Raw genomic sequence first — 65968 nt, forward strand, 5'->3', positions numbered from 1 at the left:
ATGGGAGAGGATGAAAAGCAATAATTTGTATATGAAATATTTTTGTAGCACGCTGCAGTGCTAAATTGTAGAGTCAAAGCCAAGATGTTTGAGCTGAGCTTGTGTTAGTGGGTGTATTGTTTGATGGTTACATTTAATTTAGCAGTAAGAACTGGCAGTGTGATACTACTGCTGTAGTCTGTGCTCTTTTACAAGTTGAGGAGATTTTGATTTGTTTTGGTTTGTTTTTAAACAGGCCTTCTGTTTCTTTTGATGATCTTAAGAGTCTTTTTGCACGTACTGGGTCTACTGTGAAAGCCTTCAGATTCTTCCAGTAAGTCCTCATGTGAAAATGCTGTGAAATCTTTCATCCTGGAATATGGCTAATTGCTTTTTGGAGAAATTCAATTTGTGTGTAACACTGTCTATAGGCAAAAGCTTGACAGCTTGTGACAATGCTGATGGTAATCCTAATCTTAAAATTTTAAATGGGATATCATGCTAGCATAACTAAATGAAAAATATTTGACCTTTTGATAAATTTAACGTGTTCAGAGTCAGATAAGTTTAAGGAAAATGAATGTAATACTATCTTTTTTAAAAGAATTACAAGATTTATTCAAGTAAAGTGTCAAGTAAAAGATACAATGAATCTATTCTAGCATTCATTAGAATATGTTTGCTATATTATTTTGGCATGATCACACCTGCTAGAATCTCATATATAGAGACAATACCAGTGTTTTCCAGAGGGTTTTGAGCCATATTTGGATGCTTTTTTGAAATACAATGTATGGAAGGATGGCATAGCTGTAGACTATTGATATGCAAAATCCAATACTTGAAGGGAGCGTATAAACAGGAGGGGGATCAATTGTTTGTGAGGGTGGATAGTGATAGGACAAGGGGAATGGTTTTAAGCTGAGACAGGGGAGATTTAGGTTAGATATTAGGAGGAAATTTTTCACACAGAGGGTGGTGAGGCACTGGAACAGGGAGGTTGTGGATGCCCCGTCCCTGGAGGCATTCAATGCCAGGCTGGACGTGGCTCTGGGCGGCCTGGTCTAGTGGTTGGCGACCCTGCACTTGGCAGGGGGGTTGAGACTCGATGATCTTTGAGGTCCTTTTCAACCCAAGCCATTCTATGATTCTATGAAAACTGATACAGTTCTGTTTTTTCCCTGTTTAATCAGGTGCATAATGAGATCTATTTCTGTCACTGCACCTGTATTTTGTGTAGAAAGAACTGTATATGATGTGTCTAAAGAAATTCTTGCATCACTTTTTTTTGTGCTGACTACTACAGTGAGAATTTGGTTTAGATTAATAATGTTTTTTTTGTCATACTTCAGGAGAGATTGCAAAATGGCTCTTATCCAGCTGGGCTCTGTGGAAGAAGCAGTTCATGCTCTCATTGAACTTCACAATTATGACCTAGGAGAAAATCATCACCTCCGAGTTTCCTTCTCAAAATCTACAATTTGACTTTTCTGTGAATGTTCCTTTTAAAATTGCATTGCAGTTTTGTGAAAATCATCAAATAGAGACTGAAGTAGCTGCGACCAGTTCTGCCTCTTAAAAGAAAAAGCTCGTTCATACACACAGCAAAGAATTAGGGGATAATCTTTTCTGATTTCAGCTGCCAGTATATGATCAAAGCTTAATATTCATCGATAAGAAGATTAAATTTCTTTAGAAATAATATTTATCATCAAATTTCCTATTTTAATTCTTCTTTTGAGAATATATTTTGAATTTTTGTTTCAAATTAGCCTTATTAAATATTTTAGAGTGCTTTTTCAATATACCAAACTGAGAATGTTTCTAACAAAATGGTAGATCTACTCTACGCATATTAAACACTGATTTGAATGTGAAGTAGTGCTTGGCTTTCTTGGAAAAAAAAAAACCAAGCACTGATTGCAAACGCCCTCTGAGCAGTATTTATGTTACTAGAGTGTGTGTTAATACTTTGGCAAATCTTTAAGTAACTTTTTTAAAACATAAATTTTGTGCTGTTCATATGGGTTAAATAAGTAGAGGAAAGGCAGTGCCTTTTCTTAGTGGAGTAAAAGATATTTGAGTTTCTCCAAGCTGTGACATTAGAGTCTTAGCCTGGCTTCATCCTGGAATGGAAGTTTGATGTGTTATTTTACTATGAAGTGATATTGTGTAATAGTATTTTGAAGAAAATAAGAGGAGAAAATAGTCCTGATTTCAAAGAGTTTTTTACATTTCTTTAAAGAATAAAATGTTTACAGTCTTATAGAAAATATTCAGGTCTATGATGGCTTAATGAATTTTTAAGAAGTTATTTTTGGTAAGGTCATATTTGGGGATGAAAAATTAAACCTCAAGAGTTTTTTGTACCAATATACTTACTGTGTATTTACTTAATTTCTTATTATGTGCCTTACTCTGTGCTTATGACACAATAGCTTTGAGTTTTATCTGAAGTATCTTGAAAAATGTCATGTGGGCTTTTAAAACTGTCTTTTTTTTCCTTGTAAATATTTTCCTAACTGCTACTTTTTTATTTTCCCCCCCTCTTGAACTCCCCCATCCCCACAAATATTCTAACTTCTAGTCTCTGGTGCTTTAGTGTAGAGATAGGGTACAGGTGAAAATTAAGTTTAAATCATTATACAGTCCTGTTGGCCTCTTTGAACTTACCTGGTTGCAGTTGTCTGATACCTACATTTGGCTGAAAAATACCTTTACACCCAGAAAAATACACAAAAGAACAACCAACCAAAAAAAAAAAAAACGAAAAAAAAAAACAAAACAAAAAATCATACAGAAAGGCAGAAGAGCAAATTCCACTCCAGTTTCTGGAACTTAAATTTTTGAGAGATGCTGTTTCAAATAATTCTCTTTCAGGTTCCTGCATTTACCATGAAAAGCATTCGTTCATTTGTCAAAAAGTTCAATACTGAACGTCCAATTCTCTTTGGAGAATGAGCTGAGATGCAGTTAGTTTTTGTATAGAAAGTACATATGAACATTACTGATTTCTCTCATTAAAGAGTTCTTTTTTCTTTGTAAGGGCTTTTTCTTTTCAGAATTTACCAAAAATACATCACTTTTTAGAAGTGATATCATCACATTTAAATGTTTATAACCACTGCAGAATTTTTTTTCTGTGGTAATATTTTGCTAGTCATTCATTTTGTTCTTTTATGATTTTTAATAGTTGTAGAATTTTTTTCCTATCTTTCCAGAATAAAGGGTATAATTCTTGAAAGACCTGAGTATTTTGGAGTAAGCTTCTTCAGATTGTTACTCTGAATTACTTCTGTAAAATCAGTGATATACTAGCTTGCCTTGCTTTAATGTCAATAACTTGAGTTGCAGCAGCTAATCATACTAAAGAAGGTGCCAGGTCTCTAAAATACAACAAAAGCATGCCATTTGACAGTAAGTAAAATGCTGACTATGTAGGTGGCTACAGTAGGTTTTAGCCAACACATATAAATAACTTTTCAGAATGTTATATTTAATGGGAAGCTAAATGCTTAGGAATAACAGACAATGTTATCTTTGGGATTTGAGATACTCTTTTCATTTCCCCCCCTTTCAAGTGACTGATTCAATCTGGTGAATTGTAAACCCTTTATAAAAAAATAATTAAAAAAAAAAAAAGAATTGAAAGAAGTGCAGAATCAGAGCTCCCAGAACACTCTACTAGAAAATATCATCTTCTTGTTTTTAGCAAAGTGCCATGTTGGAAGGACCCTTTTTGAAAAAGGTCCTACCTGCAAATGAACAAGGTAGTTAATTCGTAGTTCATGCCTATGCTTAATCTTCTTAGCTGTTAGGCTGATAACAGTTAAAGACAGTTGCTAGGAATGTTCCTTGTTACTGCACATAGTTTGTTAGTACTGGAACATTATTCGTAACATATGATTTCTCACTTTTTTAAATGAACTACAGCTGAAGGGGAAAGGAATCATATTAGACCTGAATGTAATTCTAAAGCAGAGAAAAGGAACCTTAAATTTGAGAGTGAATATTGACACATGTAATATCAATATGTGTATGCTGTATCACATGTTATATGTGTATACAAACATACAAATTACATGCCATTTTAACTTGTTGATTGTAATAACACTTAATGCTAATGCTTAAACAAATGTGAAAGGATAAGAACATACAGCATTCTCACAGAAAGGAATAATCTTTTTATTTTGTCTTAGTGTTAGAATAGAAGTAATGTCAGCTCTGAACTTCGTGCAGTTTGAAATGAGGAGGCCTACAGTTTGTTGCCAGAGATTTAAAGATTTTAATGTCAGAAAAATGTGGATAATAGATATTTGTGAGCTTGTTAGTTTGTTGTTGTTATTTTTTTCTTCTATGATATATTTGTCCTGTATCTTTCTGTCATTATCTTTTTTTATTTTTGTTTCCTTAATTGAACCTTTCTTGTCAACTTACTTGTAAACTTATGTATTTCTCAGAGACACTGCCTCTTAAAGAGATCTGCTTTACCAGATGTGCAGACAAGCCTCAAAAATAGCTGCACATCTTGACGTTTGCTTAGCAGAATGATGGTACCAGTTAAGGCTAGCTTCTGCCTTGAATAATTAAAAGTGAAAATGTTACTATAATGCACTGTTAGTGAAGGAAAAGGACAAAAGGAGTAACTCTTAAATTGTGCTTGACTTATCAGTGTAAAAGCACAGTTGCATCTCAGTTTGTGAATCTCTAAGCAGTGTGTGAGCTGACTTGACTTTATAGGTTCTTACACTGATGCAGGTTGGAAATGAAACTCTGAAGGCCTTAATCCTACCTCTCGCTGGGATTAGAGCTGACCATGCTGTCAGAGATTTTCCTAATATCCGACCTAGCAATCTGTTACCTTTTGTTCTATCACGGCACAGCTCCCTGAAAGATTCTGGCTTCGTCCTCTCTATACAATGCCATTAAGTTGTAGAAGACAGGTTCGTAATTTCTTTAATATAAACTCTTAATTTCTGTTGAAGTCACTTGTGAAGCGTGTCATAATGTGTAACACAGAAGTTGTACTCTAAAACACTAGTGGTTAAATTCTGACCTCAGCTACCAGAAATGGATGAGTTCTCTGCCTTTGTATATTTTAAGTCAAAAATCAGCCCTGGGTTACTTCCAGCTCCTACTTTTTTTTTTTTTTTTTGTGGCAGCATATTGGCTCAAAGTGTAGTAAGGCCTTCTTAACCCAGGAGAAACTCAGTGGCTTTTCAAATGACCTGTAATATGTTGCCTAATTGTAAAGCTTCAGCTTCTTCGAATTTCTTTAAATGCCTTGGAACATCAGATGAAATTTTATTTTTAGTTTGACTTAGTTGCACTGTGTGCTGGTCCCGTCAATTGTACAGCTTTGTGCTCTGAGACAGATTTCTTTTCTGTGCTTCAGTTATCTCCACAGATCTGAAGAGATTTGCCTATACAATATTTTCTGTTTACAGGTGGCAAACCTGTGTTTGCATACAGAGAAAACTATTTACCCATACTGAAAAAACTACAGGTTCATCTTCCTCTCCTCAGATTCTTTTATTTTTAGTTGTAAAGTGATTCAGGTTTTTTTTTTTTTTTTTAAGGATGCAGACCTATTCCTTGTAATTGTACAGCTAGCCATGTACTGCTGTTTTTCAAATGCTTTTAACTTTTGTCCTGGTGTGCTTTTATCTGAATCAGATTTACCAGACTTAGTGTTTTTACTGTTGTGCTGAAAATATAGTGTTCAGATTACACAGTTTTTCCTTTAACTGTATATTTAAGTCTGCTGATGGTTTGTTTGCTCTATACAAGACTGTTTGCCTGTTCTTTTAAAAGAAAATCCCAATGGTTGGGAGTTGTGAATTATTTCGTGAAAGAATTGAAATATTATCAAGCATTTAATTTCAGACCCTGATGGTGTGAGGTGAGTGGGGTATAACATAAAGCGGGACCAAAGTTTATGTGCCTTCAGTAGTTCTCTGTGTAGAGTTTTCTCATATCTACTGCTGTTTGATGTACAATAAATACTCTTTTTTTTTTTTTCCCCTGGAAATTGTATGTTTATATTGTTAAGAATGAAAGTTGTCCACTAACTATACAGGCAGCCAATTATAACTTCAGTACAGATTTAATGATACATTTGCCTTCACTGCTGCAGGCTTGGGTTTGTATTTTGTGGGGGCATACTGCAGTATAACAGAATCCAAGCATAATCCATATTTCCAACTTGAACAGTGACAATAGTTTGCGACTGGAGCAGACCCCAACAAGGGAAATGCTTATGTAGCTGAAAGTCCTTGACCGATGCTGAAAGCTTCTACATTAGACTACTGTCATCTCATCACTGTAAGCAGTTTTTCCATTCTTGGAAACTGCATTACTTATGATGAGTGGGAATCTAACCACTTAGTCCTTTTTAAGCACTTATCAAGTTTCCTTGATCATGTTGTCTGCTTTCTGCAAAATTTCACCCTAGAACTGCAGCAGCAGATAGAAGGTGTTACTAAGCAAGTAGATTCTTGTGTCAGAACATCACCTCATTCTCTGACCGAAGACTGACTGTACTGGTTTTAGTGAGACATTCTGTGAAAACTTTTCTCTCAAGTTCCTCTCTGAAGGGAAGACCCAGTGCAAAGTGGCCTTTACTTGCTGTTTGTTGATGAAACGCTTAGTCCATAAAGAAAATGAGATTGTAACATGAAACCTTGCCTACAGCACTGGGTTAATGGACTACTTTTAGTACTGTATCCAAGACATTCAAAAGTGTGGCTAGAAATTGTTGAAATTCTTTCATTTTACATTATCTGTTCATAAAAGTCCCTTTTAGTTAATAAAAACGTTCATCTAAGACAAGAAAGTGATGTAAATATTTGTAACACCTTTTTTTTTAAAAATGGTAAAAATGGCTTTGGTGGGCAAATTGAAGTGTAAAATGTTTTTATATAAAAAATTGTATGTTTTAATAAACAAGTACCAGCTTTCACTTGTAAAGCAGCTTCTGGCATTGGAGAAAAAAGATTCCATGTTTGCTTATATATAATATATGTGCAAAGATGATGTAATATTAAAAAGAAACTCTATTTTCTAATTGTGTAGTGCATGGTTAGGTTGTATTTGTTTATGCTGCAATATGTTGTTTCATTTAAGTTCATGTATATGCTGATTAATTGATACCTGTATCTAACTCCCTAACTCTAGTTGTTGTAGCATGCCTTTTAATAAATGTCATTACATCTGCACTCTCAATTTTTCCTGTGTGCTTGTCTGTTGCTTTCGTTTTTTTCTTGTGTAACTAATTTTCCTTTTTTTTTTCTTTAGCAGCCATGGCTATCTAAGAAAAAGCATGTTATATCAAATGTATTTTGATAGGACTAATGCACATCTTTGACAATAGTTGAAGTTAAGCAACAGCTGAACAGGGTAGGAATCCTCATCTTCAGCAGGATGGAAATAACAACCCTGAGCTATTTCAGTAGTGGAAGACTGCTTCATTCTGCGCGGCAGTGATGAGATACTTCAGGCCCTGTGGTTTCATCAGTGAGAAATCTTTTGTTTTCACTTTAACATGGCTGTGCTCTTTTATAGCCCTGGGATTCAAGTCTGTAACGCTTCCACACAGATTTCCAAAATTTAAATATTGGCTGAAAAAGATGCTGTGCTTTTAGCTTCCCCTTTCTCAGCTTTCTGGTTGATTGCTTCTCTTCCATACCAGCTCCTTGTCCTTCTGTGTGTTACACAACAGCAATTTAACTAGTACTGAACTATTTTAGCCGGAGCTTGATCCCAATTTTAACCAGGCTCAAAATCAGTTTTTAAGTTAGTTGATCATAGAATCATTAAGGTTGGAAGGACCAATGAGATCATCTGGCCCAACTGCCTGCCCATACCTGTAACTGCAATTACTGTCTTCAGGTTTGTCAGTAGGAAGTAAGGGGATATGCTGTTTGAGTTCTTATGTTTAAGCTTCTCGCAGGATAAGAGCTTTTGATATTAACTCAACCACAGGGATATAAATATTAATACGCAGCACCATACTTTGTGATGCTAAGACTTTTTATGCATACATGTCTTTTTGTCTTTTTTTAATTTTTGCTCTCGTTGTTTTTCTTTAATGAAGCTTTTCAACTACTGCCTATCTTTATCTTTAGCTGTTACACAAGCTGCTCATTATTCTGTGGGGATTAGATTCTCCTGACTTTACTTTATGGAAAGAGTAGACCTCTTAGATAGGAAAGATGAGTTTCTGAAATTTTGTCTTAATTTTGATGAGCAAGATTTTAGTCAAGGTTCTTGAAAAATATTTTGAGTCAATATGAACACTCATACAGAAAGTAAAAAAAAACAAAACAATAAGCACCTAATTATTTCTGAAGGGTCTGGCACAACCATCAAATGTTAGCAACAACATCCTGTCTTGCCTGGGATATCTTCGTTGCTTACTGTCTCATGTAATCTAACAGGAAAATTGCTGATAATTTCACAGACCAGTTGCATAGATTAAGATTCTGAATGTACGTTGAGAAATTCTACTGAGTAATCTTGGATTTTATCCCTTCCAAAGCCCAGGACCCAATCTGAAGAATGACACTGCTATCCTTAAATATACATACCTGATCACTTAACCTCCCAATGATGGGACCATGCCATCAGCCTAACTATAAAATTCTCCCTGGTTATGGCTTGGGAGGCTGGGAGGAAACCTAAAATCACTTACCTGGATCTAAATACTACATTAATGCACTGGTTTATCCTAAAACAGTTATAAATTGGGATATATGATTTACACTACTCTATAAGGATCATAGAATCATAAAATGGTTCGGGTTGGAAGGGGCTTTTAACATCACCTAGTTCCACCTCCCCTGCTATAGGCAGGGACACCTCCCTCTAGACCAGGTTGCTCACAGCCCCCAAAAGATGAAATAGCTGTACTTCAAATGGGTCTGAATTAAATTATTAATGTAATTATAATTAAGCAGTGAGGTGGTATATTGCACAGCAGAAAAAAATACTTGATCTAGTGGAGGACTAAATAGGAAGTAACCATTTAGTTACCACAGACTTGCATTATTTGAATCTCAAGTACAGAAAGTTCTTCAAGAAGGCTAACAGTGTAATGTGGGAGTACCTCGTTAACAGGCCTATGTAGTAACTATGTTACCCACATCAAATTTCCTTGTACAGAGAGAGGGTGGTTTTGTTTGTTGATTGATTTTCTGTATGTTTTTCTAGGTAAAGCTTAAATTTTTGTATGGACTTTTTTTTCCCTACAAATTGAAAGGTTATAACTGGCAGTGTGTTGTAAGACAAACTTTGTTGTCTTGCTCAGGTTTTGCTCTTTTGTGTGTGTGTGTGAGTTTAATTTGTCTGATTCCCACTTTGTGAGCTTTGAGAGGAATATTATATGCGACAAAAACCAATTGCTGTGCTCCTTCTACAGCAGTGAAGTGCATTTTAATTGCAAGATCAGAAAAGTAGTCTAGGAACAATAGTTGCTGATGTATCAGATGTTTACTAACTACTTGGGCCAGGTTAAGTAAAGGGGAATATTCTGGAATATAAATTGTCCATGCATTCATCGGGAAGATTGCCAAGTTTTAAATGTGTAACTTAAGATTTTGATTCCCAGCGTTAAATATTTACTACAGGTCACGGTGTTCACTTTATGCATAACTGTATTTAGTGTAAGTGAGAGCTGAATTAATTTGGGTTTAATATAAATAAATTATAGTTCTGAGTACAACTTATGCTCTAAAGTCTGAACTCCTAAGCTTTGGAAGAATTCTTGCTTCAGATAAGCTCTAATGGACAAATACGTACTTCAGGGACTATTAGAAAAGCACAGCTAATATGCATTATACTTCCTTTACATGGAAACCTACAGTGAAATGCTCAGACTGTCATCAAGGGACAGAGTTAAAAAATAGAACTATAAAGGCAGAGGAGATTGTTAGTAACTGTGATTTCCAAGTTGTAGTTATTTTAATTTGGGCATAAGATAATAATGCATCTAAGTGCTTCTGTGCTTCCAACATACAGATACCTGAGTATCTTCCTGCCAGCGATGCTTTGCTTTTTCAAACATTTCACCACAATTAAGCAACAGCTTCCACGTGTTATTTTTTTCTTCTTCCATTCAACTACTTGCACTGCTTCTGTGCTTTTATCACAGGCAGGACTCCATATGACGAGTTACAAAAAAGCCTTCATTTTCTAGCATTTTCAGAAGCTTAAAAAATGTCATATGTGATGATTTCCTGATTCCCTTTTGTTTGCTTCTCCTCCAGAGAGAACTAATGAATTTGCCTTGTTAGGTAGCATTCTATAGGGAAAAAAATCTACCTCTGTTTAAGAGACACATATTTTTCATGAAGGTAAGACGTTCAAATGCATTTTCCTTGTTTCCTAGTTATTGTGCTATCTACGATGACACTTTTCTGCCTAAATTTTCAGATTAAAGTAGGGATGATTAAAGAATGGTTTTATTTTGGAACTACTTTCAAATTTTAATCCCAGACAATTATTTGAAAAGAATTCTCTAAAAGCTGATAAATGCTTGTATCAAATGTTTATGCTTTTGACATTTGACAAGCAGTGTCACAAAACTAGTACAGTAAAAATGTATTTCTATGTAGACTTTTCAGCAGTCATGTTCAATAATCTTCCTAATTTAGGGCCTGCAGAAAATGGAGCAGCTGACCAGTGTACTTGTGCATGTCTTTTCTTCAAAACTTTTAGGATCATTTAGAGTGGTAACACCTATCTCCAAAATACTTTTTTCTGCTTCTGTAGAGAAGTTTCCATCTGCTTTAAGCATATCTCTGTTCACCAGCTTTTTATGTCGTACCAAGTAAGACATACTCTTCCTGGTGGAAAGAAGCAGGTAGTAGACAAAATCTCAGCTGAGATCAATGATTTCGTTATTTAGCTACTATATTTTTGTGGTGCAGTAACAAAGGTTCAGTACAAGACAGAATTCAACATTTTATTACTGTGGCAAATAGTATTTTATTGCCAATGAATTTCTGGTTAGCTGTCTTGAAGAGTCTTGAGGGAATATTGTAGAGTTTCAGAAGATTAACAAAGCTGTCATTTTTTTGTTTTTAATAATTTATATTAATTTGCAATTAATATATAAAAAACAGACTAAGTGACTTTTATTTCTTTAGAAAAGTCAGTCTTAGATCTCTATTACAATTTACAACAATGTCTTCATCCAGGGTCTCTTTCTCTTCTGATTGCCAGTAACCATAGGAATAACAGAGTTACACCTAAATGAGTTTTGGAAGACCCAAGAGCAGAGTTCATGCTGTTGTAAGTGAACAAAAGCACTCTCTCTTTGTATGCCAGAAACGAATGCATAATGTTATGAAGCCGAGGCTCCAACTCATCCCACTGACTTTGTGTTTCTGGAGTCTAAAAACACTGCACATTTGAAATGCTTTCTAGTTGAGATAACAAAGGTTTCTTTAAGCTGGATAAATAGCATCTGAAAGCTGAATTGCTTATGAAACAACTCTGAGACCAAAGGTCAAGGTATTTACTACGAAAGGTTTGGTTATTAGGTTCCTCCCTATTTCTTTCCACCTACAAAGTACTGATGCAGATTAATGACCAAAAGACAAAATACAGAATGTGTTTTGCACTTTTGTTTGTTTTTCTTATAAGACCTGCATGTGGGATTTTTTGATTTTCAGAGATAACATAATTTCATAAGTTATCATACTCCTCATCTAATTATTACAGCACTTTCTGACTGGGAGCAGACTCACCACTCAGAGGGTGGTGATGCACTGGAACAGGTTGCCCAAGGAGGTTGTGGATGCCCCGTCCCTGGAGGCATTCAAGGCCAGGCTGGACGTGGCTCTGGGCAGCCTGGTCTAGTAGTTGGTGACCCTGCACTCAGCAGGGGGGTTGAAACTCGATGATCTTTGAGGTCCTTTTCTACCGAGGCCATTCTATGATTCTATGACTGATGTTGCCTTTAAAGGTAGCAAAGCTAATGGTAAGAACGGATAGTACTGACAATGGTTGGGATTTGGTTTTCTTCCTGTACATATCAAAGAAATTGCCATTAATTTCTGTCTTAACTAGAAGATACTAAGTTTTGTGCAGCCACCATAGTAAAGCCAACACTGCTGTGAATGAGCCTGGGGAGCCTGGCAAACAAGGGAGAATTCAACTCATTGCCTGTTTCTTTCCTTTCTGATTTCAGCAGATATTCTAGGATTAGAAAGGAAAAGCTGTCTGTATATCTGTCTGAAGTTAAATCACAATACTACGATTATATGAAACACTGATTTTTGGTGTTGTTTTTCTTTTTAAAAAACTTTTCTTTAAAATTGTGTGTGAAGTAGGTGCTGTTTTGGATGGTACTCTGTTTCCTACTTTTGCTTTGTGACTTTCCACCCCTCCTTAGGGGTTAGTTAGACTACCTTATTACCTATTACCTTCAGTACGCATAGCCTTCGTAGAATCACTAAGGTTGGAAAAGACCTCTAAGATCATCTAGTCCAACCTCAACCCACCCCCACCATGCTCACTAACCATGCCCCTCAGTGCCACACTTAGACGTCTCTTGAATATCCCATCATTTCCCTCTGCAGCCTGTTCCAACACTTGACCACACCTTCAGGGAAGAATGTTTTCCTAATATCCAACCTGAACCTTCCCTGGCACAAGTTGAGGCCTTCACCTTTCATCCTATCAAAGTAATGACACAAGTTGCATGCAGCAGCACAGATGAGTCAGGAGCAGTGGCAAGTCAGTAGCCTTCCCAAGTGATATCCCAAGACCATCAACATCAAAGTGCTGCCCATAAACTGACTGGGCTGAAGTCTTTCTATCTGTCCTTATGGCTTACAAACTGGAGCTGACTGTGGTGACATTAAAGGTTCTGTCAGAACAGTTTACATGCCATCATCGCAGGCCCACTTTTATGGTGTTGAGCCTGAAAACATCTCTGTCGGAATATTATCCCAGTTTCACAGCTGAGGGAGGAGGGAGAAGCCAAGAGAAACAGAAAGGGGTTATCTTATCTAAGGTCACAGTGAGCTTGTACAAAGCTTGGCTTGGGCTCTGACTCCTGTGCTAAAGCCACAGATAGCAGCCCTTTTGCTCTGTAGAACTGCTTTTCTGATTAGCAGCAACTGTCAGCAGGCTTTATCACCTAGCATGCTCGTGCTGTGAGATGAGCATGCTGTGCTCTGAGGTCTGCTTCATCCAAGGCCTATCCTCCAGCAAAGCGCTACAGAAGCATTCAGTTTTTAAGGTTTAATAAGGTTTGACCAAATTCAGATATCTCTAATTCCTTTGCAAAGATTTAATTTATTTTTTTTTTTAAATCTGTTTGTCAGGAGTTGAGACAGTGACATAGATAATGGCAGTAAATGGTACCTGAGAGCACACACAGATATGCTGCAAACAGTTTGAGTGTAACTATTTCCTCAGTAGCAAGATGCATTACAGGAGAGTGCTTTTCCTCTCTGTGATATTTACTGAAGTGTTTTCATGAGACGCTGAAGAGGGCCAGCCAATTTTCCAGTTGTTTCTGTTTCAGCAATTGCTGTTGCTTGTTCTGGAAATAAAGTGGATAACCAGAAAACAGTTATTAACCTGACTCACTTTTGAAAAGGCTAGAGAGGCAGAAGGGACCTCCAATCAAGTTACAGCCACTCTTCGTTGCCAGCTGGAGAGAAGGGCTGGATAGCAAGCTGCTGGAGAACACCACTGAGTTATGAATAGCTGAGTGATCTGTTAGCAAGGATGAGTTACGTTATTCACTCTGGCTGAGGATGTTTGCTGTGCTTTTAGAAATCTGTTTGATGAAAGAGCCATTAGTATCAAATATTTTGTCTTTGTAGGTCAGAATAAGTAGTGCAATCTATGCCAAACATCCTTACAAAATGAATGGGATTTAAACAGCATAGTGACATTCTCTGTCTGCTAAGGAGACAGAACAAACACAGACAACTGAGACGTTTAATCCTGCTTGCCTTTTTGATTTTTCAATTATCTCCATTTAGACAGCTGCAAGGAAGCACTGCAAAGGAAACTTCCAAGTGGCTCTGGATGAATTCAATTACTTTGACCATCACAACAGTTCTCCTATCACAAAAGGAGAAATGGAGGCAAGTACTGGTACAGTTGCCTGCTGCATAATGCTGTCAGGTACAGAGGAAACAATGAACTGGATTCTTTGAATTTGACAGTGAAAAGATTAAAAACCTTATGCTGTGTAGAACAGAAATCCTGTCTGTTTTTCCATATATTCAACAGACAGATTTTTGTATGGAATGAGATGAATGTGCCTAAGATGTTTGGACAGCTACCTGACCCTCCTAAATCTTCATCCTTCTCAAAAGTAACTCAGGACGTCAGCAGGTGACCACAGAGCAGACGAGGATCTGTGACATTTCATTATCTGATTCACATCAGGATCCAGATCACAGAAGCTGTTGGGATTCTGCTGTGAGCAGGACAAAGGCTTAGCATCGTGGCATCTTTAATTTAGAAGTTGAACAGATTAGCTTTACAAATTGAATGGATTACCATTTTCAGATTACAAAGAAAGCAAAGTACTGGAACGGATTGTTTGTAAATGCTCTGACTCCTACACCGCTGTCACGTTAACGATCAGGCTATGTCAAGATTCATTTATCTACAGTTGAGCTTGTATTAGAGCAGAAAAATGGATTAGATGACCTCTCAGCATCCTTTAGGCCCTTATTTCCTATGACTGTGCTTTGAATTTAGATATGTGAACAATAGAGATGTAATTTAAAATAGCCTTGTGTGTACCTTGATTATTCTGTATTGAAATGTCTTAAATAACAACTAATAAGCACACAAGGAGTTTTATTCCAGTCTAGGTCCTGTATTTTCCTCAACCAATACACATTTCCTTGTAACTCTCTTTAAAGATTGTTTTTTAACTTGTTCTCTCTAAAATATAATGGTATGCTTATGCATGCTTGCAGCCAAAAGTATTTTCCTGTTTTGTGTGTAAAATGTAACTATCAGGAGTTATTCCCACTACTCTTTATGGAAGGCACAGTAGAAACTTCAGTGCACAGTGGATTTGTATCTTGCTGGGCTACTAAGGGAGGGGAAACAATGCCCTTCGCAAGTCATTTTCAATACGTTATAGAATCATGAAATGGGTTGGGTTGGAAGGGACCTCAAAGGCCACCCAGTGGCAAAGGCCACCATGCACAGTGCTGCCACCCATCAGATCAGGCTGCCCAGGGCCCCATCCAACATCGCCTTGAGCACCTCCAAGGATGGGGCACCCACAGCTTCCCTGGGCAGCCTGTTTCACCATCCTCATTGTGAAGATTTTCCTCCTAACATCTAATCTAAACCTCTCCTCTTTTAGTTTAAAACTGTTCACTCTTGTTCTTTCACTATCTACCTATGTAAAAAGTTAATTACCCTCCTGTTTATAAGCTCCCTTTAAGTACTAGAAAGCTGCAACGAGGTCTCCCCGCAGTCTTCCCATCTCCAAGCTGAAAAAGCCCAGTTCCATCAGTCTGTCTTCATTGGAGAGGTGCTCCAGCCCTCCAGTCATCTTCATGGCCCTGCTCTGGACCCACTCCACCATCTTCTTTGTGCTGGGGGCCCCAGACCTGGATGCAGTACTCCAGCTGGGACCTCATGAAGGCAGAGCAGAGGGGGCAATGCCTTCCCTCTCCCTCCTGCCACCTGTTGATGGAACCCAGGATATCGCTGGCCATCCGGGCTGCAAGTGCTCAGTGCTGGCTCGTGTCTAGCTTCTCAGCCATCAGAACTCCCAAGTCTTTCAGGGCAGGGCTGCTCTCAGTGGTTCTTCTCCCGGTCTGTTAGTGCTGATTAAAAATAGTGCTTGGGAACATGGCTGTATCCCAGGCAAGGCCTACAAGGGAAAATCTTTCCTCCATTCCAAGTACAGACACATAATTTTCATAAACGTGTAGAGCTTAATGTGCCCATCTAGCAGTGCCAGGTGCTACAGGACACATGGCCCTCCACAGCGTGTGGCCGCCATCTCCCCGTCCTGCTGAGGTCCTTCTACCACTTTGTGCCCCTTATAACAGGGGCAAGAGGTTCCCCCAGCAGGACCCTGCTGAGCGAGGGGCAACCTTCCGGCCACATTTCGCCCCTTCACACACTAATCATAAATAACCACCTCCTCCACGTTGCCCCCCCTTCGCTGAAGGCCGGCCACTGCGGAGCGCGGCAGTCCTTATCAGCGCTGCCATCCGCCCAGCTGGGGCAGAGGCGGTGTCCTGGGGAAGGAAGGGGTTGTGCCAGGGAAGAGGGGGAAAAAAAAAAAAAAAAAAAGAAAGAAAAAAGAGGGTTCTGCGGGCGAGGGCTCTTCGTTGGAGGGACGAGAGGGGCTTGGCCAGTGGAAAGCGATAAGCGTCGGGGGCAGGCGCCCGTGACAGCGCGACGCCCTCGGCCGGGAGCCGCGGCTCTCTCCCTCCGCGCCGCGGGGGGATGCGGAGGCGCCGGGGCCGCGCGGCAGCGAGGGGCGCGAAGGCGGCGGGGACATGAGCGCGGCGCGCGGCCGGGAGCTGGGGCCGCCGCTGCTGCTGCTGCAGCTGCTGGTGCTGCCGCAGGGCGCGGGGCTGCCGGGTGAGTGCGGCTCTCCTGCAGCAAGAGCGGGCTGCTGAGGGGAAGGGGAGAGCAGCCGCATCGCTGGTGGGTAGCGGGGGTGGGAGCGGGAGGTTATCTCCCGCAGCAGCAATCTGAGGACGGCGCTCCCATGTCTTATCGGAAGATTGAGGCGTCGTGAGAGTGTTCTTACCGTAGCAGCTTTTAAGTTTGGTTTTGTAATCGGTGTCGGCTGTCGCGGTGGTGCTGACAGGGTTTTGTTTTCTGTTCTCATTCGGAGCATAAACGAAAGCCTGTATGAAAGCCGTCGGGTTGGGGTGGGAGCTTCCCCTGAGTTCCGTGCACTGCAAGGGGAAATCTCTGGTGGGTTTGGGGCACAGGGGCCAGCTGGCATCGTCAGCTACCTTCTGCCTTGAGGCCTGTTGGTGTGTTTGGAAACGATGTAGAAACACACAGAATTTTGTAATGCGTGCGGTAAGATTTGCATTTTGTAAGAACCACAGTGTCCTTATCAGCCCTGGCCGCCGCAGGAAGGTGAAAAGTTCCGCACTGCTGTGACAGCGTCAGCCTGTGCGCTGGCCACTGCTTCCAAGAACACCCAGCAGCTGTGAGCATAGACATGCTCTGCATTCAGCCCTCCCATTCTGAGATCGCTCGTTTGGAAAGCCAGTGTGTGCCTGAAGGTAGAGAGAAGAACCGGCAGAGAACAGAGAGAAAGGCACAAAATGCCCCAAAAGCATGAATGCAAGTAACTAAGTTCCTATTTTATTTCAGTTTATATATCCCTATCAAATTACATTAGGTTGCCTGCAGTAGGCCGCTGAACTGCTCCTTAGTTGAATTCATTTATAAGATGTCTTTATTCCACGTCCCCTCCGTGCTGACGGCGTTGTTTTTATGAACACCTTTTATGCCATGTATGTGTTGATGGTGTGAGATACCACCAGGCTGACAGAGAGCCCAGGCGCACTGCGGGACATGGCTAGCAGGCATGGCGAGGGTGGGCTGGCGGTTGGGCTTGGCGATCTTGGTGGTCTTTTCCAACCCTAATGATTCTGTGATTTTGCTCTGTGAGTTTCTGAATATATAATGGAAGCAAAACTAGTAGCTGGCATGGCTGCCATGGAAATACAGCAGGTTTGCTGTCTGTGAAGAGGTGGGTGAAGAAAACTGTTGTAGTTACCTCGTTTAATCCTTTTTTCTGCGTGTGTGCCCGAATACTATGGTTTTTCTTTGAGTTTGAAAATGAATTAGGAGCAGGTGGGATTTTATTTTGTATTTTGATCTGGATGGATTTTACCTACACTTAAGACTCTGCTTTAGTTAACCATCGCAGACTAGATTTATAGCTCTTATTTTTGTTTTTAATGTAATTTTTTTTCTTTTTGTTCTGGTTAGTTTCAGATGTCTGTGCAACTTGCCACGTTCATGCTACATGTCACCAAATTGATGGAAAAAGTGCCTGTATCTGTAACTATGGATTTGTGGGCAATGGAAGAACGCATTGCCAAGGTAGGCTATGTGTCAGTAAAACAGCAAGAAACCATGTACATCCCTGTAATGTCCTTTTTGGATAATCTGACTGAACTCTTCAAAATGTGGTAAGATTCTGTGGAGTGGTTTACTTCATATTTTTTGTCAAATCTCCAGCAAAGAAAACCCAAAACAAAACATGGTCAGTTTCACTTTAGTATTCCTTTCAACGTGTGCATTTTTGAACTGAGTGCTAGACTATACATTAAAATGAGCATTCTTCGCTGACTTTTTTTCTGCTTGTCTCAGGCTACTGGGTAATTAAAATTAAGTTTTGTAAGCCAAAAGCCTGTTCTTAATAACAGTATGCAAATAGACACAGATTTATTAAGTGTAAATGTTTCCTATGAAAAACATTCCACATTTTTTGTAACTGCAGTTGATAGCACCCTTCTGGTACCATCTCACACAAGATGAATTGATGCATGAATCAGGGGTCAATGTCAAATCCTGTGTCTGAGTGGGTGTAATATCTTACTGCTGGTTAGAGGGAAGGTCCTTCACCTCTGATCTCCACTCTCTGAAGGAGGTGCAGAGGATATTCTAATTTTTCATCTCTCTCTAACAAGTTTGTAAACCTGCTTTTAGATAAAGACGAGTGCCAGATAGGTGCCAGCAAGATCTGTGGAAATCACACATTGTGTCATAACACACATGGAAGTTTTTACTGCGTTTGCCTGGATGGATTCCGGGCCTCTAACAACAACAAGACATTTATTCCCAACGATGGCACCAACTGTACAGGTAGGCATCACAGGAAGCTTGGCCAGCTGGAATACAGAACTCTGTTTTCTATTGTGAAAGTCTTTCTTATCTTCACAGAGCTTACTTCCTGAAGCTGTATCAGAGCACTTTCTGCTGTGTGATGCGCTTCTTTGACATATAAACTCTAACAGCTATAGATTAGTTCCATTTTTCATTTTTTTACTCTGTTGTTATAATTGTTGCTGCAAAATCACACTCAAGCAATGACATCTCCAGAAAAGAAATTCTAAATGTAAGAAAATATGATGTTTATCTTTCCCTCTGAAATGTCATATTTTTGTTTAATGTGGGATATTATTCTGTTCCTTGATGCACGTGTAAACTGTTGTTATTAAGGTATTCGCTGAAGTGGGATTTTTCTGGGATTGCTGTAGCAGGAAATGCATCAGGAAATATTTGTCAGGTGAAACTGGTCAGAAATCAACTTAAAGTTCAGCTAACCACAGAATTCTGAGTGTCCTCCTTCCAGGTGCTTGGGTGCCAGGCGTGATAAGGTCCTTTGTTTCCCAGAAGAGCCAACAGAAGATATGTAGAACCTTTCAGGGAAGGCAGTGTTTGTTTTAAGCTTGGGTCCCATGGTGATCCATTAAAAAAAATCTGTTGTGAAGTGCATGTACTTTTCTCTGAATTTTTAGATATAGATGAATGTGAGGAGCCTGGGCTGTGTGGTTACAACGCAAGATGCGTCAATACTGAAGGAAGCTACGAGTGTTACTGCAACGATGGTTATAAATTAGAAAATGGAGAGCGTTCTTTTCATCCGAATGTGAGCAGTGCTTCATGTGAAGGTGAGAGCCTTTGGATGCTGTTCGTGCTAGCAGATAAAATCAGACCTTTCGTGATGTTGTAGCCCCTGCTGTGACCTGTGCTTCTCAGTCAGCAGGCAGAAGCCCTCTCTGTGGGCTTGATCCGCTGTATGATTCTTTTTTCTCCTTGGATTCAACTTGTTCCAGCAGTGTCTAGATGTTAGTGTCAGCATGGGATGTGATTGCTGCAGACTCTCAGCAGCAAGTTGGGTGTGCAGCACCAGAGAAGCTCAGTAGTCCCCTAAAGATGATGTGGTTAGTTTCTAAATAGGGAAGCAATATGGTGTAACCATTTGCCAATGTGATCACATTGCTTGAAGAGAAGGGAAGAGGGGATAAATGGCTGGTGGGAAAGGTCAAATGAGGAAAACAAGCCTGGAGAGAGGAATAATAAAACGATTATTTACCCATCTGTTACACACTATGCCACCTGCCTGATTGAACTGCTCTGCTTATATTGCTGGGAGGGGGAAAAAAAGAAACAACCTTTCAGTTTGAAGCAGTACCTTCTCCTTTCCGCCCTGGACTAGATGTAAACAAATGCAAAGGGATAGCAGCATTACAGGTGGAAGGAGCTGCTTTGCTAGTAACTCGGCTCTCTTTCCCCTCTTGCTGCAAGATCCATTGGTGAAACAAACTCCCTGGTTTGCCCAGCTGGAGTACTCCGTTTTGTTTTGGTTATGTGCTGTGATTTTTGTGCTGTGAAAGCTTCTATTCCAATCTTTTGCAGAAATTAGATGTGGCTCCCCTCCTGAAATGAAGCACGGCTACATTGTGGGGAACTACAGCCTGGTACCAGGAAGCACAGTTCACTATGAATGTAAAGAAGGGTTTTACAGTGACGAGGGAAAGTCCTCGTACTGCACTGTGAACAAAGCCTGGGAGCCTGCCTCTTTGAGCTGTAAAGGTGATGTGAGTTTTTATAGTTTTATATGTTTCTTGAATTCTCTGCTAAGGATTTAAATGGATAGTGAAGTGTTGTGGTGAAAGGCAGTAGACTTAAAAGAAAAAAACAGAGAAAAAGAGGACAGGTTATTCTAGCTGTTTTGATGTTTGTGAATTTGAATCTACTTCAAAACCAATATGCCACATGTAGCATGAACAATGAATTCCTGTTTCTGTCAGGATTCCTTATAAAGGTTTCTTGCAAGAGCAGCCTTATTTTTTAGTAATTATATAATAAAAATACCTTACCTCTTCTTGTTCTTATAATGACATCTTCAGTACTGGTCCTTACACCTTTACAGATGCTGCAGTGTGTTCTTGTGTCTATGTCTGCCAAGAAAACCTTAAGTTTGCAGTAGTGGGAAAAGCAACTGAATTGGAAAGAACCAGTGACCTCATGAGCAAAGTCCCAGTTTCTCAGCTAGCTTGTGAGGCTTTGTCTGAAGGTTGCAAAAGAGACTTCATACCACCCCTCATCTCCAGATAGCCTTCATGACGCTGGGAGCTTTTGTGTGAGCCAACACTTTCAGATCTCTCAAATGTGAAGTTTCCTGCAAGCTTCTTTAAAACCTCAGTTTGCTGTGGTATTCTGATCGCCCATCCTGTTGAAATTCTGCTGCTTACAGTTGCAGGATTCTGTCTGTGTTCTCGTGAGCAGATAGTAAGTGTGTACATTAGTTAAATAACATGTGGAGTGCTGGTTTACACAAGCTACGCTGTGTGTAACAGTTCTATAGGGGAGGGGAAGGTTGTCATCCTGAAAATGATCCGTTAGTGAAGAGAGTTCCTTCTTTCAGAATGCAAAATCCCCATTGGTTTCTAATTCTTTCCCATTTCCTTTATTTTTAGAGAGTGGGTCGAATGTACTAGTTACGTATGTGTCTATGGGAAGTACGTACGTTAGGAAAAGGATGCTAAAGGAGTATGGTTCAAAAAAGCATCACTAGAAAATCCATGAGAAGGGAAAGATTACACAATTTAATGTTAGATTACTGGTAGCAGTTATTCCTGAGTAATAAAATACACGGACATTGAAAATAAAGGAATTTAAGTAATGCTTTTTTTTTCCCCACTGAAATAAAAACAATGAATTAAAAAACAAAAAGAAGTGCCTGATGTCTAAGAAGCTTTCTGAAAGAAACCTTGTGGAGTGCAGCTCTTTCGAATTATTGATACTTTTTTCAGTAATACTTTTCAGTGACATTTTTGTCACATGATTTTTTAAATTTCTGCAGTCAAACAATAGACCAGGTTGAAGTTTCTGAGCACACCTCCAGTAGTTAATTGAAATAAAACACATAAAACCCCCTCAAATAGCCCATAAGTCGGAAAGAGAAATTATTTCCCCTTTGCATTGTGAGGTCTTTTCCTGGATTTCAAGCAAGACTTCTCCTATTCTGCAACCGACATGGCTCTCTTTTATTATGATTATTATTTTTATTTGTATGTCTGTGAAAGCACCATTAAATAATTATTATTTAAGCACTAGCAATTATGTCAATGAGTTTTCATTGTCACTAACTGAAGAATTTCTCCTGGTCAGACGTCATATCTTCTTGCCCAGCAAAATCAACAAGTTTGTCATTTATCTTTCTTCCCCTGGTAATTAGGAGTTTATTTTATGTGATGATTAAACTGGCCATTGGTGCTGGCCAGGCAAGGAAGGGGCAGACATAACTTGCTTTGTTTAGAAGCAGCTCTGGAGTAGATGCAGCTCTGTCAGTCTCATGGGGATGTCACGGGGGACTTGAGGGAGAACTGGATAACTGCAGGAGAAGAGAGTTAGTTGATAATGATGAAATAAATTGATAAATGGGAGTGCAGCCCTCCTGAGTTCTGCTGTTGACTAACAGCTGATTTTCCTTTCTTTCTACCAATAGGTGTGGATTGTGGAGTTCCACCTTCTATCTTAAATGCACATCAAGCATCTGTAAGCGGGACCACGTATGGAAGTGAAGTTACTTACAGTTGTGTTCATGGTTACTTTATTGCAAGTGGCAATCAGACTGCAGTCTGCAATGCCAAAGGACAATGGGATGGTGCTGATTTGGTGTGCAAAGGTAAATCCAGTCTGCCTCCAGATTAGTAAGGATAGATATTGCTTCAGACGTCACTATAAAGCAGCCATGCAGTCATCAGTTAGAGGCAAATTCATGTGTAGATGTGGTTTACACAGTGATCTGGGAGACGAAGTGCAATCGCAGAACAACAGCCATATTTTAAGCAGTTTCTTTTATCTGTGTTGCTAATGAAGTTGCAATGAATTGTTAAAAATTACCCTTCTAAGGACAAAAGATACCTTTCGCTATTTTTTGCATGTTAGACTTTGGGATCTCCGTGAGATGAGGATTCACCTAAAATTGCTGCTAGCTTAGAATGTAGCCCATGCTTGAAGCCTCTGTTCAGAAACTGAACCATTACTAGCTGTTAGCCTCTCCTTAGAATTCCCATGTTCAGACAGCTTCCAGTCAATGACTGTGACTGCTGAAACTCACAGTTGTTATTTGACATGAATCATAAATCATTTTGTTGATATGGTTTGAAAGAGTGTAGCCTGCCAAGCTCCTTGTTAAGAAGAAACATAAGAGTACATTAAAAAATGTGCTTTCCCCCCAAAAAACTGTGGGTAAGTACAGCCTTTAGTCAGCTTTTACACAGGTGCAATTTCACTCACTCATTTGCAGGACAATTAATGGCCCATCAGCTCAGTCCAACAAAGCCAGGTCTTCTCTTCATCGCACTAATTTAGTCTCTCTGCTATTAAAATCTTTCTTAATATTCTTGTTCAGTGTTCGCAACCTAAACAGAAGGTTTTCCGAGTTAGACATATATGTTGTTCTGCATTTCTGCTTTTCAACCTCATGACTGGCTGGCTGTGAGCAGATAGCTGTAGTAAAGGAGTGGTAGTTTTTGCATCTCATCGCATACTCCCTTTTGTAAGTTAAATATATTCTTTGCATGCAAATTAGATATTCTAAATCTTTTCCGGATGTTTTATAACAGATGCATACACCCATACCCGCTGGCGTATGAGAAGGTGGGTAGTCATTGTGGTGGATGTATTCCACGCTGCAGTACATACAATTAACTTTTCCTCCACAATTCTCATTTCTTACGTCTTTGTTTTCCTGTTTTATTGAGTAGAATTTGAGAATCATGTAAGATCTTTTACTAAACAGTTTTAAAAGTACTTGTTTTCTGCATTTAAGCTATAGTGAAGGTAAGATCTTTAATTCTTACATTGGTTATGTCTCAAGAAGGAAAAAGCAAAAATGGGGATAAATTAGTTAGAAAGGGAATTTTAACCCCAAATAATTGTCTTCCATTGATTTGGTATTCTCTCTTTGTTCTTGTAGTTCCCTAATTTAATTATGAAACTCCTGAACAATGAAGTAGATGAATTAGTTTTTAAGTTCACTACCATATATTTCCAGCTACCTCTACAGAAGTCTGAATAATCCATTAATTTTCTCCCCAGGAAGTAGTTTCTACTTGTCTGGAGCTGCTTCTCCTTTCTTCAAAGCTCAAGTTAAATCCACTAACAAGGGGACGTAACCCTGTTATTGTGGTTCTCCCATGTCACTCCTTGGACCATGTGTCATTCTGCTCTGTTGTTGCTAGTGATGGTCATGATAAGAAATAAATAATGTGTGAGGGATAAGAGAGTGTTACGGGAAGATAACTTAGTTTATAAAAATTTGTGTAGTTTCTTGTTCTCCACTTCTAAACAGGATGCTGCTTTATTTTATGATTCATCTTGAAGAATAAATGTTTCACTCTTCTAGAAACTCCTCAGTCATGAAATTCCAGGTTCTAAAAGTCTAACCTGACTACTAGAAATCACTAGGAGGTAAAAAAAGTGAAGTGTTATTTGCTGGGATGATGGACATCTCTTGCTTAAACTCATTGACATGCCTTGCCTGTTTCCATTTTCAGGCTTTGTTATCATGGTTTTTTTTTTTTCTGTTCCAGAAATAGACTGTGGCAAACCTTTGCTGATTCCACACACAGAAATTATCTGGGACAACTCTACCACTCTGCTGAGCAGAGTGTTCTATAAGTGTAAAGAAGGATATTATTTCAATGGAGGGAGGAACTTTTCAGAATGCACACTGGACCAGAAGTGGGAGAGTATTACATACATATGCGAAGGTAAATATTACTGTAGGAAATTCTTGTGGGGTGTGCTATTTAAATAGTTTCTAATTCCCGTTCTTGAGGTAGGGTAGATGGAAGGCAAGAAATCCCTTTTTAATTTGCAATATATAGAACATGGTAGTACTTTCAGATGGAAAAGTCAAGAAAGAGAATGTTAAACATACAGCAATTTCTAGTGGATGTCTTAGTTAGATCTCTCTGCAGCTGCCTTGCCTTTTATTTCAAACAGGAAGGGACTAATGCAACTAGAGTTCCATTGCTGCACTGAATCCTCAGCATTAAAAGACAGGGAACAGTCGAGAAGGTGGGATTTAATAATACTCTGCTGTGGGCCTGACACTGTCGTTGCAGCGGACGTTACAGTAAATCTGGTGGAATTCATAAGTCCTTCCTCTTCTTCCCTCCTAATACCCAGAATGAATTTTCTGGGGGGTTGCCTTTTCAGCCAAATCTGCTTCTCTGAATTTCAGTTGAAGAGGATTTTCTTTCAAAAGAGTGAGTCCTGAAAAGGGAGGTTTGTGAGGAAGGTGCTGTCTGTATTTACATGGTCTTGGAAACAGGACGTGATGACATTTTAATAATAGTTAAGAATTAGCAGGTGTTTGGCAGTTGTGCTCCTCAAGGGTGCTTTGTATGAAAGAGGTGTAATGCGGTATCTTTGTGACTGTCCAACTCTTGTTTCTAAGTAGCAATGCTGTATTTTGCAGATGACACTGCCCTTGTAGCTTTATTTCCTCCATGTGCTTTCCAGAAGGACTGGAAGTGTGCCTTTGCTGCTGCTTCACAGACCTAACCTTTACACCACATTGCCACTTGATGCCTCTGTTGTCTCGCTTGATGTCTTGGCTATTCACTGTGAATGCGAACCATGTGACATCGCATAAAATCATCACACAGGAGAACAATTCTCTCACTTTTTGTAGTGCCCTGATGGAAAATGGAATGGCTGTTGTTAGAAGACATAGTTCATATTTGATTTAGGCAGTTTCCATGGCTCTGGTTTCTGAATTGGTTTTGAAGGGAGGATTGTGTGGACTGGGTCAGTTAATCAGGTGAAGTCTCTGCAGTGTCAGGCGGTGCCCTGAACACTCTGAAGCTTTGAAGGGTCCAAACCTGCAGAGTGCACGCAGAGGATTTCTGTGGATTTTAGCAGCAGCTTTGTGGGAGGCAGAGAGGTGGACTCCAGCTCTAGCAGTTAGGGTAGACAGCAAAAAAAGGTTGTAGCCATGAACAAGTGGAATAGAAAACCTTTTTAAAAAAATAAACTAACTAGCCTAGTCTCATCTGAAGCAAACATTATAAATGAGAAATTAGTACAAAGGTTTTCAACTTCTTAAAGTACTATGATTTTAACATCCATTGGCAGTAATGAGTGACTTTCAAATGAAATAAAATTTCAGTGATGATGTCTTTCAGATGTGTATGACCTTGAAGGTGTGTGTGATTAATCAGTATTGTCTCATTATAAAGAAGGAAAATCATGCAACTTTCCAATATAAATTCTGTTACAATTTAAGAAGAGAAACATTTCTCTTTTTTTCTACTGCCTAGAAAACCTCATTATAAGTAAGGAATAAGTTAAGGAATTTCCTGAAGCATCTTCCTTTTGACAAATAATAATGTCTCATTCAGCAACTGTGGTGGAATGCCCTTTATTTGCATTCTTTTTTGACTGGAATCCTTGAAGAATGTGTGTGTTTGTGGACATTCAATAGTATCTATTTTAAATGTTTTTAGAAATCACTTTTGAAAATTACTTTTGCTTAGAGATGCTGATTGGAATAAGCCATCAGCAGTGAAATCTGGCAGTAGTCAGGTGAAGTACAGTCTTTCTTTCCTAACCCTTGATGTAAACTCAAGAGACTGAAGTGCAGGGACCTTATCAGCAGTTAAATACTCACTGTCCAGCATGATGAATACATAAGTCTGGACATCCTGTACAGATTGTCCTGTAAAAGCTTATTTTTCCTCTGTGGAGCAGGAATCTGTGGTTTCATTTATTTTCATTGCAGGAAATTACTTGGCAAATCTCAGATTTTCTACTTAGAGGGAAAATAAGATACTCTTGTGGGAATAATATATTAGTTTGTTTCAGGGAAGGGATTTAGCTATGGTGCACTATAGCATGCAGCAGTGGAATGGAGAGCAGTCTACAACAAGAAGCTTTGTTTTTCACTTGTTGGGAATTTTGGAGAAGAAATCGTCAAACCTGAGCTGTTTTTGGTAGTGATGTTAGTCTCATCTAGACAGATTGTTCTAGGTATGAGCACAAAGTGTTACATATAGTAACATCAGAATAATATTTGCATTCTTTATTAAATGGAAACTCATAAAATCAGTCCTTCCCACTGTTTTTTCATGTTGAGTGGATTCATCTTAGCTGTGACAATTTGTGCCTTGGTTATGAACCTGAGATATTTGCTCCAGAATCTGCACTTGCAAAGGGCACAGTCTGCAATCTATGTCCCAAGCCATTGCCAAGTCTCTAGAGGTATCTTCTTTTTGAGAAGGGCAGGGAGAGGATCTGGAGCATATTTGAAAAGAAAGAGTAAATTAAGTTGGTTCTATCTTTTAGTGAGGTTGGATACAAGTGTTTGTTAGTTAAATGTCAGGAAGGACTATGACAATGATGTAAAATCGTTTCCCCTCCTAATACATGTGTGGATATGCCCGTATGTACCACCCACCCATCCAACCTAACTTTTGAGACCTTGCTTCTTGAACATGCAGGGCAAAGTGGTGAACTGAGTATGGTGAACTGAGTATTTTTGGGGTTGCTTTGCTCTTAATACCATATGCAACTCTAAAGCTGGTGTTTTTCCCAATCTGTGTCCCTCTGTATGGTCTTCCTACCCCCAGGCAGATCGACACTTCCTCCCACCTTGGTGTCATCTGCAAACTGCTCCTCATTATTCTGGTTCCAGAAAACTCCTTCTCTATGCTTGTCTTCTGTGTAGGTTGTTCATAGCAGTGACTGTGTGTAGCGTCTGTTGATGTGGGTAGTGACAATAAGGGATCTAAGAAAAGAAAACAGTTTACCCAATTTCCTTATTGTTATCCAATGAAAAGAAAATACAAGTTTGTATAAAGAATAGCTTCTCAGTATTTAAATAAGTTTCCAGTAACTGCATTCACTGTATTCTTAGAAATGCATTTACTAAAACTTTTTGGATGTGTTAAATGAAATATAGTCCCTGCAATGGAAGCTGCTGCTGCGCATGGGAAGGAAAAACACATGAGCATGTTTTATATGAATGGATCTGACCTGTGTGGGAAGGTGGTGCACACTCCTTGCAGAGCATTCCAGAACTCAGGCAGTAGCAAATAGCTGCTGGTAGTCAAAAGGGAAATTTGACCCCTGTTTCCCTGTAGTACCAAGTCTGGCAGCACAGATTTCTTACTCATCAGTTGTGAGAGCCTCCCAGAGTAGTCAGGCAGTACAGGCTGTCAGCGGTTTGCAGGTTTTTGTGCACAGGGGAAGAGGCGATTCAGTCCAACACACTGTGAACCTGGAACTCAAAGTGGAGCTTCTCCTGTTTTCCATGCCAGCTTGCATTGCGTCTGATCCTGATGCTGGAGCTTCTTTCATGTCTTAACTTTATATGTGCCTGCTCTTTTTTGTGGTGCTTCATACTCAGTACATCATGAACTGCCTTTTTTTTTCTCTAAATATTAATTTTCTGTTTCAGAATGTTTCATTAGTCTGTGATGTGGCTCCCTATCTACAAATAGGGTTTAGCTGCATGTCTTGACTTCTGGAACATGAATGTTATGAATATAGTTGTGTCCCAAATGTCTACTGCATGTTAACAGTGAGAATCCTGTGGGATGGCATATTTGCTGATTTCTTATAAATGCTTCTTTAGAGCTGTGAAAGCATAGAAGAAAAAGCAGCTTAATGAATCAGTACAGAGAAGGCATGACAGATTTTTGACACCTGTGTACTTTAAACCCTTTCAGTTGCGTGGATATTATCTTTGCTTTAGGTCTGCAATTACAGCTGAAAAAATAGTCCTGCCTTGTTTTTTGACATTCAGATTTTACTCTTGATTTCATAGGATCACAGAATTGTTTGAGTTGGAAGGGACCCTTAGAGACCATCTGGTCCAACCCTGCTGCAGTGAGCAGGGACACCTACAGCTCCATCAGGTGCTCAGAGCCCGGTCCAGCCTGACCTCGAAGCACACTTTTTTCCCAAGATTTTTTGCAAGATGGAAGTACTAATTTCCTCTTCTGGAGTGTTTTAGTAACTCACTGCTTCATTCAGAGTTGTTTTTCATTTGCTTTCACTTCCCTTTTTGTCATTTGTCTTATTCCCACTGGCTGATTTCCCCTCTAGCTAGATGTCAGTACGTTTTCAATTGTACAATAAGGAGATGATACAGAAAGACAGCTGGGATGTCTTTATGTTGGTATTGTCAGTAATTTCCACACATCAGTGAATGGTTAAAATGTCGTTCTCCTCCTAATTTTTATTCCCAGCCATGTGTAAATAATTCATGCCAGGAGATATGGTCTTAATAGAAAAGGTGTCACTCACATTGGTAGGCACTGATTCAAAACACACTGTTCTGTGGGAATAAGGACCCCATCAAACAATTAGGATAATTATAGTCATCAGTGAACAGGATGTGATTGGTCTGAGTTCTTGCAAAGGGCTAATTGGATATGTCAAATCCAGACATGTGGTAATTGGATAATTTCTTTAACTGCCTGGAAAAACACAGGTGGAGTCTGTTTTGGGAGGTGCTGCTCCTTACATCAAAGCAATGCACAGCCCAGTGATATGCAAATATAATAAAAGAAGTATAGCTTTTTACTCAGTAGAACTGTTTTGGCTTTTTGCTTGTTTAAAACCAGCTTGTGATGGCACATTGAAGTCTACAGAACCTCTTTCACCTGTGGAGTAGATCATGTGCATTTCTAGTCCCAGTCCAGGTAATCCTATCTAATCTCACACTATTGATTGGTACATGTTTCCACTGTAAATAGGTTTACAGTTTTATCTCTTTACATTTTTGTTAGTCTTGTTCAGTACATGAATTACTCTGCTCATTATTGTTTTCTGGTAACATTTTTAGACCAAGAAAGCAGTAAATCATTAGCTATCTGTCTCCTTCCACTATGGCTGTCACTGCTTACAGTCTTGCTGCTTTCTTGTGGGTTTCCTCTGTGTAAATTTCAGGGCAGAAGGTGAAAACCTGCTCAAATTTGTAATGCTAACTAAACTGCAAAGACGAATGAGCAATCTTCTTAAAAAAACACCATGCTACCTTTCAGGAAATGTACCAAACGCTGAAGGTATCTCTTTCTAAAATAAATTCTGTGTATACCTGCAAAAGTACCACGGAAAATAGATTTTCCTGTATGCAGTGGAACAGGTGCCTTGAAACAGGTTGAGCAGAAATCCCATTTGAAATATTGTTTGTCAGAACCTGTCTATAATGCATGTTAGCTGCAGGAGGCATTTGGGCATCGTTCACAGATTTCACAGTGGTGAAAATGAATAGCATATGAAAAAAGGAAGACAACATTTCTTTTTTTTCTCCTAAGTTTTATGGATGAGTGGGAAAATGTCTGTGCATGAATGTGCCTGTGTGGATGTCCCTTTAGCTACCTGCAGAAGACAGAATGGCAGGCTGGAGGCAGCTCTGTCTGCATGATTGTAAATACCATTTTTTTTTCAAGCAAGTTCCGGAGTACCTCTGGTAAAATGTATCTCAGGCTCACTTCAGTGGCAGTCAAGTGCTTTTTCAGCTGAGGACTAATGGATGGTATATGTGAAAGAAGTCATGTGGTTTTAATGACTGTTTAGATACACATCGTCTGCTTATTATGTTTCACTTAGATTCTGCAAATAACAGTTGAGTGCTGGGAGCTGAACTAATGGAGGCTGAGAATCTAAGGGTGCATCAGCACCGGGTTATGGAGGGTCGGCGTGACAGTGCAGGTGTTTACATATTGGCTGTAATTAACAGGAAGTTTTTTTCTGTGCCCTCAAGCACAGAGTGAAACTTTTTTCTTCCTCACAAAGCTTTTAAAAATGGAGTAAAGAAGGCACTGACCTTCACTTCTTTTTCTTCTTAGAGTCAGTTTCTGTGGTTTTCCTAGTGTGATTTCTCCCCCCATGATCTCGCTGCGCTGCTGAATCACCCTGTCGCTTGCTTTTTATGTTCTCCCATTTGTGCTCTGTTTACCAGCACCTTCCCTACCTGGGAGCTGACAGCTGGGTGTTAGTTGTGTCTCTCAGCCCTATTCCAGATTTGCCTTTCAGGATCTGACTCACCCAGGGTCTTTTTCCACCGTGTTGCTCTGATACCTAGCCATCTGCGTGCTGTTTTGAGGATCCTTTCCTTCGGGATGGGATGGTTGTTGTGAAAGTAACTTGGATGCCAGTTGTGCAACAGTGGCATCCAATGGCCTGGCTGGCCAATCTCAAGTTGAAATTTGTAGTGCTTGGGAAAAGTCTGCTATGCTGTGGGCATATGGTAATTCCACAGTAGCCTTGTCCTTTGGAAAAGTGCAGAACACTTGACAGTACAGACAGATGTAGGTACAGGAAAAAAAATGCTACTAATGCTGTTCGCTTCCTTCCGAGGAGGCCACTGTGTAAAATATGTTTCCTTGCCTGAGTACCTCGCATTGTCATTTTTTCACTGTCTTGCTGTTTATTTTTCCTTTTTTTAACAGAATAATTTGTAAGCTCATTAACTGACTGCCAGATTTTCTTGCTGAGCAATTCAGAGATTGTTTGTTTGTTTTCTTTTTTTTAAATTCCTTCTTGTTTTGCATTTTCATGTGTGTGTAAATATTTTCCCTCCTGGCTACTCTCTAATGCGTCATCGTTGCTATCCAGTTTTTAGTAAAAATGATTGATGGAATTTAAATGCTTGTTTTAAACAATGCTTGACTTCAGTGCTTGATTTAAAAAAAAAAAAAAAATACAATAACTGGATGTATTCTTTCATTCTGTGTTAGTACAGCGGCCTTAATACCGTGAAGTTTCTTGGCATTGCTGTGAAACAAAAAATAGGAATAGCGTTTAAATGCAGTGAATCACACAGCCAACTGCAAAGAAACTGTTGTGGGACTGCATGCAGGTTCTTTTTTTTCTGTTCTGCAGGAGAGCGAAATTTCAACATCATTTTGGTGTTTAACGACAGCCTGGAATGGGGGAATTAAAATGAGCTAGTAGGTAGAAAAACTGATTTAGTGAGTGAGGCATCTGTTTGCTGGATACTTGGAGATGTTGGTATTGTTTGAAAGTAACTTTATGACAGCTTGAGTTAAAAAAATAAACAGTCTGGGGCTGTACTTAAGTACTTAAACTGTTACACTTTAGCTCCGAATAGCAGCTTCAGTAGAGGAATTTGGGGGATTTACCTCTATGTTCATTTATTTCAGTGACAGATTAATGTCTGTGTGCAAGGAGGGACCCCCATGAAATGGTAATGAAGCGGACTTACAGAGGAGGAGCTGTGCCTGCCTTCACACCAGGGCATTACACCAACTTCTGACTGAATATTTCTGAAGTATCAACCAAGGCTGTCATATAAATCCACTTCGTGCATTCAGTAGCTAGTAAGGGCTTCTTAGCTTAGAATCAGCATGAGCTTGGATTTGTATGACCTTGTTCATGTAGTAAATCTGATAAGGAAATATGGCAGTATTTTGCATTGACATATTTGAAGGCTGGTGAAGACAAGGAGAGGATCACATACCTTCACTGTCAATCTAAATTCTGTCCAGAAGGAGCTGGGTTCTTAGCTCTGGGAGGATATTTGATTATCTTGTCATGTGAAGGCAACTGCTCTGCGTCTGATGACAGCAGTGAGAGAACTGACTATAAAAAGAATGGATGAGTAGATCTTTCTGCCCATGCTTTTTCTCTGAGACATGAACCAACTCTGAGTTTGTAAATGAACGGAGGTGACACTGAGGGCTCTAGTGCTGATTGCTTTAGCTGTACTCCCTGCATGCTTCGTTCTGTGCACTTTGTTCTTTTAACCTAATGAAAGTCTGAAAAGTTGTTAGTGTGGCTGCATCATTTAATTTTATTTATTGTAGCTTGTTAAAAAGAAGGCCCAAACAAACAGTGAACAAAGTCATTCATTCAGCAAAAGAAAGCTCTTCTCCAGAAGCTTTCTTAAAATGCAGGTTGTTGTGTTCAGAGGAGTGTTGCTTTGTTTTCTAGAGTTTGTTTTTGAGTTGGCTTGTCAGTACCCCCTTTTATTTATGAACAGATCTTTTAAAACAGTTTGACTTTTTTGTTTGCTGTTTAACGCCATTTCTAATGCATGAGGTTCAATGGTCTACAAAGTCTCCAGGTTAATTTTTGAAGGCTTATGCCTAAAAAGACAGACCACTGCATCTCATGAGATCCAAATGCTGGCAGCCAAGTGCAAGGAGAATATAGAATATAGAACAGGTGGCTTTAGTAGTGGAACTGGGGCATTTTTTCTTGCTCTTTGTTTTTAGTGGTGTTAATAATGTCTGAAGCACACTTCAATGAAAGTATCTGACCAGGAATACATACTGATGGTATGAGTGTAATGTACTATGACTAGGGGAAACATCCAAAGCGGAGCAGAATCTCTTTACTCGGTTGTTCTTCCATCTGTGTTGGTCACCTAGAGGTCTGATGGGTGAATGACCTAGTTTCTTTGCTGTCAGGACATTGTACTGTTGTTTTAATCTGAAAAGCTGTTAGGATTAAAATTGTTCTATGTTAAAATGCAAACTTAGTGAAGTAGTTTTGTTTTCATTATTCATGATACTTTACATGATGTTGGCTCTGTGTTTAAGGAGTTTGCAGCCATTAGATCAGAGCATGCTTCTTCACTTAACTTTGCATTTTGATTTTAGGAGCTGCTGTAGTTAAGGCAAATCTTGCCACCTAATTTCTGGCTGCTTTGGTTTTTTTACCTTTTGTGAAAGAAGCAGGGAAAGTGAAGAAATAAACTGTTGCTCCAAACGTGTCTAGATCTGTGTGAGAAATAATAACTACTTTTGTTCTGTGCTTTTGCTCACAGAGGAGGAATTATTCAGTAATTTGTCCGTATTCAATGAAACCTGTGTGAAGTGGCAAATGAGAACTGGAAGACTGGGAGTGCAGAAAACTTACACAGTAAGTGGGGCAGTATTTGAGGGTGAGAGAAGCCTTGTTCTAGTTAATTTTGGTGAGTCATTAGTGGAGGTCAGTTCTGTGGGTTTTGTTTATATGGTGAGTTCTTGGCTTACACTTCCCAGTGAACTACCCAAAAACCTAAATGTGACTGGGCTAGGAAATAAACATGTTCCCATCCAAGTGTTAGCTGAAAGACTTAAAAACTGTTGGATCCAATTCCTGTGAAACATTTTAGTGCTTGCTTGAAAATATTAGAAGCATTTCAGCACAATTTCATTTTTAGTGAAATTCTGTTGCGGAGCTAGAGGTCACACTGACATAGAAAACACTGCTCAGTTTGCTCTCTGTCCCAGTCTGTGCTGTAAATGTTTCAAGCAAGCAGCATATAACTTGTAGATATGGGATGTAACTTGTTTCAGAAATGCAAGGAAGAGAGATATACTGTGCCTTGCTCAAGAGCTTCATCTACCTTATCATTTGAACATTCTTAAAACTTTTTTTTCTTGAAAACTAAGAACAACCTTTGTAATTACTATTTTTTTGCAACCTGTAAGCATAAGAATAAAAGTTAAAATAAATTTTTTTAAAAACAAGTCATTCAATCAGTATTATTCAAATCCAAAACTACGCAACAAGAATCCTCATGTTTTAGGAATAAAAACAGCCCAGGAGAGGTTATTTTTTAGCATGTCCAAATATGGAAAAATGAAAAAGGGTGGGGAAGTTGAAGTGGAAAAGCATTTCAAGGTAGAGTGATGCTTTTGGAAAACAACCTGGCTTTCTCCTGCTGTGTTATATGCCAGTGCTGTTGTTTCAGTTTGAGTGCTTTTATTGAGCACCGCTGAGATGGAAAGAACAGGTTCCATATCACCTTAACAGTTCAAAGCCAGTGTTTTTTATTGTACCCTGTGGTAACTGGCAAACTGTGGATCTCTACGGTAATGTGATCTGTATGTTTGCTGCTGCCTGAAACCAGTTCCCAGCAAGACGTTTCAGAGTGGTCAAAACTGAGGACAGCACATAGATGCTGTAAAGTTCAAAGCACTGTCTGGACTGGACTGCCTTGAGCTCAACTAGATAAGCTTAATCTGTCCCTTAACCTCCAGCGAATCCCAGATTTCTACTTCACAGTGCTGGGAAGGTCAGCAGAAAGCTTGCCTTTTACTGTTCTCTGGCTTTAGTGCTGCTTCTGCGGGGCAAGGATGAAGAATTAGAGAAAAAAATCAGAAAGTAGCGAATTGTTTCGTGTATGCTGTACACAAGGAGCATTTGCTTACAGCTTACATTTTGTGTTTGTGGTGGTTTTTGAATCTATGTTAAAGATTCGTTCTATTTGTTGGAGAAACAAACAAAACGTATTATTTGTTTAAACAGCCAGAAGAAATTAAAAGTCTAATTTAGTAACTAAGCCATCTCATTGCATCAAAGTAGTTGATCAAAGTCTTTTTTTTTTTTTCATTTGAGCTGATATTCTAAAATGGGTGACACTTAGATTCTCTAGGCTTATTTCAATTAATGTTCTGAATTTTGGAGAGCCACGACCACTTGCAAAATTATTTTTGTTAACTCTTCAATAGTTTCATATACTCGGCCAAAGATGGGATGAAAAGACATTCTCAGAAGATGTGATACTTAACATCACTACGAGTGAAGATAATCCAAAGGTGTGTTTAGACCTCAACTCTGGCAGTAACTACGTGGTGAATATTACTACCATCTCTTCCACAAACATACCTGTCTCAGTTACAGTAGCAGTTCGAACAAAGGGTAGGTTTTGTTTTGTAATCTCTGTGCTTGTAGAATAATTTACTCTGGTGCAGAGTTAACTGTTTGATCCTTGCAGAGAGGCTGTTAGCTAGACAAGATCATTCTTTATGCTCACTACATAAATATAGCCGCCACTGCCATCATCTTTTTCTGTAACTGCTTTTCTTTCTGCTCACCTTAGTCACTGAATCTATACTCAGAGCTGTGACAGTAAGTGCCCTTCAGGAAAAAATGGGAAACATACTTTTTCAGAATTTGTCTTTAGACTTAGGCAGGATTGGTACAGTGGCATTGCTGGCTACATGCAAGGATATCAGTCCATGGCACTGTGCTTACTGTTTTCCATTCCTTGTCTCTATAACCAGTTCTGTGGGAGAGTTCACTGTGGCAGAGCTGTGTGATACTGATCTAAGTGACGTGAGCATTACAGATAACATCCCTATGTTTAGCACTGATGAGCAATGCTCTGGCAGCTTTTCAGTAAATGCAAAAGGCATGTTCCAACTGCAGGGTTTTGTAATATTTTGGTCATGGAAATGTGAAGCTTGCCTTCTGACATACTAATAGTAAGGGGACAGACCTTGAGAAATAATTGTCTTTGAAATGTTTGGGTCTTTTTTTGTTCTCAGGAGTTTTTTTTTTCCTGAAGGGCAGCAGCTGTGACCAATGATTCCTTGATAACTTTATTTCCATCAGAAGCTCTGAACCACTGGCTCTGTCATTACACCCTCCCTTCATTTGAGTCTTGACTTCCTGAATAGCATGCTTGAGTTTTTCCAGAAGCCATTTTCTTGGGAAAATTTTTGTGCTTTATTGACTGTGCTTGTTCATTCAAATATTAAATCAAGTATTATATCAAGTATTAAAATAAAAATCTTTATTTTCATCTACTCGCATTCAGTTTGTTGAGAAATGTGAAGTCTCTGTAATAAGATTCTCTCTTTTATTATTGTTTCTACAGTAAAGGAAGCTTTCAATAACGTATTAATTTTTAATGATACCTGCTTGAAATGGCGGAGAAATGTAAGGGGAGCTGATATGGAAGACATATACTTAGTAAGTGATAATCCATATTTTGAATCTAAGACTCTTTTACCTCTCTAGAAAACAGTTTATATCAATGATATATGTGAATAGCCTGCAATTTTTCAGGCACTTGTCACTTGTTTCTTGTTCTATTGCAGTCTCTCATAAAAAGCCAGGGAGTAAGCTTCATGGCAACCTTCAAAATAGAAATAAACCACCTTTTTCTTGCTTATTGTTTCCCATGGTTTACTGTTCCCTGTCTGTACCTTCCTTCTTGGTACCTTTTGCCTTACCTGTCTGTGCCTTCAGCTTTGTCACGCTCCAGCCCCAGACAAGACTGTTCCCATTCCAGGCAGAACACTCTGCCTTGTGATGTGCCTCCAGGCTTCCCTTAGTCCGGCGGGGCTTTTCTTAGTGAATTGTCTCTACCTGGACTCTGACCACCTGCTGTTGTCTCAAACCTCCATGTTCAAAGTGGTGTTCAGAGATTATCTAAAGACAAAAGATCCATCTAAAGGACTATCAACAGGAACGAAATACAGCAAGCGGTTTGGTTTTGATTAATAGAATGATCAGGAAAAGCCTTAAGTTAATAGCTTTATGATCATTTGAGACATCAACAACAAAATAACCACCAAAAATCCAGCTGAAATAAAAATGATGGGTCTGTTAAGTTCTCCTGGAGCCACAGCTGTTTGTCAGAGCATCCTGGAGGCCACTTGGTATTTTGGCATAGGTCAAAGTTGCTTGATTTTCACTTATTCCTCATTGTTAAATCACAGATGTATGCATGTGAGCTTACTTTTGTAACGCATCACTTTAGACCATGAAAATATAGTGGCAATGGAAGTGCACGATTACTAGAAGCCTGTATGTTAGGAGGCAAGGAAGTCTTGGAGGAAGTTACGGTTCTAGGAGAAAATAGGAAAGACAGGGAGAAGAATGAAAGAACTAGCACAGTGTCAGAGACGATCAGCAAGAGGGCCTACACTTCTTGTCAAATTTTCTACACATTTGAATAACTGTGAGCGCCAGCAGTTTTGGCACTCTATGCGGTGATGTGTTTTTCTGCTATTCCTTCTAATTTAGAGTGTGACATGAGTGAATGTAAGTAATGTACTGAAACATTACAGTTTGCATGCTGTGATTGTTTGCTTACAGTTTCGTGTGCATGGCCAGCGTTCATATCAGAAGGAGTTCTTGCATGAAATGACCTTCAACCTTACCACACGCAAGCAGGCTCCAGAAGTTTGTTTTGATTTGCAGCCAGGCACCAATTACTCTGTTAATATTTCCATGGTAGCTTTGAATTTTTCACTGCTGGTTTCCATGGCAACGCAAATCACAGGTAGGTCCTGGCATTTATTTTTTTGTGTTTTCAAAAGGACCTATTAGGTATGAGAGATGCAGGTGAAATAGCATGGTTCATCTCCATGTTGTACGATGGGCTGTCAGAAGGGTTCTTTCCATGCTTAGAATTCTGCATTAATATTTGCTTTCACAGATTTAATACTGTTGGCAGTCCATCCAGCGGGTGAAGAGGGGGAGAAATGGAGTGCAGTGTTTTGAAGTGTCATTTTTGCACAGCAGGGAATAGATAGGTTGATGACACAAGGTTGGTATCTAGGGGAGAGAGGGCCAGTTCTCTATGCTGTTAGGTACCAGGTCACTTTCCATGTCAGTTCCCTCCACCATGGAGACTGTAGCACAGCAGATATTACTGAAGTATGCATGGGTCCAAAGTAAAAAGAATCCTGAGATTCTCTCCAGAGAGATCCCTTCATCTGTAATTAGTAGAATACAAAACATAGAAGGCATTTGAGCAATAAATGCACTGCCAGAAGATACTCAGCATCAATATTTTTGCAAGTGTATGGTACAAAAATGCTACGATAAATAATCTGTCCTTCCTAACTCATTTTTGTTCAGAACATTTTTATGCTACACTTATTCGCTGTCAGACTTTCTGTATTCAGTTATTATTATTACTCTGTGAAGTGCAGTGCTTGGTGCTAGTGCCCATTCTTCCCCTTTGGACCACCAGTGGAAGTAGGTGGTCAAGAATCCTTAAAACTCTCTGGGTACACATAACTATGTTTAGCCACTAGATGGAACCAGTCCTCTTCTGACTGCAAATGAGGAGTTGGAGGTCGGTAGTTTTTGAAGTCTATATTTTTACAATGTTTTTAAAAGTCAATCTAATTTTTTAAGCTTCACAAAAGGCAAAACATCTTTTGTTTTCCAAAGGTACTGGTTAGGGTACATAATGACTGGGATTGTTAACATGTTTTCGAAGTTACCTCTCTGTGACTCAAAAGTAGCATCCATGAGTATACGTAGCTTTGTGAAAACTAATTACCTGTTTCAGAGTTTGATTGGTTGAGGAAATACGCACCCAGAGTAAAGGCAAAGTAAAGTTCCTCTTTATGCTGTCATCATAGCTCTGAAACTCTGCTGGATCATGTTAAGTCACTTACCCAGGAGAGCTCAAGAGAACACTTTGCAGTAGGTCTTGTACGAAGTAGTATTTGTGACTTGGCAGCTGGCATATTCCTTCTCCATTGAGTCAGTGCTTAGCAAATGCACTTGCATAGCCCCAGATAGAAGAGATCATCTCATAAAAGTTAGGTCATTTCCATTTTGAAGGGATATCTTGCCCCACAGGACATTTTATATCTGGTCGTTAACTTCTTTCAGTGAGCAATAAAAGGTAGAAATTCCTCAGCAATAAGGAATCTGTATCCAAAAGATGCCACACAAAATTACAATGCCAAGAGGGATCATGCTGCAAAATTCTGCGAGTAAGGAGAAGCTAAATAAGATGTTAGATTAGCTGAAATAGCATAAAATATAAGAGGAAAAGGAAACAGCTAAAATAATTATTCTGGCAGTATCCTTTTGACTTCTGTGCCTTCTGTTTAGAGAATTGTATTAACTTACAAACAATTTATATAATAACTATTTATAATTTTAGAGTAGGTGTATAATTTGCTTCTTCATTTGTCCAGCTATTTTGTAATAATGTACGTTGTTAAACCAGATGGTTATGCTTCTGTGGTGGGTGGAATGATCTCAGTTCTTCTGCCAGCTTAACTTTGAAAAGTGTTGTCTAGCTCTGGTAATTTTCTGCCTAAACAGTACTGTATAAAAGTAAGATGTGCCTTAAACACAGAGACTCTAAAGAAGCTGAGACTCACACAGATGTTTAACTGTCCATTTATTGGAAGCAGTCTCCTTTATTGTCTAAGATTTCATACAACATCTGTTAACATATGCACGTTCAGTTGGCCTGTTTCCCAGATGGGGGCAAATCCACAATCTGGTAGGTGTGGCATCTCCTTGACTTCCACACGTTGCTCACGTGTTTGGGGAGTTTGAGAAGTCAAATTTGTGGAGTTCAAATACTGCCAAGAGCCATGTCCCACATGGCTGGATAATCAGGTTCAATTTCCTGACAATATGTGTAAAGTCTTCAGAGTGTTGCAAAATACAATAAGCATGTTAGTGCTTGCGAAAAGTTTCCTTCAAAAAGGAGGACTTGTAAATGCATGTTGAGAAATCCACTTCCAGTTAATATATCCTGAATGATATCCACGGTATTTATAAAGAAAAAAAAAACGCAAGAATTTGGGACTCAAAAGCCTGCTTCAAATCCTGGCAAGAAGGATCCTTCTAAAATAGTTCTGTGCTGAGCACATAGTTGTTTTTGCCTATCATCTTGGATGGTAAATATAGTCTACCAAATGCTTCATGGATCATTGAAGTTCTGCACCTTTCATACTTCCAGTAACAGGCATCTCACACAGTCTTTTATGTCTTTCTTTAGATGAGCTCTCAGCACCTGTCTACTCAAGATAGGAAATTAAGTCAGTTATGAAGCGGTGAGCCAGTGATTATATCATGGGTGTGAAATGGTAACAAGGCTGCCTTTTAATCAAGGAGGGAGCTCTTGTCTTTTTCCAAAGAAGAGAAGGAATGTGTCTTATGAGTGTACTTTGTATTTCATGATTTCTGTCAGAGTTATTCTAATGACATCTGACTCTGTTGTTCTTCCGTTTTGTAGCTTATTTCTGGGGGCATGCTCAGACAAGCCCTTGTTAATTTTGTTACTTGCTTTCACATATGAATTTAAGACTGAATTTTATAACCACTTCCAAGTGTTTGAAAAACAGAAGAATAAACTTACTGTCTGTACTTTCACTTCTAATATTCTAAATAACAGTAATTTCTTCATTTGTGACATTAAAATAATGTTGATATTTGTTTTCGTGTAGATTCTTAAGAAGCATGTGACAAAATTTTGGTCTTCAGGATGTTAATACCTAATTATAGTATCTGTCTAGTTTTCTGTGGTTTGGACCTGATCACTGTGATCTAAGACTTCATACTTGTAAGTCAGAATTTTCTGGGCGCTAGAAATAGTCTGAGTTACATGAATATGTCTGAGTTACTGAATAGGGAAGGCCTACATTTCCTTCCTGTAAAATAATTTATAATAGTTTCAGTGATGATTTCTCATTACTCTTTCTACCCTCCAATTTTTGCTCAGAGTCAGTTATATTTTGAGTAGGTAGTATGCTTACTTTTCACACTTCTTACTGTTTCATATATATTTGTACGGGCGCTTTCCAGTGGCTTTGGACAGGTTTGTCTTATAGCCTGTGTACCTCAGAGAGCTGAAGTAGTTCTCATGTTTCTCAAATGCTGTTGTTTTTGTTTTAATTGAGGGTATACATGCAGGCTACAGATTCTTGTATTTGTGTCCTCTCACACTTCATATGAACGTGTAAGTCAGAAAGTAGACTCACAAACAGGGAATCGAGGAAATGACTTGAATTAAAGGAATGAATTTCATCACAGACTGACTATAGTCATTTAGAATCTTGTGCTTTGGACTTAGTAGGTGAAAAATGTTCAAATTTGGGCTTGATCATTTTTTGAAGGTCTTTTCCAAATGAAATCTACAGTTCTATTAGAGCTCAGGTAGGGAGGTCTGATGTGTGTGCTGAGGATGTATATGCATACATAAAATATACATTGTTTTTCTGCTCTGTCATATGATGGAAAATACTTACTCTTTCTTTCATAGCAGGGGTTTTTTAACATCTGGAAAAAGAGAAAAATCAAATCTGCTTTCAGCAAGGAAGTGGAAAGAGTGGTGGAGCTGTAGTGATATGACAGCTCACACTCTCACAGCATGTTATACACCTCCAGAGAAAAGGGGTGTGAATAAAACCTGAGCGTGAAAATTGTTCCTTTGTAAGGAGGGAATTAGATTCTGGTCCTGTAAATGTTTCTGTATAAATTTCATGTGTGCACTTTGTATTTATACAAAGACCATCCAAATGCATATTTAAGTCCATATAAACCCTACTTCTCAGTGATTTTTTTCTGATCTCCTTAATAAAAATAATTTTTTTCATAAAGATCCATGAAATCATGGTCATTCTTATCACCTCTGTCATTCTGTTTACAGAACACTTGATAATGATGCTGCAGTCTGTGCTTATAGCCTGTGCTTTAAGTGTTCACCGAAACACTTATTATAGTCACTTGAATCTGTGTGAACTGGAAGCTCTTTAGTATTGCTTTAAGTGCTCATCATTCTTTCCAAATTTGTAGTGATATGCCTACATAAGTCATTATTTTCCTTAACTGGTTACCTTAATTTACACTCAATAAAATGAATGAAATGCAAAAAGGAAAGAAGCAACTTAAGAATATAGTACCCTGGGGAGGAAGGTAGATCTTAAGGCCTTTTCAGCTATGAATTCGAACACACATATACAAACACCCTGCTACTACTTCCGTTTTTAAGATATAATATTTTAAAGGAGATTTAAGTCATCATTTTCTGCAGATATGATCTTAATTTATTCCCCTCCCTATTTCTTTTCCCTCTGCTAATAACGTTTTTCTCCCAAGTAAAAATCTTTCCTCTTTGTTAAAGCAGTTTTCCTGAAATTTTTAAACTTAGTTACTCTTCAGACAGTAATGTAAATAGTGAAAAGCCTTTTCTATTGAATCAATGCCTCTGCCTTATTTTTTGTGTATATTTTACAGCAGCATTGTTGAAAACCTTGTTTTAAAATTCAGTAAAATACTTTATTGGCTATAAAACCCTGGAATAACCATTAAAAAACAAACAAACAAAACCAACGCAAAATCACAACAAGGCAAAGAGAAGTCTTCCATTTGGTTTCCCTGAGCTTGAGAGGAGTTACCAACTGCGTTTGGAATTTGTGATTTAGTTCCATTTTTATTCTTAGAGCTATATCATTAGCACAAAATAATGAAGGGGAGCATTAAAAGAGCTACGCTGTTCCCAAACAAAGGTTGTTTAATAAGGTACAAGTTATCTAATTTAATATGTTCTATCTGTAATGCTATATAAAGTGGGATAGAGGTAGATTTTTGCATCCATTTTTGACATATCTGTGTACATGACAAATGTATGCAACAACTTCACTTGCAGGCATTATATATCCTAAAATCAGCAGCACAGTGTTGTCCTAGAATTGCTGCTTCAGAATTGCACATAAAATCGGGTAACAGGAAAGATATTAAATAGTCCTACTACCACTATTGGAAAATTTCATAAAATGCTTTCATACTACAGCAGTTTGCCATTCCAGTCTTGGGCTGTAGTGATAAATAGTGCTGACAGAAGTCATGTCTGTCAATCAGTAAATTTCCAAGATTAAAGAAAAAAAATATGTTCCATTATGAAATTTTTTTCATGGTAGTTAATGCTTCCAGCATTTTCTGAAGAATATGATTACAGTATGAAAGATTTTTGTTCCAGCTTTGAGGTATGTGCTGTTTTCCTGTGTTTTTGCAGTGGTAGTTGGGAAAGTAGGTGTACTTCTTTCTGAAGCCTGGCTTCATGTTCAAAGGGAGACTCAGCACATCAGTTCTTATTATGGAGAATGAGCATGACAGTGAAATGTCATAGCAGTCCTGGGTTACTAATGCTTGGACAAGTACTAGAGTGGGACTGCCTCTGGATATACTTACATTTCTTGCTATGTTTATTTGTATTTTCCTGGTGCTGCTACAGATATTACTCTGTTTTGCTGGTGGAGAGAAACAGACTGAAAAAAAAACCACAATGAAAACTGATTAAAAAAAAAAACTTAGATGTCAGCAGCGCCTGAACACGTTGGAGAGTCTTGCTTTCTTCTCACGATCTACTGTCAATATTCATCCACCAGTGGTGTTCCTCTTCTCCCTCTAGCAGTTCTAGCTGTTGTTATTTCAGTATTTTTTCCATGTGGATTTTTAAATCAGAGCATTATGGTGGCTTTAGAATAGACTTTTTTTTTTTTTGCAAATACTGAATTTCTGGAAAGATGCTTTATAAGCTTCTAGTTGCCAAACACTGTATGTGGAATAACTCCCTCAGAGTTTCCTTTCTGATTACTGAAGCAAAAATGAAATCCATTCCTTTCATATGTCCTTATTATCATTAGTTTGCATTGTTGCAAGCTGTTTCCTACTCTTATTAAAGCAGGCAGGTTGTCTTGTGCTTGACAATTTGTATTTCTTACCAGCAACTAAAAATGGAAAAGATGCTGAGCTTTAAAACCAGTGTGGTATCTACATTTTGTTCTCTTTTGCCCCTGTAGTAGGGCTGTCAGTGGTGGGTGGCTGTTTGTTTTCATATATTGCATTCTTCCTGTCAAATTCTGGAATATATAATTGTTATGAACTGAGCCAGTAGTGGGTTTTGCCCTCTGTTCCCCTTTGCTCTGCTTGTCTGGAAATAATGCAAAACCATTGCAAGAGGTGGAGCTGTTCAGCCTGGAGAAGAGAAGGCTGCAAGGTGACCTGACAGCAGCCTTTCAATATCTAAAGGGGAGCTGCAAGAAAGAAGGGGACAGACTCCTGAGCAGGGTCTGTGGTGACAGAACAAGGGGAAATGTTTTTAAGCTCAAAGAGGGTCGATTTGATCTGGACATAAGGAAGAGGTCTTTTACAGTGAGGGTGGTGAGGCACTGCAGGAGGTTACCTAGTGTTGTGGTTGATACCCTGTCCCTGGAGACTTTCAAGGTGAGGCTGGATCAGGACCTGGGCAACCTGATCTAGCTGTGGTGTCCCTGTTCATTGCAGGGGGGTTGGACTAGATGGCTCTCAGAGATCCCTTCCAGCTCTAAGGATTCTATGACTCTGTATTCTGGCTGTCATTAAAAGAAGACTATTCATTTTTAAAGGTACAAAGTCAAGTTTCTGGTTCTTTCTTGTAGGACAGTTTCTCCATTGTTAGGATAGTTCTCGTAGTCATCCTCTGCACTGGCTTGACTTAGCTCTCTTGGGCTAATGATTGGAACTTCAGATGGCTGTGAAACGAGCTCTCTTGGACCCTGTATGCCTGTGTTGGTACTATTCCAGTGTCACAGAGAACTTGATGGTTTTTAGAGCTATGTTTTCCTGTTTATCCATTACCATTCTGATGACTAACACTCATTCTGAGTAGTACTAACATGCTCCTACTAATACTCAAATGAACTTAAAAAATAAGCAAAACAACAAGAACAAAAACATGCTAGTTGCCCTATGTTTATCGCCTTACATGTTATGCTATTTAATTGCTTCTCTTTTCTTCAGAACAACAGCTCTCAAGGTTGTTCAATTCTTCTTCTGTAACATTCCCATACCACTTTAGTTTTACACTATCCAATGTTTTCTGAGCCTCAAATTAATCTGAACACAGCTGGATTTTGCACCACAATTGTTTACAATATGACTGTTGTAGTACTTAATTTCTTTAACCTTGGAGGAAATGTAATGACCTTCCTGAATGCAAGCCCTTGTGCTTTCAAAATGTTGTATTCTGCTAGCTTCCCATTTATGAGTTCTTAACCCCCTTTACAGTTTTTCCACCAGTTCTCATCTTCTCCAGCTGTTCTGATGATTTACTTGTACGTTAACACATATGTGCATGTACCTCTATTCCAGCTGCTTGAAAAGTCCACACATCTCAGCAAGGATTTGCCTGAGATGACTTGCCTTTGGTAAATCTACATTGATTTTCTTGTTAATCTCCATCATGTTGATTATTCTTTCCAAAAGTACTGGTTTTCTGCAAATAAGAACTGCATTTGTTTCTCTTTAGTCAGGTACCACATCAGAGGCTTGATGGACCAGTTTTGAAACAGCGTAGCCATACCCGTAAATATCCATGCTAGTTCTCTCAGGCTCCTGGGGTAGGTAGTATACAAGCTTCACGCTCTGCTCTCAGCTGCATGCGCTGAAGATCTCTTCATTCCCAATTACAGGCTGATATTGGCTATTTCCATTTCCATAGCATCAGTCTCTGTCAGTGTGCAGCTGTCATCATTGCCATTGAAACTGGCAGCAAGAGTGTTCAGTTTTGGCCTAGGTGCAAATTCCCAGTAGTACAAATCAGAGCACTGTACCCATATCGAAATCCTGTTTAAGGGGCATGCTATTGCTAGATGACTGTGTGCAGTAATTAAGGAAGTTGCTTTCTTGAAAAATGCTTTTGGCTCAAATAGATTCTGTTTTATTCATACAGATTTATTTCTCACAATGAGCTATGTGTCCAGAGATGTATGTTTTTCTTCCCCTTGACCATTTCATATAGTCTAATAAATAATCCTGCTGCTTCCTACCAGTCTTCCTAATTTCAGGGCAGGCTATCATTATTCTTGGACATCTGTGTTTTTCCAAATAGTGCATGTACCTCACTGCAGGCATCTGAGTTAGGGGTGCCATGCCATTGTGCTTGTACTTGCCCAGTGTTTACTTGACCTGGTTCTTTTCGTTGTCTGCAGACTTTAGCCTTTGAGGTTTGGAGTTCAGTTGATAGAAAAAGTTTTGGGGAAAAATATTTAGGAATCCTTGTGCCTACAGTCACTAAAACCTCTCTGGCATATGCTTGCTTTTTAGATCCCCCATTCCCAGATATAGAATTTGTTGCAGCAAAAGGTTCTGCACCGTTGCTCAGACTTCGGAAGGCAGAAGATCGAAATGGGCCCATCAGGTTTGTCTCTGCACTCTTCACCCTTTCAAACAGCATTCTGCAGATTTGTGTTACATATTGGAGCGTTTTGTTTGGATTATATTGTTTTTGTTAGCAGTAGGTGATGAGTTAAGCTGTAACTCCTGGTGATGCCTCCACTGGCAAAATAATATTTGGCTTCAACTCTTCCTTGCTTTCTGGACCAAAATTCTGTTTTTGATCATTCTAAATTTTCACTGATTTCCACCTCCCCCCCACCTTACACTGTGAAATCACACTAGATGTTTATTGATGCATTCAAGAGCAATTCTACCCCTGTTGTTTTCGTTTTCTGAGTAACTCAATGTAACCAATATTTTTTTTTTCTAGCAGTCAGGGGAAATTGAGAGCGAAATCTGTATTTATGTATGTTCTGAAGTAGTGTTTCTGTACTAGAGTATTACTGTCAAAATATATTTCTAGAGAAAAAGGATTTGCATCTTACTAAGTGCTGTTTTTGAGAGAAGTAATTGTAACTCATGTTCCACTAAAGCAGAAAACATTTGAAAGTTTATAATAAATTGAGAGATAGTGAGGGTAACAGCTGTCAGAATTGTTCTTCCTATGACTGGATAAGATAGACCAAGCATTGTTTTGAGCTAACGGAGACGGATATAATCAATTTTCTAGAAATGGTAGGTGTCCTCTCCTTTAAACAGAAAACATCTAGTTTCAGGGAAGTTAGGAATTGTTTTTAGATCGCCATGTTGTGTTCTGCTTCATAGGTGAACATGTACGTAAGGTGAGAGGTGCAAATGGCCACCTGCAGTAACTCCCTTTGGTGATCTTCTGAGTGTGAATGAACGTGTGAAGTTACTGTGCACATGGTGAAGACTCCTAGCTTTAAATTGTGTCTGTATTGCTTTTTGTTCAGAATGCAAGGGAGCACACACACGGAAGTATTTCAGTACAAGAAGAGTTTATATTGGACATTGATGGTTAAAAGCAGTTAATGTGCTCAAAGTAGGAAAGATAATTTAAAAATGTAATGAATGCCTGCTGTTTAATGCATTGAACTGAAAGCTAATGTTTTTTTTTTTTTCCCCACTCTAGTCTTTATCAAGTGATTGTGCTTCCACTTGGTTTACAAACTACTTTTGTTTGTGACTCCTTTGCTGCTGCAACTTTCTTTAGCAACACCACCGACGCTAAGGGATATGTGGCAGCTGAATTTCGGGCAAAGGATGTTGCTGATAACATGTCAGTTGCTCTTGGAGACAGACATTACTACGGAAAGTTTTATAATGCTCCCTTAAAGCTGGGAAAAGAATACTGTGTTTTTTTGAGAATAATAAGCGAGTGGAATAAGGTAACGGCTGTTATATAAACTTTTCTATATACCGATTAAATGACATGTTGCTGGAGAAAAAAGGAAAATGTTACCTTCCTGTTAAATTTTTATGATTCTGATTGACAGAATTAGTTTAAATCTGATGCTGCTTTAAATAACTCTTGTAACTCCTTACAGATATTTATGCTGTTGTAATTCTGGAGCAAGTCTGGATGCAAGCAATAGAAAGAATTTAGAACAGGGGCCATCTCTGCCCTCAGTAACTGGGGGCATCTGTTGGGCTGAACTTAGTGAAAGAGATTAGTCTGAGAATCTGAAAACCACTCCTTAGCAATGAAAAATTCTCACAGTTTTGAACTGTGACTTACATGCCAGTTTTCCAAGTGATAAGGAAAAAATGTATTTTGTAATGTGTATTACCTTCCAAATAGCCAGCTCCCTTGAGGAAGCCTTGTTGGAAAAAAGCATGCTACTAGCATTTTTTTGACTGTCTCTTCTAAGGTAAATACAAATTTTATTTAGAAAGGAAATGTCTCAAAGCTGTGTTCGGTGTTCCAGTGTCTTGCACCCATGATGTCACACCACTTGTTTTGCAGTCATTACTTGTCTCAGTGGTCAAGAGCTTATCATTTTTTCATAACAAAGGTAGTTTTTCTGCTGTAGGTAGTTTTTCTTATTTGTGCCGTATTTTCCGCATGTATAAGGTTCCTGAATGTCAAAAGTAAAAACAAAACACCTACTAATGAAAAAAACACTTAACCAGTATTTTGGCCTGATGCCTATAACGTGAAAATAGAGTTTAGGGGGCTCATGAGTGCGGGATGAAGTAAGGAAGGAAGCAGGCAAAAGCTCATCTGTGAGTCACTTGTAAATAATTCCTTATAATTTTGGAAATCTGTGCCCAAATCTGAGTAATTGAATACAGCTTCCAGTAAGAAATATGACTGCCTGTGTCCAAACTGAGTGAAATAAAACAAATGTATATAAGAGCTGTTACTGATATCTGTTAATCCATGCAAAATATATTCTGTGTGCCATATACTTTACATAATAGTCTGAGAAGTTTCTATAGCATGGGCAGTGTGGCTTCTAATCCTGATACAAGTCTGTTGGTTATCATAAATTTTTAATTAATTGCATGAGGCAGAAAGTAGAGAAATTACATCCAAAGGCATTCAGTTCATAAATAACAAGTTAGCCCAAAATATTCTGGAATTTGGATGTTGGACTGTAATTTTTTTTTTAAGAATTTACTCTGTGGAGTGTGATTGTTAATGAGTCAAATATATACAAGCTTAGCCTGTCCAGGCTCTCCTAAATAAGTCTTTGAATTCAGTTTTTGCATCCTACAGTTTTATGCATTGGTATCCCCAGTTCTTTTCCTTCATTACTTTTCTGATATTGAGGAACTTTTCCTATTATTATTTGTGTTGAGCCTTTTGCTGCACAGAACAACACAGATTGCTTAAGTATCTCTGCATTCTGTTGAGCTGCTTCTAAGTTATATTCTTGTTGTCTTTTATATAGATTATTTCCTGTATTTTTAATCTCCAGCATTGCCAGACGTGTTTCCTAAGCCACTTTTCTATATGGCTTTTCTTATTAAATGAAGACGTGAGGTTACATACAACACTCTTAAATCATCACTGGGAGTGCAAACACCATCCAGCTTTAGTTCCCATCTCTTTTTTGAAATGAAACTCATACCTGTGACTCACAAGTATTGCTTTGTCCTCAATCCTTATGCAGCCGTATTTTGTACATCTGTTGGTATTCACAACTTCCAAAAATTCTGAATTCTTAATTGTGGTCTGATGAGTATTGAGAATTTCTGACAATCTTGTTACTCAAGTGACTGAATTGGGATTTAAAATTGCATATTTAAAAATCTTCTTTTTAAAATCTGATATTCAGTTGGGTCTCAATTATTATCATGTTTGAAATTGCATTTCTCTAGTGTACTTTACATATGCATGTGTTTCTACTTGAATACAGCTAAAATGCCTTCTGATTCCAGACCTTTTCTTCCTGAAGTTGGTATGTTATCTGCTAGACATGCTACAAAATCATCATTAGGTGGTGTTTTGTTTTTTTTATTGGTACAATTCCTCCATACATTTTCTTTGTAGTAAGGGTGGAAAAATCAGTACAGATAAAATTTTGAGGACATTTGTCCACCCTGAAGGTGTCATTCTTTGTAAGGGATACTGCTAGTTAAATAGCTCAGACCCAGAAAGCCTTCAGTTTCACAGAAACATATAATTTTCCAGAGCAACATAATAGGTACTTTGCCACCGCAATAAAATGTATGTATTCTAAGAAAGTCTGAAAGTCATGTAGCTGGAAAACGTGTGCAGAAGCGCTACAGAAACAGAGTTCAGTGATGGTACAATAGAACTTAGAGCAAAATTGCTGTTCGCAAATTCTCATGTATGAGTGTGAAGTACTGAGCAAAATAACCCTGTCCAGGTACCAAAGGTTACAGTAAATAAACAAGGCTGCTAAACTATTGTGAAAGAAGAAGACCCTTGACAAATATTTATTCAATTGCTGTGAACATTAACTGCTGTAAGTATTGTATAAAAATATTTTAAAATTAAAAGAGAGGTGTCATAACATGGGGGGTTTAATAGAAATTAGAGAATGACATGTTGTATTTGAAACCATGAGTACTGTATTTTAATGTGTATGTGCTACGTGGATATAGAGTTAATACGGCACGTGCAGCCTTACCTTGGCATTTCATGAATTCTGAATCCATATCCAAGCAGCTTCAAAAGATCCTTTGATGTCACTTTCATGCATAGGTAGTAGGAAGGAAGGAAGAATGATGATCGGAAAGACTGCAGCCGGGCTTTCATTAGAGATCTATCTCTTATCTTTATAATTCATAATCTATAGAAAAGCTCTAGGGGCTGCTACCCGGGGGGAAAAAAAAACAAAAACAATTCCCCAAAGTGAAAACATTCAGTATGTTGAGGGTAACTGCCCTTGCAGAGAGTGTAAGTGATGATAAATTTCTCTTGTGAGAAACAGTGTTTTTTATGCTTTCATTTTCAGGTGAGAACCCAGTCCTGTGCTGTATGGGCGCAAATTAGAAGTAAGTGAATTTTAACTTCTGAGAAAGCAGAAGGTATCATGTCTGCCTTTGGCAGCATAAATAAATAATTGCTGTGGCTATTCTTTCACTTGCCATTTATAATTAGTTGATTTGGAGGATTGGGAATGTTAGAGTCAAAAGATTTGCTTTGTACTTGATAACTAGAGGACAATGTTCTAAAATGGGTTCTTTTTTTTTTTTATGTATCAGTCTTTCTGTACATCCCATCCAAATGTTACAGAAATCTTTGTGCACAATGGGCTTGAAGAACAGAAGTGAAGTTTTTGTAACTAGTTTTAAGATAGTTCTATATTGGCATAGAGTTTTTTTTTCTAAACATCTTCTAGCTATTAGTAGCCACTAAAGACCTCTACAAACTCTAAATTCTGCTTTGGAGTTGAAAGACTCATGCATTAGGGTTAGGAATGCAGTGACACTGGGGATTGAGATAGCACTTTGGAATGATGCATGGTGCACCTGCTCCTTGTTCACACCTGGCTGCTGTTACTACTAGCCTTCTGTTGAGAAACACATGTTTATATCTAGGCTGCTTGTTGTTGTTTGCTTTCCTGACCCGGTTCATTTACTAGCCCAGTGAAAATATCAGTTAGACAGCCTGCAGTTATGAGAAACTCTGCTAAGTTCAGGGATTCAATAGGGTTGAGGGCTCTATTGCTGGTCTGAAAAGGCAAGAGCTGTCAGATAACTCTGGAAAGACAGAAAAAATCTGTCCTCTCTGAACTTGTTTTTTATCAGTTTTTGAGCACTGTGAGAGACTGTGTTATTCGTAGGTGAATTTTATTTTGGGAAAATAACTCAAAGTAGTGATAGTAATGTCTGTTTTGTGCATTTAACATATGGAAATTGGCATAACAGTGAAGTAAGGACAGATATTACCTGCACCAAAACTGAACGTGCTTGAGGATTAAACACATGTTCCTTTCAGGGTCTCTGTCTGAAATTCTTTTCTTTCTGTTTTCCCAGATTCTCAGTAAGTTAGCAGGTGAGAGCTGAGTTTCTCTTCTATCAGGGCACCTTCACAAGTAGTTCTTAGTAATTCTGTTTGTGACTGTAAATGACTATAAGCCTTTTGTTCAGCCTTGGTGGCTTCTAAGATGATGGGTTTGGGTAAGATTATCATTGCCTTGGGAAGAAAATAGAATGAGGAAGGGAAATCATGCCTGGATTCCAAAAATTATGAAAGAGATGCATCAAGCCATTTATAAAGCTGAAGCTACATTATTTGATATTTGTTCATTTGATCTGATATTTTTTTTCCAGATTCATCACCCACCCTTCAATACATGACTGCTGTTGTATTAGGGTCGGTTGCTGCTGTCTGCCTTATACTGTTCTTGTCCTTCTCAGCAGCACGGTATGTATTGTTTCTAACTCCACCTTTGCAGTCTTCTTGCACAAAGTTCACACGTTTTGCTTTTCAGTTAGTCTTTCTTGCCAGTCTGCTTGTTTAAGGCCTCCCTGGTGGGTTATAAACTTTAACAAGAATTACCTCAATGGCCACTTACTTTGACCGCTGCTTGAATGGATGTCCTTTATATCTTTCCAGTCACTGGAGAAAAATCTGAAAAGTATGGGGCTTATCTTAATAGAAGGACAGTTCAGAAACTGAATAGCATGAGGGATTTCATTCAGATATGTTTTGATTTTATGTTTATTAAAGGTTTTCGGGTTGTACTACTCTAAAAGTGAAGCTATTACCAATGGAAGTGTTGCTGTATGTTTCTGATTTAAGAAGCCGGTTTCCAGTCTTACCAACTTCATTCAAAGTGCCTAGAAAGATAGTTTTTTTCAGTAGTGGTTTATATTTAGCTAAGGGCTATTATAAAAACATTTTGGAAATGTTTCGGAAATTGATTCTTGTGTATTTTGTGATCCTTCATACAGGGACAATAACTTTATAACTGTCCTCCTTTCAAAAGTACAATAAACATGTGCCTTTCATCAACTGTGTGTGTCTAGGTCCATGTAAAATCTGTTGACTACAAAATATGTTTAAGAATATTCTGATTTATGTCTCTTGCACAGTCAGGAGCCTGTATCTTGGAGGCTGTGAGGTATATACCACTGGCTATTTTAGAAATAGAAGGAGGAGATATTCTTTCTACAGTGGGATTATTGGGATTATTTGTAGACGTCTACATTTCAAATCAGATTTTACCATCTGAATTCCAAAAAAAAGGTTCCACAACTTCTCTCTTCTTTAAGTAATTAAGCAATCTCAGATTTCCCTTGGCAATAGGATACAGCGGAAAGCTTGCAGTCTAGGTTGGTTTTGTTTTTCAAAGGACATTGTCAAGGTCAAGCTCTGACATTCAAGGCAGAAGGGGCTATAAAGAGCTACCCTTGTGTCTAAACTAGCAGGTCCTGGCAGAAGGGTTACTGCAGTGTGAAGCACATCCCTGGTCTGTCATGGTCTGAAGGGCTCTTCAATTGCTTCAGTGACAAAAATGTGACACAGGGATATATAAGTACGTTTCAAAATTGTGTCCAGTCAATTAGCATCGATGTTAGAAGTGAGCTGTTTAAATAATAGACTGCTACAAACACAAAAAAGTGATTATGGAATGACCAACCTGCTCCTGTCCGCATTGCCCGTGGATACACCTGTGCACCTCTGAATGGTAAGAGAGGGAGTTGTGGGAGTAGACTGCTGTGAATGTTGTGAAACTGGCTTCTGTGTGGTCTGCAAGAGCAGATTAAACAAGCATTTTTCAGGAATGATGCAGCTACAGCTGATCTTGCCATTGAGGTCAGGTGATGGTCTCAGATTATTTCCTGGGATCCTTGTAAGCTTCCCTTTTGTTTGATTTCCGTCACAAAGATCCATGGTATTTCAAGTGTTCACCAGCTTGTTGTGTATGCTGTCTCAGGAGTTATGTTACTCCAGTGGCACAGATTCTGAACCCCTACTGTGATGGTTGCTGAAAGACATTTCAACTGTCCCTCAGTGCATTTACCTGGCACTGGATTAACAAAATATGCAGCCTGGCTGCTGATGCCCTTAAGTATGAATAATGTTTGGTTTTTTTTATTTAAAAAATGTATTAGCCCATCGCTGTTATTGCTGAGATACCTTGTCATACATTCACCTTGCTTCATTCCTTTGCTTCCTTCAGTACATGGTGCCCATTCAGATGTAAGAGGGCAGTGCCAAAACTTCAGCTTTGTGAAAATTTGCATTGGGCATGAGCGTTGTCATTATCAGGGTTAACCCAGCTCAGGCATCTGACACAATGGGAATGCTTCCTACTTATATAACTTGCTAGCTCTAATGTTGAGAATTTATACTAGCATCTCAGGTCTTAAAATAAAAAACATCTTTATAAACTGTCATTTACCTCATCAGTATGAGCAAGGCGCTCTGTCAGGTTTGTGCTTCAGTCTTCAATGATTTTGAAGGTCTGATGGTTTTTTTTTTTGTGGGTTTTTTTTTTTTTTTAGCTGACATTTCTTCTCTTTCTTCAGCTCTTATCTCCACAGGACAGTGCACTCCCCACCTGCTGCTTTAGCCTGCGAGGGTGTACGTTTATCTGCTACCATGGACACAGCACGAGTATCATCATTACTAGAGACTGAAAATGTCTCTCTTCTCTAATGTGGTATCCCTTGAAGTCAGCATAGAGAAAATGCAGTCTCCTTACCAAAGCCAGCATCTGTCAGGATGTATCTGTAAGGCACATCTGTACTATAGCATTGACATTGGAAATGTGTTTGTTATTGAGATGTTCATTGTATCCCCTTGTTTTCAGACAGTGTGGTGTATAATGAACCTTCCATCACAGATGCGTTTGTCAGAGACATTAGCATGCATCTCATGTGTTTGGCCACACATTTAGCTATTCCAGCCACATGGATGCCTGGAAACAAGTGTGTTTATCGTACCTGATTACATAAATAATCCCCTGATCTAACTGAGACTATCTGAAGATCAACTGCTACTGTAAATGCCTGAGGGAATACACGCTGACCCACAGTGAGAGAAAATGCAGATCAACCCTAAGGACAGATAAAGTGCCTATGGTCTTTCCCAGTAAAAAGGTAGATTTTATTAGTTACTTATGGATAGTACAACTCCAATAACAAGTACAGAGCTTTTAGTCACAAAATTATCACTTGAAATAGTGTCACCAGGAGGTGTGTTCCAGAGATATTGCAAACATTGCTCTTAGCATTGGCAATAATTGCAAACAGTAAAAAAGAAAAGATGTAGTGGCATGTGAAACTGTTCTAAAGCAAAAGCTACCTGTCTTAAATGCAGTTTTAGTTTTTCAATCTCTGTTTTATAATTGCAACTGAATAACAACATTAAAATTATTGTCTGGTTGGTGAGCTGGTATGTAACATCAGGTTAGCATCAATTAATAAAGTATAGTTAAGTAATTTCTTATGGCATACTCCCAGCTGATATTTTTTCCCCTCTAAGAAAGAATCAAGTGCCTGACCTTATTTCCACTCCTGTTCAGAAGTTGCTTTGATATATATTAACAAAATCATTCTGTTAACTAGTGAAATAAAGAAGAAAGTGTTTTGGTTTTTAGCAATTTCGTCGCTTTTCCAAGTTATGTTTTGTATTTCACATTTCAAATACATGATACCCCTTTTTGGAATTCTAAATGTTTCCAATTCCAGTTGACTTTCTTATTTTAGACACGCTGTCTTCTCTGGGTTATGTAATTCTCTTTTTGGTGTTTAAAAAGGATATTTTCAAGTGTAGCAGCAGACTTTATAGTTGGTAAATCAGAGAGGGGTTACCATCAAACTGCATACTGCCAGGGGTATTTTATTTTTTAATTTTATTTCAGGTTTTTATTTTATTTTGAAGTCTGGGTAATAGCAGTACTTGCTTATTACATCTGTTATGCACAGTGGTTTTCCACAGATTCCCACATCTGCTCATTACGTTAGTAGGTCTTCAGTAGCTGGCAGCTGAGTAAAAATGCCTTTGTCTACATTAGTGATTGTGAGTTGGTAGCATTTTCCTTCACTGATTAAGAAGGAAAAACTGAACTGTTTTTGTTGGGTTACTGTTACTTGATTTTTCAGTTTCTCCTCTGGAATTCATTCTCACACATTCTGTTCTTAATTCCATTTCTCAGTGGCATAGATTGCCAAGGTTTGGTGTAGCTATACAAAGTGCACCACCCTGTTGTTGTTCATTTTCTTCCTGCTCTTGTCCTTTGAGAGTTCATAAGCAGCTGTTCCTGAATAGGAGAGAATTGGAGAGTCAGGAAATAATTAAGAGACATGCCATCCTCTGTGAAAGAAAACTTCTTGCACCTGTGCTGCAGTTGTGTTATGTTATGCTGGACCAGGAACACGAAGCCCATCTTGTCAGTGGCTGGAAAGTTTGTAGTCTCTGTGTAAGCTTAAGCAAGTCATTCCTTATCTATGGGCCTCTAGTCTACCAAGGTTGTCTTTTCATATTGTAAACTTTTTCAGAGCAAGTCTTTCTTACCGAACATCCTCACTTCTGCTAGCAATTACATAATGACTCATATGAACATCTCTGCACAGCGGAGTGGTGCAACATATGTAAGATCCAGGAGTGGGCTGACCAGGGAGAAGCAGTGAGGCAGGAGTCTCTGCCAGCAAGTTATCCGAAACAGCTACGGTCCTGCAAGATTCCTTCTTTCTCTCTTCCTCCTTTGTCACTTGGCAGACCTAACTCTGGCTGTGAGCCTGTCTTCGTCTGTTGTGTACATATCTTTTTTCCATGTACATCTGTTCCAGTTTAATGTGGTAAGCATAGAGAAAAAACAAGTTAGCATTGCTTTCTTTAGATCATTCTGCAGATGTTAGCACTTCTCTTGTTAGAGTCTCTGTTGCTATCAACATTTTCCACTGCTTTTTAGTATATTTTAAGAACAGGAAAAAGGGTTAAACAGTGGGAAATTAAGTAGTTAGAAGCAGATTCTTGAAAGTTCTACTCAGAATAGCTATTACTGGACTGGACAAAAAAGACAGTATGAAATTATGCTGTCCATCTGTTACAGAAGCAGGTTTGCACAATACAGTGAACCTGATTTAAGAGCACTGCTATTTAAGGCCAGTTCTCTGACATTTCCATCAGGAGAGGGTATGCCTTTATGCTAGGACTGATTTCACTGCAAACAGGAACTTTTGGACTCCTGGTCAGATAGCTCGTTTACAAAAATACTTGTTAGGAGAAACATGAGTCCTAAAAGATGGCACCTTGAATGGGGCTTTTGAGTTAAGAGTGTTATGTCATCAGGGGTTCTTCTGTTGCTCAGGTTTATAATCTTTACAATCAAGTTCATGGAATGATACAGCTGCTCTGCTTTTTTTAATAGCAACACTAATATATTTCTGCCTTTATGGTTCGTGAGGTTCTAGAGAAATTTCTAATGATCCTTCTTTGCCATTCCTTCTGTTAACACTGAAATTCTCCTTGAATACGTTCCACATCCAAGCCACTTGCCAGTTACAACAAAAGGAAAGCCAGCTGAAGCTGTCCTGTTTTTACTTCTATCTGTAGATATTTGTGGTGCTGTACTGAGAAGGTGCTGTACTGAGGAACTGTTAGGTTTTGAAACATACGCATGTCTGCCTGATCTCAGAAGTCTTTTTCCTCTGCAGGCAAAAGAAGAAATTGTTAGCTTTGCATAACAAATTCTGCGTGAGTTTAAGTTAAGTAATCTTAAAATCTTTACTTGTGTAAATTAGTATGCTGGTTACTGTAAAAATGCAGCATTTATGTGTGTAGTTGTGATGATGTGTTAAATGAGAAACCTCTTGTAAGAAGCATTTTCTGCTACGAGTCATTTTCAGTATTTTGATTGGGATTTCTTTATTCTGGGCGTGATAGAGACAGTCAACAAGCCGTACAAGCATTTTTGTTTATTTGTGTCTTACAGTAATGCTAGTCTCAGTCAATTATATTTTAGGAAATGGATATTAAATGTAGCTTCTTAAATCATCTTTGAACGCTTGTGTTCCTTTATAAAAGTAAGTTTAGCTTGGAAGAAAGTTTTCGGGAGACACTTAACCCAAGCCTCAGAAATCATTATGCAGATATCTCTCATTGTTCCCACAGGGCCAGATGCGTGAGGCAGCACGCTCGTTACATCTGCATGTGATTTCAGATTTAGCTGGTTTTGATCACTGTTCTCATATCATAGGTCTTGTGCTGTTCTGCAGAACTATATCATCTCCAGCAGAATTCAGCCAGAGTCCAGCATGAGCTGGCAGACCGATGATCATCAGCTCAGATGAAAGCACTGCTGTTCTAACGATAGCATTTCTGGGAAATTGTGCAAGTCTCTGCTGTGGGACACAGAAGAACCTAACTGTTGCACTGCTTTTAAGATGACGTCCTGAGGATGCCATGAAATTAGCTGGTGATCTCAGTGCACAGCTCTAGTGGAAAGGAACAGATGTCAGCATTGCAAAATCATCTCCACAACTGCAGTTCCTGGCAGGAGGAAAAGTGGTTCTGTGGACACACGAACACTTGTTCCTTTTGGCTCTGTCAGAGGTGAGGTGTGAGGAGGCAGATGGCCATGACAGTACTTGTGGTGTTACTGTTATGAAGCTATTTCCATTTTGAGGTTAACAAAACTGTCACCTTTATAGTCACAGAAGGGAGGACTTGCTCCAAAGTTCTGTTTTATCACCTCTCCCCACCACAATATTTGTGTTGTTTTTTTTTCCAGAAATACTACTCTTGTTCTTGGGAGTCCTGCAGCTGAACAAAGAAATGTGACTTTATTGGTGTTTTAGCACCTAGAGGAAGCACAGTTGGTGTTTTTCAGCTGCAGTGTTTTATGCTCAGTGCTGTCTTTATTGGATGACCTTCTGTGAAAAACTGTATATATTATATGTGTGTACTGTATATATATATTTCTGTTCAGGTTTTTTTTTCTGTTTCATCCATTTTTCTTTAGAATTACCCAAAGGCATAATCAGAATTTCACAGCACAGGTAGGAATGTTCCATTTCAGCCCCAAGGAAGTGTTTAAAAACAAAACAAAATAATAATAAAAAAAAAACAGCCTGGGGAGCAACAGAGAAAGGATGATAGCAATAAGGACAGTTCACAGTAGAAGGTAGTTTCCAAAGGCTGTGATTTTCCTGAGCAGCATTTAGACCCAAATGTTTTGGTTTAATGATAGTTCATGTAAAAGTGTCTCCTGCAGCCATCCTGGAAGAAGTGAAAAGATTTCTGAGTGGATTGGAGCGGTTTGGTAACGATTATTCAGGCTAGCGGGCACAGGTCAGCTGTGCCAATATACTGGATAAAGTCTTGCATAAGAATAAAGTAAAGGTAGTATAAGCCAGTTCTCAGCTTTCTATTTTAACTGTGCAAAGTGACCTATTCAGTTTGGCTCTTGGCTGATGAAGATGTTAGGAAGTTCCGTTTTGGTTTGCCGTCCTGTGACTTCTGACTCACTCTGGATATTATATTTCCACACGTACAATTGGCCAGTCCTTTTCCATCACCTAGACTATTAATCTGGGCTCACAAAACCTGAGCCTGGTGAATGTGGAATGCCAAATGAGCAGCAGTTATAGATTCCTGCTGAGAGTCAGAGACACAGCAGTTCAGTAGCAGTTCTGCATTTTTGCAGCCGCTTACTGGCAAATGAATAAAATGATGCTTAGGTGATGATGCAGCATGTTTTGGAATGGTGACATGAATGCTGTTTAGCTAAATGAAATCTGGCTTTATCTTGTTCTTTTAAATAATGCCTCACTCCCGTTATTCTTCATGGCTTTAATCTGCCAGATATTCACTTAATTTGTTGCAATAAAACAGATGCTAATTGGATGTACATCCAGATATTCTGAGAAATTCAACTTTCTGTCCCAGATTTTTATGAAATTCCTTTGAAATTATGGAGTTATCTACATTCTCACAGTTTATTTTAGCACCGTTCTTTCTAAATTTAGAGCAATGATATGTACTTAAATTAGTTTAGAATCTGCTCTTAGGTTTTAACTTAGGACAGAGAGAAGAGCCCAGAGAGATGAATGTGTTGTGCATTTTATTAATGAGGTTGAAAGCAGATATCTGTAAGGGTGTTTCCTAGTATGGCCACAGCAGTACCCAGAGATTCTCTCACAGCACTGTTACTGATCCAGTTTGTCTATGTAGGAAGTCAGTGTGAAGCAAGGTGAGAGGGAAGTTACAGCTGCACATTGTCTCTGTGGTGACTCCTTTTCTTGTTCAAAGATTTCATTCTACTTTTGCTTCCTTCTTAAAATTATTCTGTTGGTCAGTCCAACAGCATTTGAGATTAAACAGTACTGTTTGAGTTAGCTGGTTTAGGATCCTGTTGGGCTGCTGCACTTTCTGGTAAGTTTGCTTGGAATTAATTTTTTCATCCCACATCCCTGACAGTAATTATCAGGCAGGACTGATGATTGATATTTTTCCATCACTCCAGGCTGTCTGAACATGTTTTCATGCATTGGCTTTGGGCATTTTGCTATAAAAAGCCATGCCATCTTTGACGAGGTATTAACAAGCATTTCTTATACAACAATATGACTTAATATTTAGGTTACCTCCAAAACAAAAACCAGAGTTCACATATTTAAAAGGGATTGTATTTAGATTGATAAAATAAGGTGTAAATGACAGTGATTTCATAATTATGGGGATGATGAACCTTGAACACTTGGTAGAGAGCCTATCAACAAGCAGCAGTGCTACTCTATTATGAGAAATGATCCAATTTAATCCCACTTAGATGTTGAATGGTATTGCATTTATCCATACATATGTCCCAGCAGATAACAGTAAATCAGTATAATAGTGAAATACTTTTGCCTTTAGACTTTTTATTTGATACATGGAATTTCCATTCCCAAGTATTTTCCTTGCATATCTTCCTGTGGTTAGTCGTATCATAAAGTGCCCTTTCTGAATGAGTACCATCTCTGCGGTCAGGCCCCTCATCCGCAGGGATAATGGCCACCTAAAAGTTCTTTGAAATGGTTAGGTACTGTGTGCACAAACAGACAATGAAAAGAGATTTTTTTCACAATGCCAGCCCTCTGCGGTTTCATGGTTTTATTTTTTTTTAAAGAAACGAATCTAGTACAATAAATCTCTGTTTCCTCCCATAGTAATATCTTTGCCTATAGACAAATTCAAGAGTAACAGGAATCACAAAGTAGTCATGTTTTGAATTTAGTGAAAAGCAAGCAATTGAGAAGGGCAAGAGTCCAATCTCTATTCTTGTCAGATACCGAAGAATCCATGTAAGTAAACCACGTTGCGAATGCTCTGCCTATACATTAGGAAGTCGTACAGTATGACAGAATCCACTGCACGATCAGTTGTCTCTTTCTTGCAAACATCAGTGAAAGCATTTTACTGCCTGATATGTTGTTACTCTTCTCTGTATGCTAGAAGTTGTGTTCATTTAAAAGCAATGCTCAAGTTCTGTGAGAAATTTGGGTCAAGCACAAGACAAGAATCTGAGGAAACTCAGGCTTTCCTTAGCCCAGTGTTCAGAGATCACCTTGTTATCTAAACTCAGCATTCCTGCAGGCTATTCTCTGCAAATAACTTAAGCAATTATTGAGCAAAGGATGGGCTTTATGGTTTGGGGTTTTTTGTGTGTGTGTGTGGCTTTTTGTTGTTGTTATATACTTCCTGCAGTCTGCTGTTTCTTAAAAACTGCTATAAGCATCTGAAAATCAGTGAGGCTGAAGATGGCTGTCATAGAGCATAAGAGAAGTGTTTTTCACTGAAAAAGAGCGGTGACATTCTCTAAACCCCCCTCTCTGAATTGAACAGAAAAAAAAATCTACATAAGTGCATGGTTGACGTGGTAGTTCTTATGTGTTAGTTTCCTGTACAAAATGATGAAACATCGCCTGAAGAAGGAGATTGCAGGTAGGCTTAGGCTTCTTCCAGGCACCATGTTATCCAGGTGTCCTGGCAAAGAAGGGCACAACGCAAACCACATCCAGGAAATTTGGAATGTACAAGATTTGCAAGCCAAATCTTTTGGTGTTCATAGGAGACAGGTGTATGCAGTTACACTGTATTGAACTATCAGTGTCGAACATTTTAAATGTAAAGCAACGTGATGATTAGATTCATTAAGTTAGCAATGCTCTTGAGTCTCACACTTTTGACAGCTGGCTTTTAAAGGTAACTTCTAAAACCTTTCTCTTCACCCACGCTTAGCTCACGTCTTTCCAGGAATGGCTCTGGGTTGGCAGGTGCCATCTCGGAGGCTCTGTACTAGGGGCACTGCTTAGAGGTCCTTGTTGTTTAGCTTCAATACGTTATTAATTTTGCAGCTTATAGTTAGTTCTCCTGTTATGTGGATCAAGCAAAAATGTGCTGTTTTTTTCATGAGAAATTAGTAATCTGGGTATCAGACTTTTTCAGAGTAGTTTCCTACTGCAGCTGTAGAAATCTGTCTACTGGCTGCTAGGAAATCACAGGCTGCAGATTACAGGTCTTGAAATTGCAGAAGCAGCATGTTTCTTTTCAGCCATCTCGAAGGGCAAATCACTATAATCAGTCCTTGTTTTTCCAAATAAACCAACAGCTTTAAAAAAGAATATGAATCTTTTCCTGTCTTTGACATTCATAAACATACTGTTCTTTGACTTTCACTTTGTTACCTTTTTATCTTGCATTCATTTTCTCTTATGTTCTATATTTATTTCCCTTTGTCTTTTTCCCAATGAAGTCAGCATGCTGTGGGAACATACAATAGCATTTTTTCCTGTTCATTGCGAGGGGGGAACAATGACTGTTCTGTTGGAAAGACAAATTTTCTTCAATTGAAGCCCTGGGAAGCTAGGAAATGCATAGTATTCAACAGATCTTCTGGGCAGAAGGAGAGACCAGGACTTGAAATGTGTTTGCTCTAATATTTTCTGTTTCACTGTGTTCCTCTCGGGTTTCAAATCAAGGCAGAAAAGGTGTGTGGTGCACTTTGGAACTTCCTGTGCAGCAGCAGGACAGCCACAGGGAGATATAAAAGTGCTTGCTATCTTCATCTCACAGGAATCCTTATCTTGCAATCTGATACCAATAAAACTTAGCTGATTCTTCATTACGAATGATTGTATCTAAGAAAAATTGTAGGGGAACTTTGTATTTCAGAAGTGCAGTGAAGAAGCAAGATTGTGCCACACTGCTTGGGAGCACCTTCCCAAGAGGAATGGCCTCTTTCCTGTCATCCTGTGCTGTAAATCTTTGATCTACATTCATTGTGGCTTCCTACAGGGATGTTTGGCCATTGCGTATAAGAAAATATTTCATGAAATCAATGCTGCTGTCTCCAGGCTTTGCATTTCTCCATGGCACTCTTAACAGACTGTGGCTCAATAGTATTAGTCTTTCCAGCCTGTTTGGCAGGAAGTTTTACCTTCATCAAAAGGTTTTTAATCAAGGGACAACAAAGGAGACGTAGAGCAAATGGCAGAACCTCTCTGTTCATTCCAGCTCAGACTGCAAAAGTCTTGCAGACAGCTGCTTTCATATGTGTCTGTAGGAAGGCATTACCTTAGGCAGAATTAGAGATCCAGTCCTAGAGAAGATCTTATGTTGTTTTTGAGGCTATGGTTTCTAAAAGTGCCGTGGCTGGCTCAGAGAGAGACTTTTGTCATTGACATCTATAGATTTATTTTCCGAATTCTGTATCTTCCCTCTTAACTTCCCTTGGGTGGGTGCGGCAGTGGAGGGCGGTGGAACTCGATTAAGGAGAAGAATAAGGTAGACAAGATCTTAACACATTCCTAAAGTAAATCAGAGTTTGCTATAGGGCAACACTGATAAGTTCTGCCTGTAAGGATAGTATGGGGAATACAACTTTAGAAAAAGGAGAGCTACTTCTGATGTGGGACTTGGATGTATGTCTGTGGTCAGGATTTCCTCATTTGCTTATGCTGTTCCACATGATGGAGGCATTTGAACCATTCATGGATTCATATTTTTGAAAAATACGGAGAAGAAATGTCTTGTTTCTAAAAATATAAGAAATCTGAAGCTTTATTTAAAAAACATAATTACATCAGTAAGTTGTGCAAAAAAAAGAGACATAGATGGTATGGATAAACTGCATTGTTAAGTGTTTTCTGCTGCATGTATTTCTTTATTTCTTTTTAAACAGCTTCTTCTTTGTGCTAGGTAAGAATTTTGTCAGTAGCCAGTACTCTTTCTAACCTTTGTACAATAGAAGTCTTTTTACAATGTCTCCTCTGCTGATGGGCTAGGGTTAATTATCTCCATCTCACTGATACGAAGAACCATATGCTGTGATTCTGAATGTGGATAATCATCTTACTCCCACGTCTGTCAATCTATCCCTGCCTTCATTGCCTGTTCTTTATAGAGCATCTTTTTCCTGAAGAACTTAAAACAGTGTACCATAAAAAGTGTGAATAACTGTACTGGCTGTCACAAAGTGAATCAGAAAAAAACATAAAACTAAAACTGTTGTAGTTTGACTGCCAGTTTTATGTCGTGAGTACTGATTTAGACAATGCTATCTCTTTATCTTCCAATAACTGTCTTTTATGGCTCAGAATGTGTGTCTGCCACCTACCTGTCTGTGATTAAGACCTGGTTTTCAGTATTATAATACAGACTGGCTTCACATTACTTCGGTGACTGAGAAGTTGCATAAGGTGCTTGCTATTATGGGGCTATTACTCCTGGATTTTTAGCCACCTTTGTGTGGTGAAAATATAGTTATGAAAAACATAAATTAAATATTGTGTATTCTGTAGTGTATGCCTGAAATAGTTTCTAGGAGGCGGCAAAAGGCCTGTAACAGACCTGTTAGCTTGCTCACATGAAGAAACTACCAGTAGACTGCATTCTGTAAAGGTGGTGTCAAGACCACGCTGTGCTAGTGGTACAGATCCTATCAACAATCGTAGAATTGTCTAGATTGGAAAAGACCATTGAGGTCATCAAGTCTGACTGTTAACCTGACCTGCCAACTCCCATCGCCAAACTGTATTGCTCAGTGCCCCTTCCACACATCTGCCTGCTGGGATGGGAACTCCACCACCTCTCTGGGCAGCCCCTTCCAACGTTTGGCTGACCTCTCTGAAGAAATTCTTCCCAATACCCATTCTAAACATCCCCTGCAATTTGAGACTGTTTCCTTAGGTCCTGTCATTGTCACCTGAGAACAGAGACTGACACCTCCATACTGCAACCTCCTTTCAGGTAGCTGTAGAGAGCTACAAGGTCTCCCCTCACTGAACAACTCGAGTTCTCTCAGATGCTTCTCATAAACACTTATTTTCTAGTCCCTTCACCAGATTTGTTATTGTTCTCTGCACACATTTGAGCAACTCTCTGTCCTTCTTTGTTCCTGTGGAGGAGTAAGAACAACAAATTCAGTCAACTTTCTTGAAACTGATTTTTCCTTTCTCCTCTTATGTGAGAAACAAACCTTACTAACAATTGCAAAACAATGCCAAGCTGTAGCTGACTGTCGTCTCTTCAGTCCACAATGAAGTCATGGGTGGAATTGTTCTAGGACAAAGGACAGTTGCTGTTAAAGAAAGCCTTGGGGAGAGGCTAAGGAAAAGAAGTTCCATCATAACAACATGAGTAAGGAGGGGAATGACTTGTACAAGAGGTAACAGAAGCAGACAGAATCTGGGAAGACACATATGCACCACTTCTGCATTTTGTGCTGGTTTTGCAATATCCAAATTTCTTGTAGTCCACCAGCTCTGTTTAGTTGTCCATGTCAGGGAGAGGCCAGACAAATGATTTCCAAGTCAACTGCATGGGCACAGCAATCACAACATGGTGGGCGCTCCAGGCGTGCCGGTGCGGGAGCAGGAGGAATTGTGTTTCCCCAACAGAAGAGAGGAAAACAAGGACAGGGGGAGGAGC

At 38.9% G+C, this 65968-nt stretch overlaps 2 protein-coding genes across 10 annotated transcripts in view; both read left to right on the plus strand.

Moving 5' to 3' along the window:
* PTBP3 (polypyrimidine tract binding protein 3) overlaps positions 1-7203 on the plus strand; it is a 61888-nt gene extending 54685 nt beyond the window's left edge. For all 9 annotated transcript variants that reach the window (XM_021380290.1, XM_021380289.1, XM_021380295.1 and 6 more), the window contains 2 exons: positions 236-313; positions 1332-7203. In XM_021380290.1, coding sequence (XP_021235965.1) covers positions 236-313; positions 1332-1464 — 211 coding nt within the window. In that variant the 3' untranslated portion in view covers positions 1465-7203. The remainder of the gene's footprint in view (positions 1-235; positions 314-1331) is intronic.
* SUSD1 (sushi domain containing 1) lies at positions 16293-55655 on the plus strand. Its single transcript, XM_021381131.1, has 16 exons — positions 16293-16572; positions 17950-18063; positions 18673-18828; positions 19485-19637; positions 20386-20562; positions 22481-22660; positions 24573-24752; positions 33791-33885; positions 35463-35652; positions 36614-36708; positions 37840-38026; positions 46591-46684; positions 47756-48011; positions 51054-51093; positions 52375-52468; positions 54580-55655. Exons 1-16 carry the CDS (start codon positions 16488-16490, stop codon positions 54707-54709), a joined length of 2226 nt encoding a protein of 741 aa, XP_021236806.1. The 5' UTR covers positions 16293-16487; the 3' UTR covers positions 54710-55655.

Source organism: Numida meleagris, chromosome Z (assembly GCF_002078875.1).
Source record: "Numida meleagris isolate 19003 breed g44 Domestic line chromosome Z, NumMel1.0, whole genome shotgun sequence".
NCBI classification, from domain to species: Eukaryota; Metazoa; Chordata; class Aves; order Galliformes; family Numididae; genus Numida; species Numida meleagris.

Bases quoted from the DNA above. Each gene is read 5' to 3' on its own strand.
- SUSD1 (XM_021381131.1), top strand. From the start codon at position 16,488: ATGAGCGCGGCGCGCGGCCGGGAGCTGGGGCCGCCGCTGCTGCTGCTG. The intron at 22,661-24,572 runs GTAAATCCAGTC...TTTCTGTTCCAG, and splicing joins TGCTGATTTGGTGTGCAAAG to AAATAGACTGTGGCAAACCT. The intron at 35,653-36,613 runs GTAGGTTTTGTT...TTGTTTCTACAG, and splicing joins AGTAGCAGTTCGAACAAAGG to TAAAGGAAGCTTTCAATAAC.